Source organism: Euleptes europaea, chromosome 19 (assembly GCF_029931775.1).
Source record: "Euleptes europaea isolate rEulEur1 chromosome 19, rEulEur1.hap1, whole genome shotgun sequence".
In the NCBI taxonomy this organism is placed as follows: Eukaryota; Metazoa; Chordata; class Lepidosauria; order Squamata; family Sphaerodactylidae; genus Euleptes; species Euleptes europaea.
Genome location: NC_079330.1, coordinates 16615678 through 16666885, shown reverse-complemented (window position 1 = coordinate 16666885; position 51208 = coordinate 16615678). Strand labels below are relative to the sequence as shown.

Below are 51208 nucleotides of genomic sequence, written 5' to 3'. Positions count from 1 at the left end.
TCAATAAAACGTGATTAAAAACTGCCCCAAACATCAATAAATAGAAAACCCATATCAAGTAATGCGGTGTACTTGCCACAGTAGGGCCTGCTATGTTGCAACCGCATCAGGTAGTCATTTCAGCAGGGGTCGTGCAGGGTTTGAAACGACTACTGCTGAAAGTTAAAAGAGAAAGTGCCAAAGCAGGACTACAGCTGAACATCAAGAAAACAAAAGTAATGACTACAGGAGAATTACCCAACTTTAAGGTTGACAATGAGAAAATTGAAATTGTTCAAGACATTCTATTCCTTGGCTCCACCATCAACCAAAAGGGAGACTGCAGCTAAGAAATCAGAAGGAGATTGAGACTGGGAAGGGCAGCCATGAAGGAGCTAGAAAATATTTTGAAGTGTAAGGATGTGTCACTGGCCACCAAGACTAGATTAATTCATTCCATCATATTCCCTATTACTATGTATGGGTGTGAGAGCTGGACAGTGAAGAAAGCTGATAGGAAGAAAATAGATTCCTTTGAAATGTGGTGTTGGAGGAGAGGGTTACGGATTCCATGAACTGCCAAAAAAACAAATCAGTGGGTTATAGATCAAATCAAGCCTGAACTGACCCTAGAAGCTAAAATGACTAAACTGAGGCTATCGTATTTTGGTCACGTCATGAGACGACAAGAGTCACTGGAAAAGACAGTCATGCTAGGAAAAGTTGAGGGCAGCAGGAAAGAAGGAAGACCCAACAAGAGATGGATTGACTCAATAAAGGAAGCCACAGCATTCAATTTGCAAGATCTGAGCAAGGCTGTCAAATACAGGACATTTTGGAGGACTTTCATTCATAGGGTCGCCATGAGTCGGAAGCGACTTGACAGCACTTAACACACACACCCACGTGCAGGGTAGGGAGGCCAGCAATGTGTGGGAAAGAACCATAGCTTAATGACTCCAGTTTACTGGAGAGAGAGGCTCAGATCCTCCTCACTTGTGAATCTTTCCTTGTGTGGTGTTCATTGGTGATGCCCGGGTCACGTGGATCGAGACGGCCTACCCTGACGGCAAGCCTGAAGGGGAGCTCTAGGCAATGGGCATTCTGCCAGAAGTTATTTATTTCCATGTCTTGCAGGGATCCCCCAAATCGGAGCACAGCCTGGAGCCAAGGCCGCCAAATACGGTATGTATGTGGGATTAGAATACCCTGTGCGGTTCTGTCCATTCCTGTCCTCGAAAAGGGGGTGTGTGGATTCAGCACAGCATGGAAAATTGCAAGAAGCTGCCGAGATCATTTCTGGTCCTGTATCTAAGTAAGGCTGGTCCAAGATGGCCCCTCACATCCTCCCATGAATTATCCCAATCTGAACACATGAAGCTGTCTTATACTGAATCAGACCCTTGGTCCATTGAAGTCAGTATTGTCTACTCAGACCGGCAGTAGCTCTCCAGGATCTCAGGCAGAGGTCTTTCACATCACCTACTTGCCTAGTTCCTTTAACTGGAGATGCCGGGGATTGAACCTGGGACCTTCTGCGTGCCAAGCAGACGCTCTGCCACTGAGCCACGGCCCCTCCCTCCGGCAGGACATTCTCCTTTATCAGCCCCCCTGAAACAGCCACAAGTTGAACCTGCCGAATATGGGTCCTGTTTCTCTTCCTCCGTTAATGGCACCCAAAATCCGTCAGCTAAGAGGGCTGGCTTCATTGTACTGCTTGTGAACACCACTTGTCTGCCCCTCCTTAGACCAGAAAGGAAGATGCAGCAATGAAAGACAGACTTATTATTTACTATTATTATTTATTAGATGCATATCCCGCCCTAGCCCAGCCATGGCTGGGCTCAAGGCTTGTCTTAGAATGCAGATCTTTGGACAGCAACCCAGATCTGCATCAATGAAAAATGAAGGTAGCTGTGTTGGTCTGTAGTAGAATAGTTAGATTCAAGCTCAGTAGCACCTTAGAAACCAATAAGATAATCAGGGTATAAGCTTTCAAGAGTCACAGTTTCCTTTCATCAGACACAAGTGAGAATGGAGATCGGAGTCTTTTTTCCCCAGTCAGAAAGTTGGAGGGGGTGTTGTAAAGAATGCTTGGAAAGGACGCAAGAGAGCCAGTGTGGGGTATTGGTTAAGGTGTCGGACTAGGATCCGGAAAACCCAGGTTTGAATCCCCACTGTGCCATGGGAGCTTGCTGGGTGACCTTGGGCCAGTCACACACACTCAGCCTCGACCCTGGCAAGTATTTGGATAGGAGACCTCCAAGGAATACCAGGGTCCTGACGCAGAGGCAGGCAATGGCAAACCACCTCTGAACGTCTCTTGCCTTGAAAACCCTAAAGGGGCTGTTTGGTTTAGAAATAAGGCAGTTAAGGGGAGATATGATAGAGGTCTATAAAAGTATGCATGGTATGGAGAGAGTGGACAGGGAGAAGCTTTTCTCCCTCTCTCAGAATACCAGAACGCGGGGTCATCTGCTGAAGCTAGAAGGTGAGAGATTCAAAACAGATAAAAGGAAGTGTTAAATTGTGGAACTCTTTGCCCCAGGATGTAGGGATGGCTGCCAACTTGGAAGGCTTTATGAAGGGAGTGGACATGTTCATGGAGGAGAGGGCTATCCATGGTTACTAGTCAAAATGAATACTAGTCATGGTGCATACCTATTCTCTCCAGGATCAGAGGAGCATGCCTATTATATGAGGTGCTGTGGAACACAGGCAGGATGCTGCTGCTGCAGTCGTCTTGCTTGGGGGCTTTCTAGAAGCACCTGGTTGGCCACTGTGTGAACAGACTGCTGGACTTGATGGGCCTTGGTCTGATCCAGCAGGGCTTTTCTTATGTTCTAATGGTCGCCATAAGTCAGCTATGACTTGATGGCAAAAAAAAAAAGATGCAAAGGTACAATGCTTATTGTAATCGGCTTTATTAGGGCAGAAGGGAAATGCTTGGGGCAGAAAATTAGTATCTGTAGTGAGATAAGAATCCTAAGTCCCTATTCAGCCCCAAGGGGTCCATTGTTCTGAACTTGTGAATGAACTCAAGTACAATTTTTAAAAATGGGTACGCGCTTCTGACTTCTTGCCTTGTCCATAACAGGTGTTCCAGGGGCTGGACTGGGTGGAGCCGGCATCTCAGGTATGATGTGTGATACAGAAGGGGGTGGGTTGGGAAGGGACATCTGTTGCAAGGAATTCTGGGAGATTGGGGCCTTCAGTGCAGGTGGAGCATTCAGTTTGTAGGGCAGACAGGAAGAGCTCCCAGTGCAACCTCTGGCTGTGGGACAGGATGGCTTCCTCCCTGTCTTTCCAACTAAAGTGAGAGGTGAACAGGAAGAAGAGTTGGTTTTTATTATGCCAACTTTCTCTACCACTTAAGGAAGAATCAAACCGGCTTTCAATCACCTTCCCTTCCCCTCCCCACAACTGACACCCTGTGAGGTAGGTGGAACTGAGAGAGCTCTAAGAGAGCTGTGACTAGCCCAAGGTCACCCAGCTGGCTTCATGCGTAGGAGTGGGGAAACCAACCCGGTTCACCAGATTAGCTTCTGCCACTCATGTGGAGGAGTGGGGAATCAAACCCGGTTCTCCAGATTAGAGTCCCCCGCTCCAAACCACTGCTCTTAACCACTACACCACACAGGCAACCAAATGTTATCTCAGCTGTCGGTTGAGCCTGTCTCCCACACACACACACTTCAGAACATGTGAAAATATCAGGCTGCCTGGTCCCCACTCAGGACGTCAGTCCAACTAGTTCAGCGTCATCTCCTTTACCTGGCAGTGGCTCTGATCTTTCCCAGCCCCTGGTACCTGAAGCTTTAGAGGCTGGGAATTCTTTTTTTTTTAAAAAAACCCTCCGAGATCTGCATGCAAAGCAGATTCTCTGCCACTGTCACTAATACAGAAGACCAAGCTTCCCCATGCATGCTCCGTGTGGAGCAATGTGCCTCTGTGCATGAACAGAGTGCCTGAACAGCTGGGTCTCCCCCACATGACAAGGTTAATTAATGACTCCAGTTTACTGGAGAGAGAGAATTGCATGCCAGCTGGAACCCCAGCACATGTTTCTTAAGAAATCAATCCCTGGTGGGGCGACCATGACGAGGAGGAGGTGCTGGGATAGATTTGGAGGAGGGGGTGAAGTCTCCCTCCCCACTGAGCCCTCTTCCCTAGGACCCCCCTCGCAGCTCCCTTGGTTCTTCTGCCACGTGTACTGAGGTTTCAAGCTTGAGCTGAGATCTCTCCAGTACAGCTCTCAGCCACCCCTAAGCTCCCATAACAGTGTGACGCAAGCTGCTTTCTCTGAGCTTCACACACAAACAGTGCTTTTAATAACAGTGCCCTATTTCATAGGGCTGTTTGTAAGAATTATGCACAAAGTCCTTTGAGTACTTAGGGAAAGCGCTCTGTCAATGTGACGTGTTGTGGTCAGATTTCATTATCAGGGACAACCGATTTGATAATCCCTTTGCTTGTGCGCTTGCGATCCCAAAATAGGGTTGCCAACCTCCAGGTACTAGCTGGAGATCTCCCTCTATTACAACTGATCTCCAGCCAATAAAGATCAGTTCACCTGGAGAAAATGGCTGCTTTGGCAATTGGACTCTGTGGCATTGAAGTCCCTCCCCTCCCCAAACCCCGCCCTCCTCAGGCTCTGCCCCAAAATCTCCCGCCAATGGCAAAGAGGGACCTGGCAACCCTATCCCAAAAGCATACCAGGGCCAGGGCACAATGACAGCGGCAGCGATTCTGCCAGGTGAAAGGGCAGTCGTCTGGCGCCGCCTAGCCCCTCGGCTCAGTCTCCATTTTGAGCCGCAGCGTGGTTTGGAACTGCCTCCGGTGCAGGGCGCTGAGCCCAGGTTTCTGACCGCCTGTTTTTCCACAGGCCTTGGCGGCCGAGGAGGATTCGGAGTCCCCGGTTATGGGGGCATTGGATTCGGAGGCGTGGGAGCTGGAGGGCTGACTCCCGGTGTGTAGAGATGCTTCTCCTGGAACACCTGAGAGGGCGAACGCCCTCATGTTTCCCACACTCCCTTCTCAAGTCAGAGGGACAGAAAAACAACCACAGTCCACAGGGCAACGTGTCTCTGAATCCAAATTCTGCCCAAGTCAGAAAACGGGGTCATATTTTCGACACACAATCATTATCAGTGCCACTGCAAATTCTGCAGGACTCTGCCTACCCAGCCATCCCTCTGTCTCTCACACACCCCACTCACACACTCACACTCTACCTTATACCCCGTTGTCATGTACAAGCTTTTTCCTTCCTACTTTTATTTTGAAATTTTAGCATCCAACCTCCCTCCAAGTCAATTTCCAGTGGTCTCAGCAATTAATAAACCTAAATAAACAAGAATCATAGCATCATAGAGTTGGAAGGGACCACCAGGGTCATCTAGTCCAACCCTCTGCACAATACAGGAAATTCACAACTACCTCCCACCACACACACCCAGTGACCCCTACTCCATGCCCAGAAGATAGCCAAGATGCCCTCCCTAGAATCATAGAATCATAGAGTTGGAAGGGACCACCAGGGTCATCTAGTCCAACCCCCTGCACAATGTAAGAAATTCACAACTACCTCCCCCCACACACACCCAGTGACCCCTACTCCATGCCCAGAAGATGGCCAAGATGTCCTCCCTCTCATCATCTACTTAAGGTCATAGAATCAGCATTGCTGTCAGATGGCCATCTAACCTCTTCTTAAAAACCTCCAGGGAAGAAGTTTCTTCTCTACTCAGCTGCCTAAGGTAGTAATCAGATAAGACTCCAGCCTAGGGGTGCCAACCTCCAGTTGGTACCTGGAGTTCTCCTGGAATTACAACTGATCTCCAGACTACAGCAATCAGTTTCCCCTATGGAGGAAATTGCAGATTCGGAGGGTGGACTCTACAGCATCATGTCCCTACCAAGCTGCCTCCTCAAACTCTGCCCTCTTAGGCACTCCCCCCCCCAAAAAAAACTTCAGGAATTCCCCAAGCCAAAGTGAGCAACCCTTTTCCTGGCTCGTCTTTGTTTAGCACCCACAATCCTGACACGCAGGCTGTTTCCTTTCATGACAAAATTGTGACTTCCTCTTTTTGTGTCGTACAGGGTTGCAGTATCCAGGGGCTGGTGGTAAACCACCCAAACCAGGTAATACGAAATCAGATCTTCCAGTAAGGGATGGGGGATCTGTGGAGAGTGATGGCTAAGAGAGGGAGATCTCAAATGACTTCCAAGTCTCTGGCCTCTCTCCCAAGTGATTCGAGCGCTCCAGGCTGACAGAGCCTATTAAAGGACATTTCCCGTCAATCCCAGGTTCTGTGAAGTCCCCACATTGGTGGACATTTGGGTTTAGTTTTGGTGCTTCAAGCAGAAGCCTAACAATGGATACTCCAGGTATCTCCATGGCTGTAGTTTTACGTTGTTTTAACTCGCAGGGCTTTCCGCAAAGGATCTTCGGAGTTTTTGCAGTCCTGGTGAGGGTGCTGCTAGGACTCTCGACAGCACATGAATGCCTATTTTGCCTCTGTCTTCTCTTTGCCTCTGTCTTCTCTCAGAAGCAGAGTAGAGGCCCACTTGGGGACAGTGAGTGGTTTGCAGGTTTCAGGTTTGTCTCTTCTTCTGTCCAGTCTTCCATTCCTCCACCTGCTGGTTTCCAAGTAGCCACCACGTGGCTTGCCTGCTTATACATATTATTTGACAACTCCTCGTCTTTCTAGAGCTTTTTGTTTAGCTAGACTGAATGCTAACCCCTCTATGGTTATGCAGGGCAGAATTTTGAATATACCATATTCAGACAGGACCTGTCCTTGCTCTTCTGGCTCTATCGATTCACCAGCTCATGCCCTCTTGGAATGCCGCTTTTACGAGGAACTTCGGTCACATTATATTTCCCCCCTTTTAACTTACAAATCTAATGCCTCTGTGTCTGACATAATGCCTTTTCTACTAAGTGATAGGGATCCCAAGGCTACATTGTCAGTGGCAAGATTTGTTTCAGTCCTTATATCCCTCAAACACTAGTTATAAGCTGCTCAAGATCAATGGATCAAGGAGCTTCTAAGGGATAAAAGGAAGGTTTCCAAGTAGGCTTTATGGGACAGGGAATTATAGGATTGGAGCGAGAGCTGGTCAGGGAAGGTGTGGCAAGGATGGAAAACTACAAGGTGCAGCACCAGTGGTTGGTTGCGCAGTGCCAGCTGTGCTGTAAGTGGTACCTCTGCTAACCACAGTTGTTGATTTTTTCCCATTGTCCCTGCAGGTTATGGCGCTGGTGTCCCGCAAGCTGGTGAGTCAAATGGCAGCGTTCTCGTTTTTCTAATGTTATCGTCCACAATGCAGTCACATGAGCACATGAACACATGAAGCTGCCTTCTACTGAATCAGACCCTTGGTCCATCAAAGTCAGTATTGTCTACTCAGACTGGCAGCAGCTCTCCAGGATCTCAGGCAGGGGTCTTTCACATCACCTACTCGCCTAGTTCCTTTCATTGAAGATGCCGGGGATCGAACCTGGGACCTTCTGCCTGCCAAGCAGAGGCTCTACCACTGAGCCACAGCCCTACCCTGCAAAATATCCCCCCTTTCCCAAGCATCGCAGCTTCCCCTTTCCTCCGTGACTGAGCTCCAGGCTTGCTGTTTACATAAATAGAACCGCCGACAGGCCAAAGCCCCGGATTCCCATCCCCCTCCATGGGCCTTGTGCTATTTAGCCCCTAAATGTTTAGTCATAGGAACTGAGGTTCTTCCGTGGCATAAGAGAGAGTCTTCTGAGCGGGAACCCCTTTCCTCTAATCTTAGTGGTTGTCTGGACCTCCCCAGTGGTGCAGGGCCCGCGCCGTCCCTTCTAAGCAGACCTCTGTAGCATTTGCAAAGAGCTTCCCAAGTGGACGTTCCTGGTTTTGGCTAGGTCACGGGTGACATTTTTATTGGAGGACCTTCTGGTTGCTTTGTGGGCTGGTTCAGTCATTCCTACACAGCTATTGGTTATTAGACGCCTGAACGTGTGACCTGGGGCTGGCACTTGAACATGTGACCATGCACTTGAGGGGTGATGTGAGAAGAGATGCACGAGACAGGTTTAAGCATTGGGGGGGGGGGGTTTAGTTTAGAAGAAAGGCAACTGAGGGATGACATCACAGATGTCTATGAAATGATGCATGGGGCGGACCGAAACATTTCTCCCTCTTCCATGATATCAGGACATGTGGTCGCCCTGTGAAACCGATCAGCAGTAGATTCAAGGCTGTTTAAAAGAAGTAATACTTTGTACAACTCACTGCCACAAGATGTAGCGTTGGCCACTGTAGACGAGTTTACAAGGGGGTTAGACAAATGGAGCATAGCCCTACTACTGACTGTTAGCCACAATGGCTGAATGGGACCTCTAGGGTTCAGAGGCATAATCCTTGTACTGTCAGATGCTAGGGAGCAGTCAGTAGCTGAGGGCTGTGATCGGCAGGCCTGCTTGTAGCGTCTAACTGCCTGTCTTTGGAAACAGTATTCTGGACAAGGTAGACCATTTTCCAATCCAGCATGGCGACTCTGTGACAGCGCAGTCACACATACTGCAGTCAGATGCTGCAGTTCTCAAGGGATGACCCTTAATGTGTGAACCAGATGTATGACGTGCTTGCACTGCAAGCCTCTGTTGACCCTCTGCCTCTCTCTCATTTTCATTGCAGGGGGCGCTGGCTATGGGTTATCTCCCATTTATCCAGGTATGTTCGCTGAATCCACTTCCATTGGATTGGGGTGCAGGAAAGAATGAAACGAAAGCCTTCCCCAGAAGGGCCGGTGACGGCCACCGGAAAAGCTCATTGAGTTAATGAAATAGGGGTGACGGCTGTGATGGAGGGATGGAAAGGATACAGAAAGCCCCCCTTCAGCCTCCACCTCGTGCAATACTGTGTGCCCCCCCCCCCCACTACTAATAAGCAACTGAGTAAGGCAGAGTGTTCAGCATATGGGAGCAAGGCAGATTCTGCGTTGAAGGGCCTGCAGTCTTAAACTGGCCAGAAAAGATAGGGAGGAGGAAGAAGAAGAGTTTGTTTTTATATGTTGACTTTCTCTACCATTTAAGAGAGAATCAAACCGGCTTACAATCAAACATTTCCCTTCTCCTCCCAACAACAGACACCCTGTGAGGTAGGTGGGGCTGAGAGAGCTTGAAGAGAGCTGTGACTAGCCCAAGGTCACCCAGCTGGCTTCAAGTGTAGGAGTGGGGAAACCAACCCGGTTCACCAGATTAGTTTCCGCTGCTCATGTGGAGGAGTGGAGACTCAAACCCAGTTCTACAGATTAGAGTCCTCCACTTTTAATCACTACACCACACTGGCTTTCGCTGAAATGTTAGATATTGATCATAAATCAAGGGCCCGTGTGGTGTAGTGGTTAGAGCGTTGAACTAATATCTGGGAGTTGTGGTGGAAAGTTCCAGCTGACTTATGGTGACCCCAGAGGGTTTTCCAGGCAAGACACATTCAGAGGTGGTTTGCTATTGCCTGGGCGGAGAGAGCTCTAAGAGAGCTGTGACTAGCCCAACGTCACCCAGCAGGCTTCATGTGGAGGAGTGGGGAACCGAACCCGGTTCTCCAGATTAAAGTTCACCGCTCTGAACCACTCCACCATGCTGGCTCTCAGGTTCAAAACCCTACTCTGCCATAGAAGCTTGCTGGGTGACCTTGGGCCAGGCACACACTCTCAGCCTAACTTACCTCACAGGGTTGTTGTGAAGATAAATTGGAGGAGAGTGAAGTAAGCGGCTTTGGGTTCCCATTGAGGAGAAAAGTGGGGTATAAATGTAGGCAAGAAAATAAGTGTACTGCCTCGAGCACCTCAGAGGAAGGGCAGGATCAAAATGCACTAGATGGATAAATAGCAGCCATCAGGAGGAAGCACGCTGAGAAATATCCATGCAAGTTTTTCCCTGATTCTTTCCACTGGGACTCCTGGTGTGTCTGGCGTGGTGTGAGGTGGGGGGAGCCATTCACGTGGGGACATTCCTGCATTAACCAGATTTTCCTGTTTGTCTTTGGTTGGCAGGAGGCTTAGCAGGTGGCCAATTGGGCTATGGTGGTAAGTGTCAATCCTTGCTGGGGGCTGGGGGAGGAAGACCAGAAGGGGCAGGCTGCTCACCTCACTGGCTGTTTTCTTCCCTCCCCACAGGCAAACCCCCCAAGCCCTATGGAGCCCTGGGCGCACTGGGCTACAGAGGTAGGTGTCGTTGTGCCTGACTTAGGTAGCTCTTTCATGTGGCTCATGGAACCTCCATGTTCAGGGGCAGTCTACCTCGCAGCGCCAGCTTGCCGGGAACAAGCTACCAATGGAGGAAGGGCCATACATTTGTAGAATTCAGGGATACTCTTATGAAGCGGATCAGAAGGAGACTCAGGAAGCTCTTCTGGCAGCACCTAGTTGTGGCTCTTGACAGTTCTTGCAGCAGCGTGTTCCATGCAGAGTAGCCAACTCCACATTGGGAAAATCCTTGAGATTCGGGCGTAGAACTTGGCCAGGGAGGAGTTTGGGTAGAGGAGAGACTTCAGCATGGTACAGTGCTATAGAATCCGCCTTCCAAAGCAGCCATTTTCTCCAAGGGAACCGGTCTCTGCAGTCTGGAGATCAGTTGTAATTTTGGGACATCTCCAGGCCCCACCTAGAGATTGGCAAGCCTAGTTTTATGCATAGTCGACAAACAGATTTGCTGTTGGAAGAGGTCAGGGTGGCCAGTGGCCTTTGATGGCTTTAAACGGAGATGGGTTCGGAACTGTGGTGGGGATCAAGGAAGTTGGACTGGATGCAACTTTGCTCTGACCCGTCAGGGCTTTCCTTCACATAAAATAGACATCTGGTGTCAGTCTGAGCATGCCCCAAATGCGTGACTCCCCAACATGGTACCCATGAGCACCATGGCACCTGCCAAAATGCTTTCTTTCTTTTTCTCTTTTTTTTTTTATAAATTTTTTTATTAAATTTTTAATGAAACATACAAAAAAGAAAAAAAAACATAAAATACAAACAAAACAACCAAACAGAAATACAAAGAGCACTAATTATCTAATAATTAAAAGATACATTCTCTTAATATATATCTCCATAGTGCCCTGAGTCCCAACCCCCACCTCAGTGCCCATCACCATTGGACTTCCGTTGGGGTGTTATGACACTACATAAAAAAAAATTCTCATCTTATAGTTAATTAAGAATCACATAATACTACAATTCGTTAATGCTTTCTGATGCCCATTTCCTCCTTCCCTAAAGTGTTTCTTCCCCAAAGCAAAGAGTGAATCCTTGCTTTCCTCTGCCTCATTGGAGCAGGGATGGCTTCAGAAGGTCCCAGGAGGCATCACTTTGGGGTCTGTAGGGAGAGCCCATTCAGAAACAGCTGCCTCCATTGTAGGAGGATGCTTGGCTTGGGATCTCCCAACATTTTGTGACTGGCCCCAGCCTAGGGTTGCCAGGTGCCCGGTGGTGGCGGGCAAACCCCCGGCAATTTGCCCCTTTGCCCGCTGACCAGCTGACGCGTCTGGTTTACAACTGGAAGTCCCACCTCACGAGGGGCCTTATGCCATGGCATAAAAGTCTCCCACCGAAGAAGAGGCAGGACCTGGCAACCCTATCCCAGCCTCAAGGCATCCATTTTGTGGTTGGCTGTGCTCTTCCCTGTGGCAGTCGTTTTGTGGTTGGCTTTGCCTTTCCCTCATTACCACCATTTTGTGGTTGGCTGTGCCCTTCCCTATGGCAGTCATTTTGTGGTGGCACCCACTCAATGTTCCCAAGATTCCAAAAGCACCCACGAGCTCAACAAGGTTGGCAACCTCTACCTGAACCATGCTCAGAAGTCCAGTCACCTTGGTCTCCAAAAAGTCATTCTCAGTAGAGAGGATTTCAAACTTTTCATCCCTGATACAAAAATTGTCATCCTGATTTCACTTCTCCTTAGCGCAAGTTGAACGCACAATGTTTGCATAGCCATTAGCAACTGCTGTGTGCATAGCTAACCGTGGCTGTGATTTTGCATGCTTCCTTGAGGAGATTCTTCGCTGCAGGGGTGGAGCAAACACAAAAGGTCATGTTAAAGGGACTCTTAAGAAATGCGAAGTAGGTATGCGCCTGCTTCGCAGTCACTTCCTGAATGACGGTTCAGCGTGAAAAACTCAAAAAACTATGTGGGGCAATTCAGTCTGGAACGTGCTGCAAATTACCAAGCAATAAATGGCCTATGTATATTATATGTGTAAATCCATTATGTGTACTGAAAAGGTACATGACATAGTCAAAACTTTTCCTTTTCACCAGCGGAAAAGCTGGTAGGATCCAACCCCATGATCTCCCTCCACTCCCACCCACCCCCAAAATGATTTAGGCTTAGCTCCAGCTCCAAACTTGCAGGAGAGATTTTCATTCTCGTCCCCCTCCCCGTGCTAATGATCTTCTCTCTCTTGTAGGGGTCGGCCGCAAGAGAAAGTAGCCCTGCTGGACTTCACACCATTCACCTCATGAACTTTGGTGCTACTGCCTGGTTTCCATTGTACCTCCCCACCCCGAGTACAGCAGAGATTCTACCACCACCTCCTCCACCACCTCGTGCCTCGCCCCACGTCCCCCTGCCAGCCCCCCCATTGTCCCTCTCACTGGTGCTACGACCACCCTGGGGGGAACACCCCTCCCCACCTTCCACTCCCCCCGGGGCTCTTTGGTGCTGCAGCCAAGGAGGGGCTGCTTTCGGAGGGGGCTGCCCCAGCACTTTAACCTGCTCCTGAGCCCCGTGCCCACACGCGGGGGTCAGTAGCCCCTGGCCAGTTGGCCCTGCCCCCTGTCAAGTCTATCTCTGCAGGCTCCTCTTTGGATATAAGGGGGGGTGCCCACTAGTTAACCCGGGGGCCCGTCAACTGGAGCCCGTTTCTCCTACCCCGACACGCCGCCTGCTTACGTGGGGAGCAGCTCAGGTCAGGCCGGCAGCACCAATGGGATTAACCTCAATCCCGCCGCGGCTGCCGACGGCCGAACCCTTGGCGGATTAGCCCCGCCAATCTGCAGCCGGCATATCTAATGCGGGCAGCGTCACGTCGTCTAGATCCGAGCAAGCGGGCTGCCCCGCACCTGTCCCGGATCCCCGTCCATGACCGGCTGACCTGCTCCACGTCTTCATGCTACTCACTTCGATGTAACTGGGATGGGACACTTTTTATAAAGAAGAACCATAACTGCTTTCTCCCCCCAAAAAATAAAATCAACTAATAAATAACTTTTTAAAGGAAACGTCGTTTCTGTTTTCTTGGGAGCTGTCACATGAAGCTGCCTTCTGAATCAGACCCTGGGTCCATCAAAGTCAGTATTGTCTACTCTGACCGGCAGGGTCTCAGGCAGAGGTCTTTCGCACCCAGTGACCCCTACTCCACGCCCAGAAGATGGCAAAAAAAAAAAAAACCTCCAGGATCCCTGCGGAGGAAAATTGCTCCCTGACTCCAAAGTGGCGATCCTGGGCATGCAAGAAAGGGTCACAAGAGCCAAGCATTGACACAGCCCTTCCTGCCTTCCCTTTCATCTGCCTAAGTTCACAGAATCAGCATTGCTGACACATGGCCATCTAGCCTCTGCTTTAAACCCTCCAAGGAAATAGGAAGGTGTTCACAAGAAGCAGGTTATAGCTGATGAACTTCAAAGTATTTTTTGTTGGACAGGTACATTCCTGACACCGATGACGAATATTTCTTTTCGTTTCATTCGAAGCATTTTATTTAAAATATTTGTATCCCACTTGATCCCTGGAAAGAGACTCACAAGCCAGAGATGCACTAGGTTAAGAGGACCTTGTCTCTCACATCAGTCATTTTTTAAAGCCCCCTAGGAAGGGGGCAGCCCCTGAAAAGCCATAGAAGCTGGCTATGCCCCTGCCCCACTGAACAGCTAGAGACAAGGTGATGGGGGGGCTGGTTGAATCATTCCAGTTGGGTCCGAGAGAGCCGCTGTAGAGTGATCATTGCAAGACTGAGCTCTGAATTTCACAGCTGCCAGAGATTCAGCTGGCCCCCTGCCACAGCGGCGTCCCTTGCACAGTTGTTGTGTGGATTAATAATGACTATTGTGGAGAATGCCAGATCTGGGGTGGCCACCAAGTATATAGAAGATCCCAAACAACAATTCTGTAATGCAATCCCAAAATATCAACTCTATAAAAATACCACTAAGAATAATACTGCAGATGCCATTCAGAATTCAAGTCCAATGTGCATGATTGAAAATTGGATAGAATTGTAGATGAAGGTCACAGGCTGAAGACAAGCTGAAGATGACACCCAGGAATTCAGTTGTTCTGCATAGATTCCTCAGTTCCAACTGTATCCACTAGAAAGGAGATGCGTATGCATGAAACATCTTCCCTGGAATTCACAGCATAAATTAACAGCTGTAGAGATACATCTGGGGTGGTGGAATGCATGCTGGCTTTGGAGAGCTGGGTTCGAATCCCTATACCACTATTTTATTCATTCATTCATTCAATTCATTTATACCCAGCCTTTCTCCTCAATGGGGACCCAAAGCGGCTAACATCGTTCTCCTCTCTTTTTCATCCTCACAACAACCCTGTGGGGTAGGTTAGGCTGAGCGAGTGTGACTGGCCCAAGGTCACCCAGTGAGCTTTCATGGCGCAAGGGGGGGATTCGAACCTGGGTTTCCCAGAAACTAGTCCAACGCTCTTAACCGTTGCCGTCTACCACTCTGGCAGGAAGTTTATTAGGTAACTCTGGGGCTCTCTCTCTTCATCTAACCTACCCCGCAGGGTTGTTGTGAGCTGTGAGCTTCAAGTGAACATTTAGGACACCGTGCATGAGTTCCTGAGAGCAGGAATTGTAAGAGACACAACAAACAGGGAGAGACTGGTACGAACGCATGAAGCAGCCTTCTACTGAACAAGACCTTTGGCCCATCCAAGTCAGTATTGTCTACTCAGACCAACAGCGGCTCTCAGGCAGGGGTCTTTCACGTCCCCTACCTGCCTAGTCCCTTTAACTGGAGATTCTGAGGATTGAACCTATGACCTTCCGCATGCCAAGGAGATGCTCCACCACTGAGCCACAGCCACTCCCTGGTAGCCTTATAGCTAAACTAAAGGTCGCCAGCTGGGAGAAGGGGAGCTCAACCAAGTTATCTATTAGATCAACACACGACAACCTTGAACACTGAATCAGACCCTGGGTCCACCAAAGTCAGTATTGTCTACTCAGACCGGCAGCAGCTTTCACATCACCTACTCACCTAGTCCCTTTAACTGGAGATTGAACCTGGGACCTTCTGCATGCAAAGCAGATGCTGTACCACTGAGCCACAGACCCTCTCCATGGCTCTCAGGCAGAAGTCTTTCCCATCACCTACTCACCTAGTCCCTTTAACTGGAGATACCAGGGATTGAACCTGGGACCTCCTGCATGCCAAGCAGAGGGCTCTGCCCACTGAGCCACGGCCCTGCCCACTGAGCCACGGCCCCTTTCCTTGGCTATCCAGGGTCTCAGGCAGAGGTCTTTCACATCACCTACCTGCCTAGGCCCTTTACCTGGAGCTGCCGGGGATTGAACGTGGGACCTTCCGCATGCCAAAGGGATGCTCTACCGCTGAGCCACCGCCTCTCTCCATGGCTCTCAGGCAGGGGTCTTTCCCATCACCTACTTGCCCAGTCCCTTGAACTGGAGATGCTGGGGATCGAACCTGGGGCCTTCCGCATGCCAAGCAGAGGCTCTACCGCTGAGCCACGGCCCCTCTGATTGCAAGCCGGTTTGATTCTCCCTTAAGTGGTCGGCATACAAAACGGTCAAGTCTTCCCGAGAAAGCAAAGCCCCTCTGCCCGTGATGTTTTTTTTTTAATATGAATTTTTATTATTATTATTTTAATAACAAAAAAAAGAAAGAAAAATTATAATATACATAAAACAAAACAGAGAAAATAAAAGAAAACATATAACATATATGTTTTTTTTTGGGGGGGGGTTCCTGCCCCTTTAACAAAAAGACCCCGCGGTCGAAGGCCGGGGGGAGCGCCAAGCCCCGGCGGGCGGGCTACGTGCCGGGTCTCAGCGCCGCCAGCTCACCCCCCCCCCCACCAGCCCAGGCGAGAGGGGCGGGGGCCAGCCGGGACGCGCCGCTCCGCGCATCGCCTGTGGGCGGGGCGGGAGGCGTCGGCCCCGCCCCCTCTCCCCCCGCCCCATTTTCCCAGGGCCGCCGCGCAGCCGGCCTGGGCGAGTCCGCAGCCGGCGCAGCCCAGCCCCTTTCGCCGCCCGCAGACGCCGCCGCCGCCGCTGCTGCTGCCCGACCGGGGCCAGGCGGGGCGGCTGCATGAGGTTGATGCTGCTTTGCTGCACCTGGAGGGACGAGCCCATGGGAGAGGACGAAGGTGGGTCCCGATCCGCGCCCCCCCCCTCCCGGCTGGACCCCCTTGCCCCCCCCCGTTTCCCCAGATCCGGAGGGGCGGGGGGACTGCCCTGCTCCCTCCGCGCGCGCCCCCGCCTCGACCCCCCTCACGTACGTGACCTTGAGCCCCGCCAGGAGGAGCCGTGCCGGCCGGCGTCTGCTGCATTGCACGCCTTGGACACGCGTGCGCGTCTTCGCACGCGCGGGCACGCGGCGGACACATGAAGCTGCCTGATACTGATTCGGACCCTGGAGCCATCAAAGTCAGTATTGTCTACTCAGGCCGGCAGCGGCTCTCCGGGGTCTCAGGTAGAGGTCCATCACATCACCTCTAAACTGGAGATGCCGGGGATTGAACCTGGGACCTTCTGCATGCCAAGCAGAGGCTCTACCACTGAGCCACAGCCCCTCCCCAAGATTGATTCATGAACACATGAAGCTGCCTTCTACTGAATCACAGCCTCGGTCCATCCAAGTCAGTATTGTCTACTCAGACCGGCAGCGGCTCTCCAAGGTCTCAGGCAGAGGTCTTTCCCATCACCTACTTGCCTAGTCCCTTTAACTGGAGATGCCGGGGATTGAACCTGGGACCTTCTGCATGCCAAGCGGATGCTCTGCCACTGAGCCACGGCCCCGCCCCGCTTCGGAGGGGGACCTTCCAGGTGAAGCGGTGCCCTTGACGAGGAGGGGGGGGACACAAGTCTTTTCTCCCTCCTTTCTGGTTGCAAGAGCCTTCCAAGTCTCCCCCCACCCCCAAACCGGCTCGCCTGCCCTTCTCAGGGGGCTCGGTTGGAATCCGAGCTCGCCCGGTTTCCTTTTCAGCGCCCTAAACGAGAAGGCAGCGGGTCTTCCCCGAGCACGTGCAGAGTGCCTTTCCTCACCAGGGACTAGCCGTGCAGCAGCCTGGGCGCTTGTCACTCCCCAGGGGTTTCTTTCTCCCACTCGCAGCGGCCGGCCTTCCACGCCAGCCGGGGGAAAGCCCAGAAGCCTGTCCACTGGGAGCTGTCCAGGGTGCTGCTTGCATTCCCCTCCTCCAGCTCTTTCTGGGCAGGAGGAAGGCGGGGAAAAGGAGGACCAAAGCCAGAAGGGCCCAACCTGGGTGGCCCAGCCAAGCCCAATCTTGGAAGCCAAGCAGGGTCAGCCCTGGTTAGTATTTGGATGGGAGACCACCAAGGAATACCAGGGTGGCTGTGCGGTGGAAGCCAGGGTGGTTTGGAGCAGTGGGCTCCGACCTGGAGCACTGGGTTTGATTCCCCACTCCTTCACATGAGCGGCGGAGGCTTATCGGGTGTACTGGATTTGTTTCCCCACTCCTCCCCATGAATCCAGCTGGGTGACCTTGGGCAAGTCTCTTAGAGCTCTCTCAGCCCCACCTACCTCACAGGGTATCTGTTGTGGGGAGGGGGAGGGAAGGGTGATTGTAAGCGGGTTTGATTCTTCCTGAAGTGGTAGAGAAAGTTGGCATACAAAAACCAACTCTTCTTCTTCAAACCACCTCTGAACGTCTCTTGCCTTGAAGACCCCAGAAGGGGTTGCCATAAGTCGGCTGTGACTTGATGGCACTTTACACACACACACACAACCAGGAAGGGGTGGGAGGTCAGAGGGGCTCCCCCCCTTTTTACAGATTTCTTAGTGCTTTAGCATATACGTTTAGGTGTTTGTTTGTAGTACTCTAGCCCGCATCAATGGAGCTGGGTACTCTAGCCCGCATCAATGGAGCTGGGTGAGAATGCCAGCATTAAAAAGATCTGGTTGTGTGTGTTAAGTTTTTCAAATTAGCTCCCAGGGCCCCAATTTATCAGGTTTCAAGTCCTTTTTTGATTCTGCTATAAGAGTGGGCTGGGGAGGGGGGAATCTGGGATGAACAAAGGTGAGGTTTGGTGCAGTTAATTAATGACGACCTTAGAGGTGCCTTCTTTCTGTCACAATTAGCATTCCAGGGCTGCAACTGGTTCGGGGTTTTAAGCCTTGGCTGCTTTAATCCCTCTCATTCATGTACCCCAAGGTAACCGAGCGAATACCCCGGTCCTCTTCTCTTCCCCTTGTTTTCCTGCCTTGTTTCCTCTGTGCCTGGAGGTGAATCAAGGGACAGTTCGGTTTATTATATAAAGCAAGCATTGATCCAGTACCAGCAGCCATGGGGAAAAAGGACAGAGGAACCTGGCATTCCTGGCCTCGGGGAACCCATTACTGGGATTGCGGTTCCCTCTGGTAGGATGGGTGTTTTAATTTTCACTCCGCAGAGGAGGGGTAACCCCCCCTGCTCTTTCACCATCAGTGGGAGCAGGGTGGCCTTTACTTTGTGTGAGCGGCAATTGAAGGGCTGTCATATAGAGGATGGTGCTGAGTTGTTTTCTGTTGCCCCAGAAGGTCGGACCAGAACCAACGGGTTGAAATTAAATCAAAAGAGTTTCCATCTAGACATTAGGAAGAATTTTCTAACAGTTAGAGCGGTTCCTCAGTGGGACAGGCTTCTTCGGGAGGTGGTAAGCACTCCTTTAAGCAGAGGCTGGATGTCCATCTGTCAGCAATGCTGATTCTATGACCTTAGGCAGTTCATGAGAGGCAGTTCATGAGAGGGAGGGCATCTTGGCCACCTTCTGGGCATGGAGTAGGGGTCACTGGCTGTGTGTGGGGGAGGCAGTTGTGAAATTCCTGCATTGTGCAGGGGGTTGGACTAGATGACCCTGGTGATCCCTTCCAACTCTATGATTCTATGATTATTGACAGGGGAGGCGGAAATTGCCCCACACATTTACAGAGGCTTTTATCTCATTAGGAAGCTTCTGAACACTGGTTCAAAGAAAGGAGGGGTGGCTCAGTGTGGGGGGGGGGCAGACAAAAGCAACCCCCCGGAAATCTTGATTGCCCAGTACGTTCCTGGGAATTTGCGCCTGGGTTTGTGGCCATGGAGATCTTGCTGACTCAGCTCTCTGAGCTGGCATTGACACCCCCATGTCTTTTTGTACCCCCCCCCCAGGAAGTGACCTGCCAATATGTGCAAGTTGCAGCAACAGCATCTACGACGGTCAATACCTGCAGGCCTTGAACGCCGACTGGCACTCCGACTGCTTCAGGTAGGGGCTGTCAGGGATGGTGGGTGATGGTGGTAAGTGGGACTTTAGGCCTAGCTGGTGTATTGAGCTGGACAGCGCAGTGCTCTTTTCCCTGTCCTATAGTTAGAAATATCAGAGAGCAGTGTAGCATAAGAACATCAGAAGAGCCCGCTTGGATCCGACCAAAGGCCCATCTAGCTCGGTATCCTCTTTCCAACACTGGCTGGCCAGATGCCTCTATAAAGGATATAAATGGGGGATACAGAGTCCTTTTTTGTTTCCCCAGCACTGAGTAATCAGAGATACACTGTCTCTGAACATGGAGGTTCCATTTGGCTATCATGTTTCCTAGCTGCCAAGAGATCTATCCTCTGCCGGGCACTTGTCTACTGCTTTTTTTTTTTTTTTTAGAATAAAGGTCTTCTAACTCGATTGTTTCTGAGTCCTGCTAGTGTATAAAGATGGACAAAAGGTTTTAAAAGTGGGCATGGTGGGTTCCGTACCACTGGTGCAATGTCATGCTATGGCTCATGTTGCCAACATACATTCTAGCTAATCAAGCTGTTAGATACACATGCGCACACATTTTGTGCATGGAGTCAGCTACCTGCCTTTAAAAAAAAAACTTTTTCATTTTTGCATTTAGATGGCTCTCTTTCTGCCTTTTTAAAGAATAGTGGGAAACCTTGTCCAGACTTTGGAGGAGGAAACTGTATTGGTGACTACATTGGCATGAGCCAGTAGGTGCTGTTTTACAGCTGGCTTTTTCTCCTCATCCTAACCTGAACCACCAGATTTTCAGCACTTGCTTTAAACTGGGAGAGGAAAAAAATACATTTCTACCTAAAGCATCAGGGCCTTTCAGACTACCCCCATGGGTACTGCTGACTTCACCTGCCATTCTTTGATGTGTTCACAGCACAACACTGATTTAGTGTTAACTTAAAAGTGGAGAGGGAAGTTGCCACACACAGGTGGGCTGTGGCTAGGTGTCACGTTGTGGTTTTGGCCTGTGGCACCTGCTTGGATCTTACCAGATGTCAGTCTGTGGATCATTCGTATGTGTGTGTGCAGGGGGGGTCATCACAATCCCTTGCACCTAGGGTTACCAACCTCCAGATGGGGCCTGGAACTGCAGTTGCTCTCCATACTACAGAGAGGAAACTGGAGCTTTGGAGGGCAGTCTTTATGACATCACAACTCTGCCAAGCTTTCTCCTCTCCCCAAATTCCACCTGGCCCCCAAATCTCCAGGAATTTCTCAGGCCTGAGTTCGCAGCCGTACTAACATCCCATAATGTTTCCATCTGAAATAAACTTCCTGTATGTCGCTTTTGAATGTCACCAGCTTCCTGTGAGGAACTCAGACCACACTGTTCCTAAAGGTCAGAATGGGATCTACGGTCCTAAGCAGAGTTCCACCCTTCCAAGTGAACCAAACGGGGCAAATGTAAATGTAAAAGTGAACGGCAACCAGGCAGGGCAAACGTAAACGGCAATTGCTAGAGTGTGCTTGTTAATTCGTTTCCGGTGTGTCCCCGTAATTGGTGAACGCCAACGAGAAGTCGTAGCATCTTAAACGAAATGGCGAATGTGACTCGCGCGTCCTTGAATGTCTCGAAACGATATTTTGAGGGCCGGGGAGGGGGGTGGTTCGCTGTAACGCGCATTGGTTCCGGGCGACTGGTGAGAGGAAGCCGAGCCAGAAGCTCCTGGGGACGTTGGAAAGCCTTGGGCTTGGCTCAGTTGCCCAGGCCACCTGGAACGTGCCGCTCAGCTGGGAGCGAAGGCATGTGCCAGATGTGCCGGAGATGATCGCTGCAGCACCTCCGCATTTTGAATGGGCTGTGTGTCCCCCCACACTGACGCGTTGGCGCTGGGGTTATAAACAACGGTGGAGCTAATTTGAAGAGCAGGGAGATTCTGCTCCCTCACAGCCAAGCTGCCTTTGCACGTCCGGCACGGGGCTGACTCCCGAGGCCCAACCCTGATGGTTTGGACTGCCCGCTTCCTCTCTGTCCATGCCGGGAACCGAGTCTCTGTTTTCTCTCGCCCACGCCGGGTGGACTGAGTGACAGCGGAAGCCTGCCAGTGTGTCTGCAATGCTGTGGCGAGCATCCTGAATCCACTGCCATTGCTTGCTTGTGGTGTCACAGGGGTTTGACAATGGAAGCCTTCTATGTCCGGAAGCTGAAATCGCACTGTTGATTGGGGGCGGGGAGCGCTTGCCGGCTTGAAGGAGGATGCTCATGCTCTTGGCAATGGATGGAGCTTTACGCTCTACCGGTAGTAATCTGCTGGTGGTCCCCGGGGCAAAGAGTGTGCAGCTGTCCTCTACAAGGGCCAGGGCTTTCTCGGCCCAGGCCTGGTGGAGTAGTCTCCCCAGTGACATCAGGGCCCTGCGGGATCAGCATGGTGTAGTGGTTAAGAGCGGTGGTTTGGAGCAGGGGAGTCTGATCTGGAGAACCGGGCTTGATTCCCCACTCCTCCCCATGAGCGGCGGAGGCTGATCTGGTGAACTGGATTTGTTTCCCCTCTCCTACACACGAAGCCAGCTGGGTGACCTTGGGCAAGTCACTCTCTCTTAGCCCTACCTCCTTCAAAGGGTGTCTGTTGAGGGGAAGGGAAGGTGATTGTAAGCCAGTTTGAATCTCCCTTAAGTAGTAGAGAAAGTCGGCATATAAAAACCAACGCCTACTCTTACTCCTCCTCTTCTTCTCCTCCTCCTCCTTTTCTCCTTCTCCTCCAGTTCCGCAGGGCCTGTAAAATGGAACTATTCTGCCAGGCCTGTAACTGAGGGCAGCCGCAAGTTTATCCATCTTTGCTGGTCCCCCCCCCCCCATACCTTGGTATTTGACAAAGGGGGGGGTGAGCTGCCTAAACCCAATATCATGGCAGAGTCTATGTTGTTTTAAGGCCATTCTGTTGCGGTTTTAATATGTGGTTTTAATTGGATTTTATGTATTAAAATGTTGTTCCCCACCCTGAGCCCGGCCTTGGCTGGGAATGAGGGCGGGCTATAAATTTGCAAAATAAATCAATAAGGAGGCACTGCTCCGGCCCTTCCGTTGTGAGAGCTGCTCTCGCCGAGCTCTGCGCGGACCCAGAGGACAATGCCGGCTGCGTGACTTCCCGGGGGGGGGGGACAAATTAGCCGGGGCCAATGCTGTGCAGAGGAGGTGGTCACAGAGGAAGTGTTGGGTGTTCCGTTATAATGAGAGCACCGCTTCCTGCCTGGGGGCTGGGTTAGACTGGCGGAGGCCTGAGGCTCAGAGCAGAGCAGAGCCAACAGCCGACGGGAAAGGCTGGCCTGCTCCTCGTGCAGGCAATTCCTCTTTCGGCGCCGTGAGGTCCAAGGAAAGAGCTGGAGTCCTTGGAGGTGTGCCCCGGGCCCAGGCCCGCCTTGGCAAGGCCGAGGCGGCTGTGCCGCCGGGCCTGCATTCGGGGTGGGCAGCGGGCAGGTGGCAAGGAGGGAGTCCCCGCCAAGAAGCTGACCGGCGTGCTCCAGAGTAGCCCTTTCCTGTTTGCGGAAGCCAAGTAAGTCTCTGTCGGCGTTTATACAGTCTTGGAGAAATTCAGCTCCCTGATTGTCCTCAGGATCAGCCTAGGGTGGGTTCAGCATCCTGTTTCTAGCAGTGGCCAGCTGGATGCCCCCAAAGGGAACTTGACGATGGGGGCAGGAAGATACCCTCACCTTGTTTGCTACCAGTATTTGGTATTTGAGGGTATACTGCCTCTGGACATGGAGGCTCTAGTGGGTCAAAGCTGCTTATTGGAGTGGCGAGAGAGGTGGAGTGTCAGCTCTAGGCTGTGGGGATGTGATAGGGGTAGGACATCAAGCCAGCCTCCCTCCCAGTAGTGTCCCAATTCCTTGCAAAGCCTGAGTCTGTTATCTTGGGCTTGAGAGGCCTGATAGCAAAACCAAAGGGCTGTGAGAGAGACTGTTGCCTGGGATGTAGGCACTCGTCTCTTTATTGTCTTTTCCCCTCAACAGGTTTTCTGGGTTTCGCAAAAAATAACCCTATCAAACCTGTTTGACCAGAGACGATAAGAAGGTGAACGTAAGCACCCTAGGCTGCCACGTCTCTGTCAAATCATTTTTTTTGCAGCTGCATCCCCCAAAGCCTTCTGAAACCACTTCAGAATCTCTAGACTTTGGTGTTATTGAAAAGGGGGGGGGAAGAGTCAAAGGCATACATTCCACTTTGTCTCTGAACAGGTTTGGCAGGCATTTGTTATTCTGAAAACCTGCAGCACCTGCTTGACTCAAAATGAAAGGGTGACAGAAGAGGCAGCAGGAAGCAAAACCATTTTCAGTTCCCTTTTAAAACTCTTTGCCTGTTTCCAGCCACAGAGAGCTTCTGACGTCATCCTCCATGGAAGCTTTCTGTTGGCAGCAAATCTGGAATTCTTTAATTTATGATTACCTTGCCAGCCTGACAGCAGAGACCCGCTTACGTATGCAAGTGAAGTTCACCCTTCGTTGTCCTTTCTTGCCAGTGCCAGATTTGCTATTTAAACCGTTTGTTGGAGTGCTGTGGCCTGGCAAATATTGTAGGGTTGTTATACTGTCGATGGCCCTTCGTAAAGAGGAACTTCAGCAAAAAAAGAAAGAAAAAAAGACAAGTCCCTGCCCCAAAGGTCTTACACACTGCATTTTGGCCATGGGACAGACAGAAAGAGGAAGGGGAGGCGGGGAAGGGAAGCACAGAGCAAATTATTGTCACTTTAGGGATTTCAGCTCCATTTTCGTGGGGGATAGGACAAAGGGATTCGTCCACAGGCTTTGGGAAAGGCAGATGCCTATTATATTAGGTGCTGTGGAACACAGGCAGGATGGCTGCAGTCGTCTTGTTTGTGGGCTTCCTAGAGGCACCAGGTTGGCCAGTGTGTGAGCAGACTGATAGACGTGATGGGCCATGGTCTGATCCAGCCTGACTCTTCTTATGGCTGCCAACTTGGAAGGCTTTAAGAGGGGAATGGATATGTTCATGGAGGATAGGGCTATCCATGGCTACTAGTAAAAGTGGATGCTAGTCATGATGCATACCTATTCTTTCCAGGATCAGAGAAGCATGCCTATTATATGAGGTGCTGTGGAACACAGGCAGGATGGTGCAGCTGCAGTCGTCTTGTTTGTGGGCTTCCTAGAGGCACCTGGTTGGCCACTGTGTGAACAGACTGCTGGACTTGATGGGCCTTGGTCTGATCCAGCATGGCTTTTCTTATGTTAAGGAGAAAGGATCTGAAACAAGCTTGTTTTGTAAGTCGCCTGTACCTCTGTGGAATATTTGGGAAGTGCTGAATCCCTGCTTCTTCGCACACTGTGACTAACCAGTGGAACTCACTGCCGCAGGATATTGCAACGGCAAACAACAGGGTCTTTTGATATATGCTGTAGATCTCAGCAAGCAGCACAGACTCCATATCTGGAGAGAGGATTCTTCTGAGTATCTGAGGGCTGGAAATTAACAGGGCAGGGCCAACTTGGTGTATTGGTTAGAGTGTTCAATGAATATCTGGGAGATCCAGGTTCAAATCCTCACGCTGCTATGGAAGCTTGCTGGCTGACTTGAGCCTAACCTACCTCACAGGGTTGTTGTGAGGGTAAAATGTAAGTGGGGAGAATGCTGTAAAATCCCTTTGGGGGGAGGAGTATAAATGAAATAGACACAAAAAAATAATTTTGAAAATATTCCTGCAGTATGCCAGGCTTGACAGTGTGAAAAAACTTGAACTATGAGGAAAGGTAGGGTATAAATGGGGTCGCCAGGTCCCTCTTCACCACTGGTGGGAAATTTTTAAGGTGGAGCCTGAGGAGGGCAAGGTTTGGGGAGGAACTTCAATGCCATAGAGTCCAATTGCCAGAGCAGCCATTTTCTCCAGGTGAACTGATCTCTATCAGCAGAAGATAAATTGTAATAGTGGGAGATCCCCAGCTAGTACCTGGAGGTTGGCAACCCTAGATATAAATGTTTTAATAAATGAATGAATAAAGACAGATTGCCTGGCCAGGTGTTGTTTGGACCCCAAATGGTGGTTCTGGAGTTCCTTTGCTCATTGTTTTGGTAGCCCTGCTGAGAGAAAGCGGAAGAGTTGATAGCAAATTTAACATGTTGGAGCTGTCAGCTAAATGTCTTGTTTTGATTGCTAATACTCATTTCCATGTGAAAGAGAGGGAGAGAGATGAAGCAGTTGAGCATGTTTGGGCTGATATCAGATATGGAAGTGAGCTCCCACCATGAGCCAGTGTGGTGTAGTGGTTATGAGTAGTGGACTCTAATTTGGAGAACTGGGTTCGATTCCCCACTCCTCCACATGAGCGGTGGAGGCTAATCTGGAGAACCAGGTTGGTTTCCCTCCCCACTCATACACATGAAGCCAGCTGGGTGACCTTGGGCTAGTCACAGTTCTCTCTGAACTCTCTCAGCCTCACCTACCTCACAAGGCGTTTGTTGTGAGGAGAGGAAGGGAAGGAGATTGTAAGCCGGTTTGATTCTCCTTAAAAGGTAGAGAAAGTCAGCATATAAAAACCAACTCTTCTTCCTCTTTGGGGGCAGGTTTCTTCTCCCTACAAACTAAGGGTCCCACCTTCCTGGCTCTCTCCAAACTGTGCAAAACTGAATTATTCAAGAGGGGTTTTCATGCTCACAGCTGGAATCCTTGAGCCTTTTCCTAGTGGTACCTGTGGAAAGGGGGAGCCTTTCTGTGAATGAAGCTCCATGTGCCGAGGCAGCATGCCTCGGGGGACGTTCAATAGGGTGGGCTGCCTCCCTCACACTCTGCTTGTGTGCTGCAGCAGACATCTGGCTGCATAGCCTTTCGATGTCGCACTAGAAGGCCTGATGCAGATCTCCGGTGATCTCATCCCAACCTCCTGATCCATCCTTGCTAATGCCATGACCTCCCTTCTAGGCTGGCCCAGGCTCTGCCCTGCTGCCAATATGGAGGGACCATATTGGTCTCCCCATAAAGCAGTTGTTTCGACGTTCTCTGCCAGTGGACGGTGCCGGCTAGCCTGCCCAGGATTTCGGAGCCCTTCATCCAGCTTCCCTGCCTGGCTCTGTGCAGCAGTTCGTCACCGCTTCTGTTGTTGAGTGTGCCAAAGGCAGGAGCCCAGCACAGAGAAAGCAGCAATGCAAAGGTTAACGCAGGCTGCCCCCTGATTGGCTGCTTCCCTCCCGCTAGAGTTTGAGCAGGGAAGTTCCGCAAGGGTGATGTAATGGGGTGGCCCCCGAATGATGTCATCACTGCTTGGTATTCCCCTCCCAGCGCCAAAGAGGGGGGGATACAGCGTAAGAAAAGGCTGAGGGGCCGGGCTAGACGTCTCCGGCACATCTGGTCCATAGCTTCCAGCACGGCCTGCCTCCTTCCCTCTGTTGGGAAAGATGGGGGGGGGGCGTTGCCCCTTGCAAGTTGGAGGAGGGCAGGCAGGAATCCATGGGAATTCTCTGGGGCCACAATGCTGGTTTCCTGCCTCCGAAAGCACGGCACCTGCACAACAACGCAGGATGATCCAGAGGTCGGCTTGGGTGCCTGCCCACGCAGTCTTTTGATATGATTTAAAACATTTATCATCTGCACTCTCCATTTAAAACTGCCCAAGGCAACTGACAGCAGTCTTTAAATACTGTGCTAAAGCGTGTGACTGAATTGCAAAATCCCCCTCCTCCGTAATGCATGATATCTCCTTTTGCACAAGCTGTAGCGTTTGGTGCATTTGTGTGTGTGTGCGTAGCAGCCAATGCAGCCTCTAGCTGGCATGGTGGGATCAGAGGAGAAGGGGAGAGCCCTTTGTGAGGGTCCCGGGCAGGTTCCTGCGATGCAAATCCTTTGCAGCCCAAGAGGCCGAGGAAGCCAGCAGTGCAAGCTGAGTCGCATGGAATGCCTTCACGCATAGCAGCTGCAAGCCGGCTGACTCCTTCCCTTCTCCTAGGGTTCCTTCTCACTTGGCCAGCCAGCATGCGTGGAGGGGGGAGGGCAGGCTCCAGACAATGGGAAGCGTGGCTGATTCTCCCTCCCCCTTTTCCCCAAGTACCTGCCTGACGGGAGGGAATGGAAATCAGCAAAGCCACTGCAATGTGGTGAATCAGAAGCTCCCCCCCAGCTGTTTAGAAAGACAGAAGTGGCTCCTCCTTCCTCTGCAGAATTTTTGAGAAAGTTTTTCCCGAGGAAATGGAGGCGATCAAGCTGGTTTTTAGTTGCTAAGATTGCTGGCAGGGTTTTCCCCTGCTTGCAAGTGCAGAGGGCCGCCCTTCGCTTTCTCAGTGTTTCCTGGACTGTGGTTTCTTTCTTCAGCAAAAGGTGTTATTTCTTTTTTAAAATGTTGTTGAAAGAGGCCCGCCGCACCTTTTCCAGAAATGGATAAATGAATACGTATTTCCCCCCGAAAATCTACCACTGTCTAAGAAACATTTGATACCCACCTACCCCAAAAATACCATTGTGGTATGGAATTGCCCATATGCAATCAATCCTACAATTGGTCCCAGTGTGGTGTAGTGGTTAAGAGCAGCACAAAGTCTGCAGAGGTTTGACTACAGGGCATGTATTCTACAGGGTATGTATTGAGAGCCAGCATAATATAATGGTTAAGAACGGAGGACTGTAATCTGGAGAACTGGTTTTGATTCCCTGCTCCTCCACATGAGCGGCAGACTCCAACCTGGAGAACCGGGTTTGATTACCCACGCAGCCTGCTGGGTGACCTTGGGCTAGTAACAGTTCTCTCTGAACTCTCTCAGCCCCACCTTCCTCACAAGGTGTCTGTTGTGGGGAGAGGAAGGGAAGGAGCTTGTAACCCGGTTTGATTCTCCTTAAAAGGCAGAGAAAGTCGGCATATAAAAACCAACTCTTCTTCTTCAGGGGTAGGTTTCTTCCCCCTACAAACTAAGGGTCCCACCTTATTGGCTCTCTCCAAACTGTGCAAAACTGAATTATTCAAGAAGGGTTTTTTTGCACAAGGAAATAGGGCTGTACTGTAACAATGTGGTTTAGAAAGAACCTTGGGGTAAAGGGTTAGGGACTGTACCACTGTATACAGTTCATACTATCCGTTGCTGTAAGTAGGGTCCCACCACGTAATTTTTTGCATTTGTTTTAACATGTAATCTTAATACTTATGCTTTGCTTCACCTCTTGTGAGTTCCAGATTTCTACAAGTCAAAATCCAATTGCATTGCCTATTCATTGGATGTCCCAGCCTGTTGGTTGTATTGATGGGTTATTCTGTGTAATCTGCCTAGAGTCTCAACAAGAAAGACAGATTATAAATAACGTACATAGAAAATAAAATCCAACACACGAAGCTCCATTATACAGAGTCAGAGCACTGGTCAATCAAGGTCAGCATTGTCTACTTTGAATGATCATTCACGCCACCTTCCGCCAGATCCATTTAGCTGGAGGTGCCAGGGACCGAACCCGGGACCTTCTGCCTGCCAAGCAGATGCTCTGCCACTGAGCCACGGCCCTGCTCTTCTCAAATTAGAAGCTGAGAGGAAATATAGTTGTGACTTCTAATAGCGAAGCCTATTCCAGCGTTGTCCCCAGAGTCCAAGAAGATCTGAGTACACCAGGCTGCTTCTATTTGGCATCTGATACAGGCTGTCTTTCCCCCACACACACATCTGTCCATTCCATATGGCTGGACAGACGCTAGGCTGTCTTTTTGCTTCAGGGTTAGATGGACCCCCGCTTCCGTCGCCTGGTTCACCCCTAGCGTCCTAGCGAGGGTTCCAGAGGTGCCCAATGATACCTGCTAGGCTCTCACGACCTCTCGGAAGCTGCATGCGTGCCGTGGTTTGCGATGCGCGATTTGACACCAGCGTGTAAGCAGAGCATTCAAGGTCGAAAAGAAATGCTGCGGAGGAGCAAATCTTTGCACGTGGCCCTTCTTCAAAAGCAGAGAGATGCTTGAGCTTCAGCTATCCTGTTCAGGAGCTGCGTTCGCAGCCCACGCTAGGCTTTGCAACAAAAGCTGGCTTCATGCGTAGAGGAGGGTGCTGAGTTGTTTTCTGTTGCTCCAGACGGTCGGACCAGAACAAACGGGCTGAAATTAAATCAAAAGAGTTGCCGTCTAGACGTTAGGAAGAATTTCCTAACAGTTAGAGCGGTTCCTCAGTGGAACAGGCTTCCTTGGGAGGTGGTGAGCTCTCCTTCCCTGGAGGTTTTTAAGCAGAGGCTAAATGGCCACCTGTCAGCAATGCTGATTCTATGACCTTAAGCAGATGATGAGAGGGAGGGCATCTTGGCCATCTTCTGGGCATGGAGTAGGGGTCACTGGGTGTATGGGGGGGAAGTAGTTGTGAATTTCCTGCATTGTGCAGGGGGTTGGACTTGATGACCCTGGTGGTCCCTTTCAACTCTTTGATTCTATGAAAACACAGCCGATATTTTGGCCGGATAATAAAGACACCCCCAAAAGGAAATGGCGTTTTGCACTTGGAGATTCTGAAGCTCCAAACTTGCAGAGCTGTGGAATTTGGGTTGCCTCGGATTTTGGCTGTCTGAAGGGCCCTGAGCCCATGGGTTTCATGGGCAGATTAATCTACTTGACCTCTAGTTGATTAATTTGTGCAGGCTGATCTGAATCTGCAGGCTTGCAAGGTGGAGACAATCTTGCTTAAATTTTGAGGCTATTTTGGTTCTTGTGAGTCACTGCGGTTTGGAACCGACAGGGGAGATATTCCAGCCCGTCTTTCCTTCTCACGAGGAGCTTTTGTTTATTAAATTCTAAGTTCCTTCCCATCAATATCTTTAAAAGGCCCCTGAATGGAGGTTTTCGGTAATATGAACAGTCAGCTGAATATAATGGATTGACTGCAGATTAAAAGGCAGAGGATTAATCGACTAAAATAAATCTTTAGTTGGTGGGCAGCTCTGGACACAATTCCCCAAGAAACTAAAGGATTTGGGGTTTGATCTTTAACTGGAGTGGCCAGGGCGTGGGGGAAAAATACATTTAAAATGTTGGTAAATTCATAGCAGGGTGGCTTAATTTGACCAAGGGGCTCACAAGTATTGCTACATCAGGGAAAGTGTGAAATGCTGACCAAAAGCGCGTGCAGAGTGCATGTCCTGGCACTTCTGAGAATCATTGGTTCACCACTGATATCTCCAGGATAGTGTCAAGAGATTCTCAGTAGCTTTACACTCTCACACAGTTGCATTCAGTTATGCTGTACAAAGTTGAAGAAGAGTATGTTTTTATATGTCGACTTTCTCTGCCACTTAAGGAAGAATCAAATCGGCTTACAATCACCTTCCCTTCCCCTCCCCACAACAGACACCCTGTGAGGTAGGTGGGGCTGAGAGAGCTCTAAGAGAACTGTGACTAGCTCAAGGCCACCCAGCTGGCTTCATGTGTAGGAGTGGGGAAACCAATCCGGTTCACCAGATTAGAGTCTGCCACTCCTAACCACCACTCTTAAGCACTACACCGCGCTGGCGTTCAATCCAGAAACTTCTATCCCAACCCCATTTCATTTTGGGAGGGGGGGGAGTGTAAGTTCAGAGTAAGTTCAGGACACATCTGTGTTCTCTATCTATGAATTAAAATATTGTACCCTCTGCTTTCTGATATGAAATAATCTTCAGTCGGTTAAGAGCACTAAACCCAAAGCAGCTGACGTCAGGACAGTATCTGGTTGCAAAACCTAATTGAAAATATTAGATTGTATAGCACTGTAAAAGTACTAGATGAGTCAGGATAACTCTGAAGGGGGACCCAATGATTTGTAAATAACCATCCCGGCAGAATTCACAGTGCTCCAAAGAACAAAATCCATCTCCATCAGACCCATAATGATCGGGTAACTTCTCCTCACTGCCCTGGGGGAAGAAATGTGCTGGTTAGGGGCCGCAGTATGTTGTTGGTGCCAGAGGTAAATGTGCATATTGAGCAGTGCAATCCTAAGGAGAGGTAGTTGTGGTGGGCCCGGGTTGGCTTGCCGGCCCAGCACAGCAAGCCAAAAATGGAATTTTCCCCCAAGCCCCGTGAAACTGCTCTATACAGTTCCATGGGGATGTGTTGTGTGTGTTAAGTGCCGTCAAGTCGCTTCCGACTCATGGCGACCCTATGAATGAAAGTCCTCCATGGGGATGCGCCCCCGGAAACACCCCTTTGGTGCTGGCGCAAGCACTTGCACTGGAGAAATGCTGCCACGGCGACTGTGCCGGCACCTGCACTGGCATTAGTGCCCATTTAGCCGGTGCAAGTGATACGCCGGTGCAGGGGTCGCGCCAGCTCCTAAGGCCATTCAGCCCCCCCCCTTCAGGATTGGAGGCAGGCAATGGCAAACCCCCTCTGAAAGTGTCTTGCCTTGGAAACCCTATGGGGTCACCGTAAACTGGCTAGGACTTGATGGCGCTTTACACACACCCCTTTCTAGAGCGCGCTTAGCCTTATACAGGATGAAGCAGTGTGCTGTCGTGGGTACAGGGTAAGGCAAGGACAGGGAAGACCCAGGTTCAAATGTCCACCCTGCAACAAAGCTGACCGGTTGACCTTGGGCCAGTCGTACACTCTCAGCTTAACCTACCTCGCAGGAATGTTGTGAAGACTGATGGGAAGGGGGGGAGCTGTGTACCCAACCCTGAGCTCCTTGAAGGTTCCAAAGGTTCTCCATTGGTAGCTAGAGTGGTTAAACCAGTTTACATTTGTACTGTAGACTCTGCATCTACTCCCCTGAAATAAAGCCCTGGGTTTTTTAAATTCTGAATTTTGTCCCCATGGCCTTTGCATTCTGGTGACTTAAAGCTTCCCATCAGGAGATGATCCAGGGGCCTGAGTTCATTGGCGTGACTCTGACACCGGAACACAGGGCGTGGGAGGATAAACAGTGTCTTCACAACAGGCCGTCTCCAAACAGGAAGCGAATCTATGGTGTCATTTCGTTGCTCCTTTGGAGAAACCCCCGCCAGAGGTTAGCCAAGTTGCTGCTGCTTCCTCCCATGCAGCCTCCTCGTGAACAGGGCAGGAGAGCCACACCTCACCTCTGTGACTTATGCCCAGCTCCTGGTTTTCAGACACGCACTGCCCCTAAACATGGAGGCTCCTCTTAGACCTCCTAGACTTGTCCTCTGTAAATATGGCTGAAACTACTTTTGTCGCTACGTCCTGTGGCAGTGAATTCCGCTAGTTAAATATAGATTTGTGGGAAGTGGGGCTTCCGTTTTTGCCTCCTTGCCTGCCCACAGGCAATGGTTCCTCCGAAGGGCCAGAGGCCGGGAGCAGTTATCGGGAGAAGACTGGTGTCTTCCTGCCCTGCTTGTGGGTTTCCGTTCAGGGCATTTGGCTATCTGCTGTCAGAAGCAGGATGTTAGGCTAGGGTAGATCTTGGTCTGATCCATAGGGCTGCCAGCCTCCAGGTACTAGCTGGAGAACTCCTGCTATTACAACTGATCTCCAGCTGATAGAGATCAGTTCACCCAGAGAAAATGGCCGCTTTGGCCATTGGACTCTATGGCATTGAAGTCCCTCCCCAAACCCTGCCCTCCTCAGGCTCTGCCCCCAAAACCTCCCACATGTGGGAAAGAGGGACCTGGCAACCCTACTGATCCAACAAGGACTCATCTAATGTCCTTCCCCATAGACCAGAAGAGGCAGAAACATGCTGGGGATTTAGGCAGGAGTTTGCAAACTGCTGAATTCTCAAAAGCCTTATGCAGTGCCTGTGGGCATCCAATATCGATTGTGCCATTTCAGAAAAAGCAGTTCACACACTGTCCTTGGGATCACATTGTTTTGGAGGGGGTGAGGGCTTTCCCCGCGAGTAGGGTTGCCAGGTCCCTCTTAGCCACCAGCGGGAGGTTTTTGGGATGGCGCCTGAGGAGGGTGGGGTTTGGGGAGGGACTTCAATGCCCTCGAGTCCAATTGGCAAAGGGGCCATTTTCTTCAGGGGAACTGATCTCTATCGGCTGGAGATCAGTTGTAATATCAGGTGATCTCCAGCTAGTACCTGGAGGCTGGCAACCCTACCCACGAGTCTGACTGGCAAGTGATCTGAGGGAGGGGGATTCTGCTTTTCCCCTGCTTGGAGATCAAGAGGATATAACTGCCTTTTGCAAGCCAGGAAATGCTCTTGAGGCAGGGCTCTGGGGAAGCCCTGCTGTGGTTCCCCTCACCTCTCCAGTTCAGGTGGCACCCAGACATGACAAACGGATGCTGAGTCACGGCTTTCCCCTGTTCATTGCCAGTAGAAATTGGGACACTTTCCTCTCAGTGACGGCGTGAAGAGTTGGGTGCTTTTCAGTGGAGGGGGGAAGACCATGAAGGAGTGACATGAGAGAGGGTTATGAAATTATGAATGGGCTGGAGAAAATGGAGCAAGAGATCTTTTTGTTTTCGCTGCGTCACACCAGAACTCCGGTCATCCAACAAAGCGGAAAGGCAGAAGATCCAGGAAGGACGAAAGAAAGTCTTCACCTAAGGCATAATTAACTTATGGAACTCATGACCGCAAGATGTAGTGGTGGTTCAACAGCTTTTTGAAATAAAACATTTAATTAGACCTATCACCCATGGAAGTATTTATCGACAGCTACCAGGCCTGATGACTCAGTGTACCTCTGAATACCAGTTGCTGCTGGGACAACAAAGGGGCCACTGTGTATAGTTGCCAGCTCTGAGTTGGGAAATGCCTGAAGATTTGGGGGGTAGAGCCTGAGGAGGGCAGAGTTTGGGAAGGGAACTTAGCAGGGTATAATACCATAGAGTCCACCCTCCAAAGCAGCCATTTTCGCCAGGAGAACTGGTCTTGATCATCTGGAGATCAATTGTAACAGCAGGAGATTGCCTGGAGATTGGCAAACCCTACTATCGGGGTAGGCAAAACATTGCACGAGATTGGTCCGAGTCAGCATGGCCATTCCTTAGGCTGCAACTTTGGAAGAGGTGGTCATGTGCCTGTCACTCTGGCCCACAGAGCGGAGTAAAGACGGAAGGAAAAGGGGAACAAAGAAAGTCAACCTAAAAGTCAGGGGAAACCAAAGGGGTTGAACTAAACACTATGGACTCTATGGCATTGTACCCCACTGAGGTCCCTCTCTTCCCTAGGGTTGCCGACTTCCAGGTAGTAGCTGGAGGTCTCCTGCTATTACAACCGGTCTCCAGCCAATAAGAGATCAGTTCCCCTGGAGAAAATTGCCACTTTGGCAATTGGACTCTATGGCATTGAAGTCCTTCCTTTCCCCAAACCCCACCCTCCTCAGGTTCCGCCCCAAAAACCTCCCGCCGGTAGTGAAGAAGGACCTGGCAACCCGATTGTTGTTTTAGATAGTGTTTAGCTCAACCCCTTTGGTTTCCCCATGGAGCGGAGTGCCATCTGCCCTGTTAAGGGTCCAAAAGACAGACCTCTCTCTCTTTCTCCCTCCCTCTCTCTCTCTCTGGCGATGCGCCCGCAGATGCTGCGAATGCGGAACCTCACTCTCGCATCAGTACTACGAGAAGGATGGCCGCCTCTACTGCAAGAAGGACTACTGGGCTCTCTTCGGGGAGCTGTGCCACGGCTGCTCGGAACAGATCGCCAAAGGGCTCATCATGGTACGTGTGTCTGGAAGAGGGCTGAGGAGCTTCCTCCCTGGGCGCACCGGGTCGCGCTGCTTGGCTCGCTTGCCCGAGTTGCGTCGAAGCTTTGGGATGCAGTTGCCCTCTGCAGTTGCCCCTGGAGGATCATGGCTCCCTGTGTCGATCTGTGGGGAGGTTGGGGGTAAAGGTACGCTGCTTGTGGCTGTGGCTTGAGCATATGATGAAGAGAATCACATGAACACATGCAGCTGCCTTCTACTGAATCAGACCCTCGGTCCATCAAAGTCAGTACTGTCTACTCAGACCGGCAGCGGCTCTCCAGGGTCTCAGGCAGGGGACTTTCACATCACCTACTTGCCTAGTCCCTTTAACTGGAGATGCCGGGGATTGAACCTGGGGTCTTCTGCATGCCAAGCAGAGGCTCTACCACTGAGCCACGGCCCCTTCCCAAGTGGTGACTCCTACAGGGTTGGGATACTTCACACTGCAGCTGGGAGAATGAAAGCTTGGATCCAACCCAACCCCCACGTTTCAAATTAACTCCCTGCAAATGAATACATTGTGGGGAAAAGCTAGACTGTGCTGCCTTTCCCTGACATGCTAGTGTTATATGTTTGGGGGTATTTTTTGCAAAGAAAAGCCAGCATGGTGTAGTGGTTAAGAGCAGTGGGATCTAATCTGGAGAAATGGATTTGATTCCCCACTCCTCCCCACGAAGCCTGCTGGGTGACCTTGGCTAGTCACAGTTCTCTCTGAACTCTCTCAGCCCCCACCTACCTCACAAGGTGCCTGTTGTGGGAAGAGGAAGGGGACTGTAAGCGTAGTGGTTAAGAGCGGTGGACTCTAGTCTGGAGAACCGGGTTCGATTCACCACTCCTCCACACAAAGCCTGCTGGGTGACCTTGGACTAGTCACAGTTCTCTCCAAACTCAGCCCCACTTACGTCACAAGGTACCTGTTGCAGAGAGAGGAAGGCAAGGCAATTATAAGCCGGTTTGATTCTCCTTAAAAGTTAGAGAAAATTGGGGTATAAAAACCAACTCTTCATCTTCTTCTAAACATGTGATTTCCCACCCCTCTCCACCATTGCATTGGTACAGTCTAGCAAGAGCTCCATCACTGGACTCTGCTGGCCATATGTTTCAGCTCTCAGGTGATGTTTGGGTTGCCAGGTCCCTCTTTGCCACCGGTGGGAGGTTTGGGGGGTAGAGCCTGAGGAGGGTGGGGTTTGGGGAGGGGAGGGACTTCAATGCCGTAGAGTCCAATTGCCAAAGCAACCATTTTCTCCAGGGGAACTGTTCTCTATCGGCTGGAGATCAGTTGTAATAGCAGGAGGTCTCCAGCTAGTACCTGGAGGTTGGCAACCCTCGGTGATGTGCAGGCTTTTCCTACAGTCCGCCCACAGAAGCAGACCTCAGGGCCCGCTGTCAGCTACAGGATGGAAAAATAAGCCCTGGAGCAAGCACGACGGCCCGGTTCACCTCTGCTTGTCTCCTTTCCAGGTGGCCGGGGATCAGAAGTACCACCCGGAGTGTTTCAGCTGCCTGAACTGCCAGGCGTTCATTGGCGATGGAGATACGTATGCCTTGGTGGAACGCTCCAAGCTCTACTGGTAAGGGGGAAACACTCATGGGATGATGGCCTGGCTGGGTGAAGGAGACCCTTTGGACCCCTCTAGTTTGGGGGCAGAGAGACCCAGTTGGCTAGCTTTTATTATTAAGGGCTGAGAGCCAGCGTTGTGTAGTGGTTAAGGGTGGTGGACTCTGATCTGGAGAAGCAGGTTTGATTCCCTACTCCTCTACATGAGCGGCGGACTTTAATCTAGTGAACCGGGTTGGTTTCCCCACTCCTACACATGAAGCCAGCTGGGTGACCTTGGACTAGTCACAGTTCTCTCCGAACTATCTCAGCCCCACCTACCTCAGCCCCACCTACCTGCTATCAGAGAGGACATGTCTATGGCTTTTAATTATCAAACTAATTTTCTTTCTCACATGACGCTTGGGGAACTCTCAAGAAACATGGTGTTTGGACGTGACCACCATAGCTTTTCCCCCTCTCTCTTCCTCCTGTAGTGGCCACTGTTACTACCAGATGGTGGTGACGCCAGTGATGGACCAGCTGCTTCCAGAGTCTCCAGGTACCCGGATCCCGCACACCGTCACCCTCGTGTCGATTCCAGCCTGTACTGATGGCAGGCGCGGCTTCTCTGTGTCCATTGACCAGCATGGCGGTTCAGAGCACCCCCACACCGTGCGTGTCCGAGAGTAAGTACACTCTGCGGGGCCACAGTTGGTCTCGATCTTATTTGGGAGAAGTGGTACACCCTAGATGAGGGGTGGAGAACCTTTTTTCTGCCAAGGGCCATTTGGATATTTATAACATAATTTGTGGGCCGCACATTCTGGCCCTGCCCCCTTTAACCCCTCCATTGCCGCCACTTCCGCCCCCAGCCCTCTTGTAGTACAGAGGAAATACATTTCTCCACAGCCCAGGTGGGAAAGGTTTAACATAGTTTCTTGGGTGGTCCTAGCAGTTCCATAGCTAGCGACTCTTCTGCAAGGGGGAAAAAAGGTTCCTTTTCTCAGCAAAACAAACTCACATCCGCCTTGAATAGAGGCTATTCCTTTCTGCGGGAGGGGGCGGATCACCAGACTTAGATCCTTCTGAGCTAGAGATCTGCCAGGACCCACGAAGGGCCTGACCAAATGATTTCGCGGGCCTTAAACGGCCCCCGGGCCTGACGTTCCCCACCCCTGCCCTAGATCATCGACCCCACTAGACTGTGAGGATCTTCTTATCAGAACCAATGAAACCAGGCCATTGTGCAAAATCAAGCTGAAAAATATATTTGCAGTTATCCGAGCGGATAACTAAATTCACCAAACCTTCCAATTTCACATGCAGAAATTTTATAATTGGGAGTTTTGTGTGTGAAATCAGATCGGTGCAATTAGCCATTCACACCTTGATTACTGGCACCTGTTTTGATCTGCTTCAAACATAACCTCTTCTCAGCTGTCGATGCTAAATGCTGTTGTATATCAATCAAACACTAGAAAAAGTCCACTAAATATGTACAGTGGCACGTCCACTCTCAAATGCACTCAAATGCCTAATATTGAAATCAAACAGAATTGGATGTTATTTTCAGTACATATCTGATGAATGTTCATAGAATAAGCAAACTGGTACTGTCTTAAACTGAGGAGATAAGGCAGGTTAGAAATGTTTTAAATAAATAAATTTAAATGAAATAGAATGTTTATAGAATATGCAGTCTCAGATTGATAGTGGAGGAGAATTTGAGGGAGCAAACCCATTTTCAGTTCTGAGGTGACACCGCGTGGTCTAGATTGCATTGGTTGGTCATCGAACGGCGAAGTTGGAAAGCCACCACAATGTAGTGGTTAAGAGCAGGGGACTCTAACCTGGAGAACTGGGTTCAATTCCCCACTCCTCCACATGAAGCCTGCTGGGTGACCTTGGGCTAGTCACAGTTCTCTCTGAATTCTCTCAGCCTTGCCTACCTCACAAGGTGCCTGTTATGGGGAGAGGAAGGGAAGGTGATTGTAAGCCGGTTTGAGACTCCCAAAACATAGAGAAAATCAGCGTATAAAAACCAACTCTTCTTCCTTCTCTTCCTTTTCTTCCTCTTCTTCCTCTTCTTCGTGGTTGCCTAGCTATTTCTCTGTCACATTTTTATCCTGACCTTCCTATGAGGCGCTCAGGGAGGCACATGTAGTTTTGCTGTCCCCGTTTTGCCCTCACAACAACCCTGTAAGGTAAATTAGGCTGAGAGAGAGCAATGAGCCCGAAGTCATCCAGCTAGCTTCCATGGCAGAGTGAGGGGTTTGAATGTGAGTCTCCCAGATCTAATCTGACACTCTGACAATCAGATCACATCAGCCTCTTGGTGTCCCCCACCATGCCTTGCATCGGGAGCTGTAAAACAGAAGTTGGTCTCCCAGGATTGGGTTGGGGGAAATATTCTTGTCAGCAGAATGGATAACCATTCCCCGCCTCTCTCTGTACTTCAGATTGGACCCAGACTGCATAAGCCCTGATATGAAGAACTCCATCCACGTGGGCGACCGCATCCTGGAGATTAACGGCACTCCCATCCGGCACGTCCCCCTGGATGAGGTGATCTTCCCGTTCTGTCCCAATCCGCTTCTCGTAGCGCTTCACACCCGGACGAGCCCCCAGCTGGGGAATGCTAGCCCGCTTGTCCAGCCTGCCCTTTTCTGTCCCTTGCAGATTGATTTGCTGATCCAGGAGACCAGCCGCCTGCTGCAGCTGACGATCGAACACGACCCCCACGAGATGCTGGAGAGCAGCCCTCTCTCGGAGCTGCGCAGCCCCCTCCGTTCGCCCAGCCGCACGCCCTGCCCGGAACCAGCGGCCATTCGCCAGCACTCTGTCATGTAAGTCTTCTTTGCAGGGTGCCGTGGGAGGGGGTGGACAGGCAGAAATTTGGGGGGATCTCTGTCTCCCCCCACTACCCTTTTCTCTTGGGTGAGGTAGACCGAGAGCAATTCATTATTTTTTAGTAAGTGTGTATAGGAGCCAAAAGGGCTAATATCCAATTTGGTACAGCTAGATTAGAGTCCAATAGTACCTTAGAGGCCATGCACAGAGTGCTGTGGGAAGCAGCTGACACGCACATGTGGAGTCTGGCCAATTCTTGACCATTCCCCCTTGAAATTGGGCCTCCTGGCCTCTGCTCCTCTGTGGCCATCGCTGGCATCATCCACACATTTATGTGGGGAGTGGGACATGTAGCATCAACGCCTTCGAGAGCCAGCTTGGTGTAGTGGTTAAGAGCGGTGGTTTGGAGCGGTGGACTCTGATCTGGAGGACCAGATTTGATTCCCCGCTTCTCCACATGAGCATCAGAGGCTAATCTGGTGAACCGGGTTGGTTGCCCCACTCCTACACATGAAGCCAGCTGGGTGACTTTGGGCTAGTCACAGCTCTGTTAGAGCTCCCTCAGCCCCACCTACCTCACAGGGTGTCTCTTGTGGGGAAGGGAAGGTGATTGTTAGCCAGTTTGATTTTTCCTTAAGTGGTAAAGAAAGTCAGCGTATAAAAACCAACTCCTACTCCTTCTCCTTCTTCTCCTTCTCCTCCTCCTCCAAATAGGCGCAGCTGCAGCATCGACAAGTCTCCCTGCTCCAGCTCTCTGGGCTCTCCCGCCTCCCAGCGGAAGGACATCGGCCGCTCGGAATCGCTGCGTGTCGTCTCACGCCTTCACCGCATCTTCCGCCCCTCGGACCTCATCCACGGCGAAGTCCTGGGCAAGGGCTGCTTTGGGCAGGCCATCAAGGTACCACTGTGGGCCTCTTTCCGACCGAGAGCCAGGCATCTGGGGCATTCCATACCCTGAGCTGCTCCGATCTCTAGCCTGTAAATGAGCCGTTTTCTCTTTGAAATGGGGAAAGGAGGAATGAAATACCCACCCCCAGTGGCTGGCGTACATCCACACATGCGGGAAAGCTGAAATTTGGTACATGTATAGCCCAAGGCACCCTCCTCCCTAGGAAAGTCTGAAAAGAGGACAATCAATGTTGGACAGGGGAAACAGAGGCCATTGACACAACTGAAGCTGATATCCCAGGAGAGAGCAAGCCATGTGTGTTTTCTTTACCCTATCACATGAATCAGTCCTGGGGGAGGGTCGGATTTTTGGTGGCAGCCAGGAACGTATCTCCAGCATGGTGTAGTGGTTAAGAGCAGTGGTTTGGAGCACTGGAGTCTGATCTGGAGAACCGGGTTTGATTCCCCACTCCTCCACGTGAGCGGCGGAGGCTAATCTGGTGAACTGGATTTGTTTCCCAGCTCCTACACACGAAGCCAGCTGGGTGGCCTTGGGCTAGTCACACTCTCTCAGCCCCACCTACCTCACAGGGTGTCTGTTGTGGGGAGGGGAAGGGAAGGGAAGGTGATTGTAAGCTGGTTTGAGTCTCCCTTAAGTGGAAGACAAAGTCGGCATATAAAAACCAACTCTTCTTCTTCTTCTTTGAATACGAGAATATTGGTAAGGCCCTCCTCACTCCGTCACTCAACACCGTCCACTTTCTTTGACAGGTGACTCACCGGGAGACCGGAGAGGTGATGGTCATGAAGGAGTTGATCCGTTTCGACGAAGAGACCCAGAGGACGTTCCTCAAGGAGGTGGGCGCGCCGCAACCGTGCTGCAATGGGCGTGGGAGAACCCCTCCTCTCCCTGCCTTGTCAGTTCCCTGCAAGCAGTCCTTTCAGCCCGCCCTGCTTCTCAAAGCCACCTGGTTTCACATCTCTGTCCTCCTTCCTACTGAAAGCACATGCCCCCCTGCGGTCCCTATGTGCTGGCTTTTCTGACCTCTCACTTCCCCTCACAGAACTTGTGCGGCTTGTTAGCATCCCGTGACGAGCCCTATGTTCTAGCCATATTTGACGGCTGACCTTCCATGACGGCTGACCTTCCATGACATCACAGAGACAGCGTGGTGTAGTGATTAAGAGCAGTGGTTTGGAGCGGTGGACTCTGATCTGGAGAACCGGGTTTGATTCCCTACTCCTCCACATGAGCGGGGGAGGCTAATCTGGTGAACTGGGTTGGTTGCCCCACTCCTTCACATGAAGCCAGCTGTGTGACCTTGGGCAAGTCACAGTTCTCTTAGAGCTCTCTCAGCCCCACCTACCTCACAGGGTGCCTGTTGTGGGGAGGGGAAGGGAAGGTGATTGGAAGCCGGTTTGGGTCTCTCTTAAGTGGTAGAGAAAGTCGGCATATAAAAACCAACTCTCCTCCTCCTCCTCCTCCTCCTCCTCCTCCTCCTCCTCCTCCTCCACCACCACCACCACCACCACCACTTCAGGCTGCTGTTTGAGATATGAAAGGGGGGTTGGCGGATATGCCATAAAATGGTATATAGACTTCTGCCTGATTTCTCTCCAAGGGCTCTTTGCCCTGCTGGTCACGGTGTAGTTTTTGTGCCAGCTCCGCCAGTCCCTCGTGGCTTCCCCAGGGTAGTTGACACTGTGGTGTTCTTGTCCCCCAGGTGAAGGTGATGCGGTGTCTGGAGCACCCCAACGTGCTGAAGTTTATCGGCGTTCTGTACAAGGACAAAAGGCTGAACTTCATCACAGAGTACATCAAAGGGGGGACGCTGCGCAGTACCATCAAGAACATGGTGAGACTGGAGGCTGCGTTCACTATTTGCATCAAGTGAACCTGGCCGGGGGGGGGGGGGGGGGGGGGGGGCAGACAGCCACCTTGCAGGAACAGGATCTCCTTGTGCTGACTTGGAGCGATGAGCCCTCCTCCAGCCAGTTTTCGTCTATCCTGACCCTTCGGAGAAAACGGCAGGTATCCAACTGCACAGTTCTGCTGACAGAATGGCGTTTCTTTTCTTTTTAAAAAAAAATCCTTTTATTAAATGTATTGTTAACCAAATGACAATAAACAAAATAAAGAAAAAGGGGGAAATGAAAAAAAAAACCAGACAAAAAGATACTTCCGTTTTCGTTTGTATCGAATATAAATCTAGTTAAAAAATTACAACCTGTTTTCTAGCTAAAGGTAAAGGTTCCCTGTGCAAGCACCGGGTCATTCCTGACCCATGGGGTGACGTCACATCCCGACGTTGACTAGGCAGACTTTGTTTTACGGGGTGGTTTGCCAGCGCCTTCCCCAGCCCTCTTCCCTTTACCCCCAGCAAGCTGGGTCCTCATTTTACCGACCTCGGAAGGATGGAAGGCCGAGTCCACCTTGAGCCGGCTACCTGAAACCAACTTCCGTCGGGATCGAATTCAGGTAGTGAGCAGAGCTTGGACTGCAATACTGCAGCTTACCTCTCTGCGCCACGGGGTTCCTATTTTTCTCTAGCTACATATCCCAACAATACAATACAATACCTTTATTGGCATCTTGAAGTAATAAAACACGTCGAACAGCCGGCGAAGATAGGTTAAAATCATTCTTATGATTCATTAGTAATGATAATTTATCGATTAAAATTACAGTTTATATAATACTTGAGCTCTCTTGAACCGGATGGTCTTTGGGGATTCTCTCAGAGAGGGCTGTAGCTAAAAAGGAGGCTACTAGAGCAGTGAGGTTACTATCCTGATCTGCTAAAAGGAAGCATATCCCTTTTTGATCTTATACGCCGAGGATCTGGCAGCTCTACCATACATATATCCTTATCCTTCTACTCTTCAAACCCACAAATCATCAATTTGTTCTTTTCCGTATTACGCAAAAAGTCCATAAACGGTTTCCAATTTTCCACAAACTTAGGCAGAATGGCGTTTCTGTAGGCAGAAGGGGGGGTAGCAATTTTGGCAAATACCCTACCCTAGCAGGTGGCAACTCTTAGCGTTTCCTGGATTCCTCCTCATTCACACCAGCATCTCTCATTGCAGGACAGTCAATACCCCTGGAGCCAGAGGGTCAGCTTTGCTAAGGACATCGCTTCCGGAATGGTGAGTAGGTCAAGGATCGATCCCAAGCCTGCAAGAAGCTGACCTTGCTCCGTTTCATTGTTGTTGTTTTTAATGGACAAGTTGATGGACAGGTGTATCAGTGGCTTGATAGCCAAGTGGAACCTCCATGTAGTGAGACGGTATACTGATGGATACAAATAACTGCATGAGCCTTGGTCTGATCCAGCAAGACACATGAGCACATGAACTCATGAACACATGAAGCTGCCTTATACTGAATCAGACCCTCGGTCTGTCAAAGTCAGTATTGTCTACTCGGACCAGCAGTGGCTCTCCAGGGTGTCAGGCTGAGGTCTTTCACATAACCTACTTGCCTAATCCCTAACTGGAGATGCCGGGGATTGAACCTGGGACACACATGAAGCTGCCTTATACTGAATCACACCCTTGTTCCATCAAAGTCAGTATTGTCTACTCAGACCGGCAGGAGCTCCCCAGGGTCTCAGGTGGAGGTCCTTCATATCATCTACTTGCCTCGTCCCTTTAACTGGAGATGCCGGGGATTGAACCTGGGGCCTTCTGCATGCCAAGCAGATTCTCTACAACTGAGCTACAGCCCCTCCCCATAAAGACCATAAAACAATACTTGCAGTCCTATCATTCTGCGTTGGATTCCCGTGCTTTTAATACTACGAAGACAAAGAAACAATCCCAATATCAGAGCTAACCTGTAGGCTTAACACCAGAACTGGCATTCAGGGCCTAATCTTATCTCCAGAATACGCAAAACACAATTTTTAAAAAAAATTGCTTCCAAGGAAAGGTGTCTCCTTCTCTGAATACTAATCAGCAACCCCCTCAAATCTAGAACAAAGGGGCCAAAGATGCAAATTCCAAGTAGGTTTCAGACTGTCTTGCTTTCATTTTAGAAATCAAAGCTAATGTCTGTAAAATGGGAATTTTTGAGGCTATGGGGTCATAAAAGAGGAACCAAAATGAGCATTTCTAACTGTCTGATTTCCCCCACCCCTTGCAGGCTTATCTTCACTCCATGAATATCATCCACAGAGACCTCAACACACACAATTGTCTGGTGCGAGAGGTGGGTAGTGTCAGGTTTTGGGTGGCAACCCCAAAGCCCGGTTGACGTTCCTGGAAACTGTCTCTGGCCTTGCTAGGGTTGGGTAAGAGCTATTCAATATCTCCCCCACCCAGAACAAGAACGTGGTCGTGGCAGATTTTGGCTTGGCCCGGCTCATGGTAGATGAGAAGAACCAGCTGGCCAGTTTGAAAAAGCCGGATCGTAGGAAGCGGTACACCGTGGTGGGGAATCCCTACTGGATGGCTCCCGAGATGATCAATGGTGAGTTGAGCAGAAGGGGGGGTGCCGGGATCCCGTCACGGGCTGAGTTGGCTGGGGATCGGCATCCAGGATGAAGCAAGGGTGACATCTAAGAAGATGTACAAGGGGTAGGGTTGCCAACCTCCAGTTGGTGGTTGAGTAGCACCGTTTGATACCTGACAACTCTCTCTCTTTCTCGCAGGCAGGAGCTATGATGAGAAGGTGGACGTCTTCTCTTTCGGCATCATCCTGTGCGAGGCAAGTACCCAGGAGGGCCCCTGCACAAGTTCCAGCGTGGTGTAGTGGTTAAGAGCGGTGGTTTGGAGCAGCGGAGAGCCAGCGTGGTATAGTGGTTGAGAGTGGTAGTTTGGAGCAGGGGAGTCTGATCTGGAGAACCGGGCTTGATTCCCCACTCCTCCCCATGAGCGGCGGAGGCTGATCTGGTGAACTGGGTTTGTTTCCCCACTCCTCCACATGAAGCCAGCTGGGTGACCTTGGGCAAGTCACAGCTCTCTCAGCCTCACCTACCTCACAGGGTGTCTGTTGTGGGGAAGGGAAGGTGATTGTGAGCCAGTTTGAGTCTCCCTTTAGTAGAGAAAGTCGGCATATAAAATCCAAGTCTTCTTCTTCCTTCAAGGAGCAGGGAAAGAACGGTGGCCCTGCTTGTCTTGCAGGCTGCAGGGATAAGGTTGAGCCGCTTAGCTGGCTGTGAATCTTAAGGGGCCTCCCAAGAGAAATGCCCCAAATTCTTGGCAGAAGCCGGAGCAAATTCCCTTTCCCGTCTGTCCCCTTCACCTCCTGGAGTGCTGCAATTAGGGTATTGGCTAAGGCCACAACCGGGACGTTCTTTTCTTCTGTGAATGCAGCTGCAGGAATTGCTTCCTCAAGGAAGAGAAAGGTTGAGGGGAAAGAGAGAAACATTGGCCTTTTATGCATGGCTGTTCCCCTCGCGGTCAACCCTCCGACGAGTTTGGTTCTTTGTTTGGGTTATGCATGCATGCCGTTTCTGACCGTCAGAGGTTGCCTCGCTCTCCCCCTGCGTTTTCCCATGTTTTGCCTGCGTTTTCGAATTTGAGATAAAACAGGTCCCTGAAAACGCGGGCAAAATGCAGGGAAACACAGGGGGAGAGCGAGGCAACCTCTGATGGTCGGAAACAGCATGCATAATCCAAACAAAGACCCAAAGTCATCAGAGGGGTGACTGCGAGGGAAACAGCCACGCATAAAAGACCATTAGCTCCCCTATAAAGGGGATTAGACCAATTTGTGCAGGAGTGGTCCATCAGTGGCCCTTAACCAAGTGGAACCTCTGTATGCAGGAGCAGTGTACCTTTCAATACTATTTGCCGGGGGCAATGGCAGGGGGAGACTTTGGGTACCTCTATGCCCCTGCATGGGGACCTTCTGATGCATTTGGTTGGCCATTGTGAGAAGCAAGATGCTGGCCAAAATGGATTTTTTTGGTGTGATCCAGCTGATCCCAAGCATTTTGAACCTTCTGTGTGATATTATGATATATATCAGTGGCTCCCAAAGCGGGCAGTACCACCCCCAGGGGGGCAGTGGGATTACCTGGGGGGCACTAAGAGGCAAAGGGGCAGCAGGGGGCGCTAGAGGTGGGCCCCTTTGTGTTGTTCACTAATTTACAATAGATCAAGCTATGGCACCATGCTGGCAAATTTGGTGGGAACTATCAGAATTTTTTCCAGACTTTGAGGAGCTGGTACCGCTGGATCAGTTTTGTTGAATAAACTGCAACTAAAAAGTTTTAATTTGATTTTGAATAGATGTGCAATCAGTTGTTACTGCTTTGAAATTTTATTGTTATTATCTTCTTTAGTGCGTCATGCAAACCCCTATTTTGAATAATGCTTTTTATAGGATAGGGTATAGGGGGCGGTGGGATTGAGTTTGTGGAACCAAGGGGGCTGTGCCCGAAACGTTTGGGAACCACATATATAATGCAGCTGCTGCTGGCTAGTCTTGGAGATTTCTTGATGGGCAAGATGGGTCAGACCCAAATGGTCTCTCTCATATGCTGTGGGCTAGCTTCCTGGAACGCCCAAGATGAGCCCCATGAGGACTACTAACTGCAACCTCCCTCTTTTCCACAGATCATTGGCAGGGTCAGTGCAGACCCGGACTACCTGCCACGAACCCTGGACTTTGGTCTCAATGTGCGGGGCTTCCTGGACCGCTATTGCCCCCCCACCTGCCCCCCCAGCTTCTTCCCTATTGCTGTCTGCTGCTGCGACTTGGATCATGAGAAGCGGTGAGAGATAAGGGGGGGACAGAAAGTGGACAGGGAGACTCTATAGATGGGGGGAGGGCAGAAAGTGGCCCCTGCAGCCAGAGGTCAACTGAGACCAATTCCAAGCCAGCGTGGTGGTGTGGTTAAAAGTGGCAGACTCTAATCTGGAGAACCAGGTTTTGATTCCCTGCTCCTCCACATGAGCAGCAGATTCTAATCTGGAGAGCTGGGTTTGATTCCTCACTCCTTCACATGCAGCCTGCTGGGTGACCTTGGGCTAGTCACAGTTCTCTCCAAACTCAGTCTCACCTACTTCACAAGGTTCCTATTGCGGAGGGGGAAGCCGCTTTGAGACTACTTTTGGTAAAGAAAAGCGGGGTATAAAAAACAACTTTTCTTCTTCTCGTGCCACAAGAGTGGTGGTGGTCTAGCCATTGTTGGAGACAGAATACTGCAATAGGTGGGAGCTAGGCATGATCCTGAGAGCTCCGTGGCGCAGAGTGGTAAGCTGCAGTCCTGCAGTCCAAGCTCTGCTCACGACCTGAGTTTGATCCCAACAGAAGTCGGTTCCAGGTGGCCGGTTCAAGGTTGACTCAGCCTTCCATCCTTCCGAAGTCGGTAAAATTAGTACCCAGCTGGCTGGGGCTAAAGGGGAGACGACTGGGGAAAGCACTGGCAAACCACCCCGTAAACCCAGTCTGCCTAGTATACGTCAGGATGTGATATCACCCCATGGGTCAGGAATGACCCGATGCTTGCACAGGGTACCACCTGTACCTTTTTTTTAAGGGATGATCCTGCACGGCCGTTCTCACCTTCTGCTTTTGTTTCGCCAGGCCCTCCTTCGCCCGGTTGGAACAGTGGCTGGAGGTGCTCCGCCTCCATCTGGCCATGCAACTTCCGCTGAGTTCGCAGCTGGAGCAGTTGGACCGGACCTTCTGGGAGACCCACCACCGGGCCGATGGGGGGCTGCCCGTCCACGCCGAAGTATCCGAATGAGCGGGCCGGAGATTGACATGCTGCACTGAGCCCCCGCGTCCCCGTACGTGCGGCGGAGCACCCTCGTGCCGAGTGACCTCGCGAGTGGCGCGCGGGTCACCTGCTGGAGCTGGTCTCTGAGTCAGAAGAGGCGTGCGGGGACCTGCGTCACAGGGAGCTGGTTCTCCCTGCTTCCTTCCGGGGGGGGGGGGTGGGGAGGGAAGGGGGGGTTCTGTGCCTGGCATGCACAGACCATGTCGGGGTGTCCTGGGCGCTTGTAAATACTCCTGTGAATAAATCCAACTCTCCCGTGCAAATCCCGCAGCAGAGGAAAAGGGGTGTCCCTCACTCTGTGCGACTCAAAGCTGCAGGAGACCCCCCCGGTGTCCTCCTTGCACGCTTTGTGGTTGCAAAAAGAGCTTTTGCACACTCCACCGAGCATGCACGTTTCTGTCACTATCTGGCTGCTGCTCACAACCTGGCGGGAGGGGTGGCCCTGGGGGCTCCTTCCCGTCTCACACCTCTCTGCCCCGTAACTGACCCTCGTCCTACAAAGTGGTGCCTTGGGTTTATGTGAACTTGCATTCATTGCTGCACACCGGGGTTTCTCTGGGCCCCCCACGCCATCGTCCTCTGTGTTAGTTGCGTCTGTGAAAACGCAAGTGCGTATATGCCTGGCCTCTGCTCTTCTGTCTGTCTGCCAGTTTGCGTGGGGTGTGTGTGTGTGCGAGCGCGCACGCTCATCTAACTACGCAAGCCCACCTTTGTGTTCTAGCCATTGTAGGGACTGCACTTTGCATACAAATGTGTGTAATAAACCTATGGAAAAGTGGCTTCCAGAGGGAGCAATTTGGAGCAGAGACACAGCTGGGGGTGGGGAAGGAGAGAGCGGTGGATCTGGAGAAGCGGGTTTGATTCCCCGCTCCTCCACATGAGCGGCGGAGCCTAATCTGGTGAACTGGATTTGTTTCCCTGCTTCTACACACGAAGCCAGCTAGGTGACCTTGGGCTAGTCAGTCTCTCAGCCCCACCCACCTCACAGGGTGTCTGTTGTGGGGAGGGGAAGAGAAGGTGATTGTAAGCCGGTTTGATTCTTCCTTAAGTGGTAGGCATATAAAAACCAACTCTTCTAATAATAATAATACGGAAAACCAGCTTCCGGAGGGAGCAATTTGGAGCAGAGACACAGCTGGGGAGGAGAGAGCAATGGACTCTGATCTGGAGAAGCAAGTTTGATTCCCCACTCCTCCACATAAGCGGCGGAGGCTAATCTGGTGAACTGGATTTTTTTTCCCCGCTCCTACACACGAAGCCAGCTGGGTGACCTTGGGCTAGTCACACCTCTCTCAGCCCCACCTACCTCACAGGGTGTCTGTTGTGGGGGGGAAGGTGATTGTAAGCCAATTTGATTCTCTCTTAAGTGGTAAAGTCAGCATATAAAAACCAACTTCTTCCTCCTTCCCTCTGCTCCAAATGATCCTCCTCCAAAGCCGCCTTCTCCCTACAAGGTTCCAGATGTGTATGGTTTTGTTGTATCCCATGTAGTTAAACCCTCGTAGTCTGGTTTTCTGGATGGAGCACAGGGAGAGTTCTGCCGCAGAGAGCCCCAGCAATGTGGTTTGAAACGTGGTTGCTTATGAAAATGAATTTTTAAAGATAATTGAGGATGATATGGGCTTGAGAACGCACTCCGTACCGTTTCTGAATGTGACGTTGTTAGCATCCCTGCCTTTTATCAGCAAAAGTTGGGGGTCTGCTTAGCACCCTCTGAACTCAAACTTTAGCTGTCATGGCCAAATGGAGCTTCCATGTTCAAAGGCAGTGCACCTATGCCATCTGTGTGCTAGGGACAAAGAACAGAAAAGGGCTGATTGACCTTCATGCCCTGCTTTCGGGCTCCCTGGAACCATCTGACTGGCCATTGTTGGAAAGAGCATGCTAGGTTAGATGGATCTTTGACCTTTCACAACATGACAGTTCTTGAAATCAACTTCCACACATTTGGGGCTTCAAAAAAAGGTGGCCAAACACACGCAAAAAAATCATGTTCTGGTCTGGTCTAATGTGGATATTGCGTTATTCGTGTTCAACTTGCAGAGGGCTGTATAAGTCAACCCCATCCTACTGCGGTTGCAGTCTGTGCATCTATGTGTGTGCCTCCCTGGGAGGTTTAACATTTGTTCTTGAAGCATGGGTGTGCGAAACCTCTGACAGCGCACCAGCCAAAAGCATCAGCTGTGCATGTATGGGTCTTCCGTCTGGGCCATGAGTATGGCGCTCTGGTCCTGCGGTTCGTGTGGCATCATGCTTGCAGTATCTGTGAACGAGATGCTCACCTGTCCCCTTCTTTCATGCACGGCTCTGGTAGAGGTGGGCTTGCCACGGGGCAAGGAGAGGGGGAGTTCTGGACGCCAGTAAGGACAGCAAAATGAGAGGAGGGGATGGACCTGACCCCGTCTGGGTCATACTTTGCCGGGAAGTTTTGCAACTGCCCCATTGAAATGGAAGGGAGATGTGCATTTTCCATTCATTTCAGTGGGGCTGGGTTGGAGGCAGTCTAAATTTTCCACAGACATAAGGGGAAGTGTCAATTCTGCCCATTCCCCCTTTCCTGGTGCAGGTCCCTCATGCCATTCCTGAGGCTCCTGTTTCTAAGGAACAGCATTTGGGGAGGATCGGCAGGCTGCAGTAGAACAGGGAAAGGCAGGTGAATTCAGTATGGTTGATGGAAGAGCCTCCCGCTAGCAGAAAACTTAAGCCTGGATCTAACCCTGAGCTTCTTTTTGTGTCTGTGTCCAAAATCTGTTTGGGTTTCCTCACCAAAGCTCCCCTGGGGCCATCCCTGGCTTCTAGATTTGGGCCTGCAATCTTGACCACTTTTGTTCATGTGCATCGTGGTGTTGTGTGCTGAGGATTGTGGGCCTTTCTTCATATGCATCCCCCCCCCTCTTGTGGGGGTTACGCCGCAAGGTCCACAGGTCCCCACATTTCTTCCCGCCCCCCCATCCGTTCCATTCCTCTAGGTGCTTTCTAATTCCTCCGATGCTGCAGGTGATTCCAGCATCCATGGAGTTTCCCCCCCAAGTAATGCAGATCTTCTGCATACCCTTTTGAGGGTGCGCAGGGCATCTCACGCTTCTACACATTCAGGTTGGTTTTCTGTAACATATTTAGAGAGAAGATATTGTATTATTTTTTCATACTGCCGGCCTCAGCGATTTCGGCATTTACCACGCTAAT

At 50.9% G+C, this 51208-nt stretch overlaps 1 protein-coding gene across 1 annotated transcript; it reads left to right on the top strand.

Moving 5' to 3' along the window:
- Positions 1-16289: 16289 nt before the first annotated feature.
- On the top strand, positions 16290-48167 carry LIMK1 (LIM domain kinase 1). Its single transcript, XM_056865162.1, has 16 exons — positions 16290-16363; positions 19364-19460; positions 34844-34982; positions 36470-36579; positions 37043-37234; positions 39008-39113; positions 39228-39394; positions 40113-40296; positions 41058-41144; positions 42011-42142; positions 43377-43436; positions 44434-44499; positions 44613-44760; positions 44942-44997; positions 46854-47011; positions 47827-48167. The coding sequence occupies exons 1-16, from the start codon at positions 16306-16308 to the stop codon at positions 47987-47989; spliced, it is 1923 nt and encodes a 640-aa protein (XP_056721140.1). The 5' UTR covers positions 16290-16305; the 3' UTR covers positions 47990-48167.
- The last annotated feature ends 3041 nt before the right edge of the window (positions 48168-51208 follow it).

Coding starts and splice junctions, on each gene's coding strand:
- LIMK1 (XM_056865162.1), top strand. CDS start 16,306: ATGAGGTTGATGCTGCTTTGCTGCACCTGGAGGGACGAGCCCATGGGA. Junction 41,145..42,010: donor AGAGGACGTTCCTCAAGGAG/GTGGGCGCGCCG, acceptor CTTGTCCCCCAG/GTGAAGGTGATGCGGTGTCT. Junction 43,437..44,433: donor AGGACATCGCTTCCGGAATG/GTGAGTAGGTCA, acceptor CACCCCTTGCAG/GCTTATCTTCACTCCATGAA.